The sequence below is a fragment of the Nannobrachium achirus genome (genome assembly GCF_963921795.1).
Source record: "Nannobrachium achirus genome assembly, chromosome: 12".
NCBI classification, from domain to species: Eukaryota; Metazoa; Chordata; class Actinopteri; order Myctophiformes; family Myctophidae; genus Nannobrachium; species Nannobrachium achirus.
The window spans coordinates 11,726,053-11,798,141 of record NC_137832.1 but is presented as its reverse complement, the minus strand read 5'-3'; the positions used below and the strand labels follow the sequence as shown (position 1 = coordinate 11,798,141).

At 42.8% G+C, this 72,089-nt stretch overlaps 2 protein-coding genes and 1 pseudogene across 3 annotated transcripts; 2 read left to right on the top strand and 1 right to left on the bottom strand.

Annotated features, from left to right (window-relative positions):
* Positions 1 to 24,192: 24,192 nt before the first annotated feature.
* Positions 24,193 to 31,371, top strand: LOC308295046 (leucine-rich repeat flightless-interacting protein 2-like; annotated as a pseudogene). Its single transcript has 2 exons — positions 24,193 to 24,909; positions 30,849 to 31,371. The product of its transcript is annotated as a leucine-rich repeat flightless-interacting protein 2-like (transcript).
* Positions 31,372 to 33,104: 1,733 nt separating this feature from the next.
* On the top strand, positions 33,105 to 34,319 carry LOC308295047 (leucine-rich repeat flightless-interacting protein 2-like; the record flags this gene model as incomplete). The annotated part of the gene is made up of 1 exon (XM_080737988.1): positions 33,105 to 34,319. The coding sequence occupies one exon, from the start codon at positions 33,105 to 33,107 to the stop codon at positions 34,317 to 34,319; it is 1,215 nt and encodes a 404-aa protein (XP_080594114.1).
* Positions 34,320 to 45,119: 10,800 nt separating this feature from the next.
* LOC308295299 (dihydrofolate reductase-like) lies at positions 45,120 to 62,161 on the bottom strand. The gene is made up of 6 exons (XM_080738332.1): positions 62,016 to 62,161; positions 55,917 to 55,966; positions 55,042 to 55,147; positions 53,351 to 53,477; positions 49,512 to 49,627; positions 45,120 to 45,586 (listed from the first exon to the last, which is right to left on the bottom strand). Exons 1-6 carry the CDS (start codon positions 62,105 to 62,107, stop codon positions 45,505 to 45,507), a joined length of 573 nt encoding a protein of 190 aa, XP_080594458.1. The 5' UTR covers positions 62,108 to 62,161; the 3' UTR covers positions 45,120 to 45,504.
* Between the last annotated feature and the right edge of the window lie 9,928 nt (positions 62,162 to 72,089).

Here is a 72,089-nt window from a genome sequence, read left to right as displayed (position 1 = left end):
TCCATATATGGGCATAAAAGGGATTCTGTTAGGGATCTCCATATATGGGCATACAAGGGATTCTGTTAGGGATCTCCATATATGGGCATAAAAGGGATTCTGTTAGGGATCTCCATATATGGGCATAAAAGGGATTCTGTTAGGGATCTCCATATATGGGCATAAAAGGGATTCTGTTAGGGATCTCCATATATGGGCATAAAAGGGATTCTGTTAGGGATCTCCATATATGGGCATAAAAGGGATTCTGTTAGCAGTTAGTGATCTCCATATATGGGCATAAAAGGGATGCTGTTAGGGATCTCCATGTATGGGCATAAAAGGGATTCTGTTAGGGATCTCCATATATGGGCATGAAAGGGATTCTGTTAGGGATCTCCATATATGGGCATAAAAGGGATTGTATCCCAGATGATGCCCTGTTAGGAGATCCACACTAACAGAATCCATATATGGTCCTACCGACAGCTGCTATAAGCCAACCCTGGCGATAAGGTCTGAGTCGAAGAAATGCTTCTTTCCTGGCAAGAATTGCCCCTTTATACTGTAGGGCTCGTTTGTGTATTGTATGACATCACGCCACATCATCGGCTGAGGACTGTGTGATGTCATCATATCTCCATATATGGAGACATAAGTTGCTCATGCCCAAATATGGGCTGGTGAGGTCAGACTTAGTGTGATGCGTAGGTTATCTCCATATATGGAGATTCAACTTCAATGAGTAACCATGGCAAACTGTCAACTGCCCGTATGTCTTGATAATTGGTAAAACAAACTTTTGGCCTATTTGTGGAGATAAGCGACCAACGGTCGCTTATCTCCCGATTAGGGAGTCTTACTGGTAGTATTCTCTTTAAAAAAAGATATAGTTTATAAAGCTTGGCTAGATAGGAAGTCATAAGAATGAGTTGTCAATGCCCCTGGTGGATGAATTTGTTAATGCTCTATACCAGGGGTTCTCAAACCTTTTTAGGGCAGTGACCCCCAAAATAAACATTTTTGAACTGGGGACCCCCACCCTGACAAGCACTTGGAATTGTAGGTATTACATTTAATGTGACTCGGTTCTGCAGATATATATTGTGAAAATAGCAGATCTACATGCTCACAACGCCTCGCATTTCGAGGCGTTGTGAGCATGTAGATCGGCTATTTTCACAATGTTCGCCTCTTGCTCACTTAATATTTGCCAGTTTGGCAAGTTTGGCGAGTCCTGTCAAATATTCGAATACTTTGAGGTCGAATAATTTGAATCCTAAAAATCACTATTCGTGAATGCCCTGTCTATACCTAACCTCACCAGGGCCGGATTTAGCCTTCAGCACTAGGTGGGGCAGGAAGAAATGACAAGGGGGTGACCTCCAGCCTACACCGCTTTAAAAAATGTGGAGGACAAACCCCCTAAAACACCCAAAATGCATAGAAAACTAAGCATTTTGGCACACTTATACCTACAGTATAACGCACATTACAAACAACAGGTCTTGCATCAGGCTACAGCATCAACCCCCATCCTTTTTTCTTGTCTTTTTTGGGGGGGCCATTGGCCTGATGCCCAGTCCACCCCTGCTATCTCTCTCTCTCTCTCTCTCTCTCTCTCTCTCTCTCTCTCTCTCTCCCTCTCTCTCTCTCTCTTTTCAAATAGTTTAATATTTTTGAAATTTTAGATTTTTGCATGCCATCATGTTTGGTGGGGCAAACAGGGCATTTCAGGGGGCATTGCAACCCCTTGCCTATGCCTAGATCCGGCCCTGAACCTCACCTAAAGAGAGAGAGTTGTATCTCTAGCGATCTGAAGAAAAGCTGTGATGTCTCCGGAATAACTGTGTGGAAAGTCTGCAAACAGGACAATCAAAACAAAGCCAAAAACGTCAGCCTGGCAATTCTCAAAAAGAAAATGGGAACAATGCACAGGGAGAGAAACAGTTTTATGACAATGAGGTGGAACTACGAAAAGTGGGCAGAAACTCTGGGGCCTTGAGAAGCCCATTCCTCCTATGAATAACGTTCATCCTTGCCCCCAGGGCCTAGAATGGTGTCACACCCCTGCTTGTTCTCTATCAACCAATCAAAGCCTTGTCCGCTTTGGAGAGAGGACATCCCAGAGCGAGTGGTCGCCTCCTGCTTAAAGCAGGGGTCTTACAAGGTTTTAAATGTTTCTTTTGTTTTTGCTTTGCATTGTATTTGTTTTTACTGTGTTCTCATGATGTACAGCACTTTGGTCAACCTGGTTGTTTTTAAATGTGCTTTATAAATAAATTGACTTGACGTGACTTCAGCCTTTTCAGGTCAAGGACCTCTTAGCTGAGACAGAGATGAAGCAGGGACTGTTAGGGCAGTAAATTTATGTAACTATACAGTTTGATCAATTATATTACACAGTACAATATGGTCTAGATATGTTTCTATGGCATACAACAACTTGTACACACACACACGCCTCTTGGACAGATACTCCAGGAAAACCTGTGTGGTCACTAATCACTCATGATAATGCCTGCACCCATGATTATGCCTGCACCCAGGCTCATAGGAAGCTGTTAGACTGGTTTAACACAGACACTGTATCACCCTGAGGAACGGAGGGGACACGCGCACACACGCACACGCACATGCACACACACATGCACACGCACGCACGAAAGCCAGAGGATACTACTGTAACTTGTTTGACTACAACCACCACTCCCTGCTCACTCTCTGTTTCATTGTTGTCTCCACCAGCCGAAGGCATGGGGGAGAGTATGTTTTCGCCCCTGTCCGTCCGTCCTTCCGTGCGTCCGTGTGTCCTCCAGTTTGTTACCAGCTAATCTCCGGCACCGTGGCCCGGTCGCTGCCAAAATGAGCACACACACTCCCTGGATGCCAATTCAGAACCTCTGCCCCACATTTTTCTAGCGCCACCATGAGGCAGATGTTTGCAAAACACATTTCTGTACATTACTCTTATAGTCCAGGATGTTAGTTCCAAAATATAAAGGAATCATTCAATTTGTGATAAAAGCATGACATTTGGTACACTTATAGCCAAAGGCATTCTGAAAAGATTTGGATATGGAGGCATCATGAATTTTCAACATGGCGCCCATGGCAGCCACAACTGTTTTCTTATGAGTAATAGATATAATATGATAGTTTAGACATATTTACCATACATAGTACTTGGTAAATGCCTTTTGGATAATTTAAAAGTTGTCATTGAATATTCAAGATGGCCGCCATTTTTCAAGATGGTAGCCGTCACTTGTATGACTGATATGGGTTGAAGGAGCCATTCAGCCTGTGTGCCTACTGCCTATAGCTGATTGTGGGAGGGGTGCCGTAACAATCAGAGATCACACGGTTTTTACCGTTTCTTTTTATTTGCATTATGAAAAGCTTACTGTGTTACTCCCGGCTGTTACCTTGAATAAATGGGAACACCACCCAAAAGGTAGCTGAAGTCTGGACAATTGATTATTTGAACGCGTCAAAAACGATTTTCATGTGCCCGGCCGAGCGGCTAAAGTTTGTTTGGAATTAGCCACTACACAAGTAAAAACCCGATCTCGTTTGGACAAAAGAAGACAGTATTAGCACACATTGGACCCACGTTTTCTTCTCAACTGGAAGTCCTGCTCTTACCCGGACAAGCGGAGCAACGTGGAAGGACACCTTTGATAATTCCTGGATCTTGGCCGGAGGACAACTTGGTTTGCAGTGTTGCAGCGGTGCAAGTTGCGCAACTCGTCCGTTGCTGTTCGTCTCCGAGAGCGGCGTTCCCCCCTCCCCTTCCCGAAAGAACCGGAGCGCCCATTCACCAAGCACGACAGCATGAGCCGCCAACGATACAAACCAACGGCGGCTGTTCCGCGTTGGTACCGGTTAGTGCATACACTATACACCCACATGTTTATTGTTTTGAACGGCATTGCGCCGTATAATAACTTTGATAGCGGCCGTAGTTAGGCTGCCTGGAGGAACACAGCGTCACTGACTGTTGCTTGACTGTCCGTTTGTTCTGATTCAAACGCCTTTCAAAGCGTGCGTTGCGACACGCATTCAAAGCACACAAGCGCACGCACATGCGTGCACGCATACACACGCACACACTATACACTGGGGTTGAATATGAATGCATTTGTGTCCAAGGTCTTATTTTTGAGCGCCAATGAATACACTGTTTAATATGCCTTTATTGTTGTGGTCTGAATACACTGTGGTCTTATTGTTGGTTCAGGTTGGAATTGAATACACTACTTGATGGTCTTATTTTTTGGTTTGCAAATCAATGCATGGTCTTATTGTTGGTTACAAATGAATGTGTATTTTATGGTTGGGTAAAACTGTATTTATGCACAGTTTTATTGTTGGTTCATTTGGTTGCAATTGAAAATGAATGGTGCCAATCAAACTGAGTCTGCAGAAATGCAAGTTGGTTCTGTTGAAAAAAGGTTGAGAACACCGACCTTTAAAGGGATCAGAATGGTTATGGAACGGCTTCAAACAGAAAGGAACAGCAATGTCACACAGTCAACCAAATTAAAGAACCAAATAACTGCTCTCATGGTTTCTAAGGAAAATGCCTCAAATGTCAAACAAAACCTGGAAAAGTTCAAACTCTTGTGTAAAAAGGCTACCGAACTCCATAATACACTGCTTTCTGAATTCCCTATGCCTGAGGATGAACAAACCAAACAAAATGCATGGATTCAAGCAAGGATGATGAGCAGTGACGTGTTCATTGATGATGTATCAAAATGGTTGTCCGAAAATGGACGTGCAAAGGATGATGGTGACAAGGCTAATAATGAATTGAGTCCAAATGTACAGTGTCAAGATAACATTAATCCAGAGGACAGTGTGTCTTGTGTGTCACGGGGCATGAGATGGATCGAAGGCACAGAGACAACAGTGGGTTTTTGGAGATTCGGAGCATACATCTTGGTCTAGCACCAATGCTGAGAGATATTCTGTCCATCAGAGGCGACAGAGTGCTGGGAGGGGACTTTAGCACTGTGCCACCTAGTGGTGGTGGGCACTGGGAGGAGACTTTAGCACCGTGCCACCTAGTAGTGGGCACTGGGAGGGGACTTTAGCACTGTGCCACCTAGTGGTGGTGGGCACTGGGAGGGGACTTTAGCACTGTGCCACCTAGTGGTGGTGGGCACTGGGAGGAGACTTTAGCACTGCGCCACCTAGTAGTGGGCACTGGGAGGGGACTTTAGCACTGTGCCACCTAGTGGTGGTGGGCACTGGGAGGAGACCTTAGCACTGCGCCACCTAGTGGTGGTGGGCACTGGGAGGAGACCTTAGCACTGCGCCACCTAGTGGTGGTGGGCACTGGGAGGAGACCTTAGCACTGCGCCACCTAGTAGTGGGCACTGGGAGGGGACTTGAGGGGACTTTAGCACTGCGCCACCTAGTAGTGGGCACTGGGAGGAGACTTTAGCACTGCGCCACCTAATAGTGGGCAATGGGAGGGGACTTTAGCACTGTGCCACCTAGTGGTGGTGGGCACTGGGAGGGGACTTTAGCACTGTGCCACCTAGTGGTGGTGGGCACTGGGAGGAGACCTTAGCACTGCGCCACCTAGTGGTGGTGGGCACTGGGAGGAGACCTTAGCACTGCGCCACCTAGTGGTGGTGGGCACTGGGAGGAGACCTTAGCACTGCGCCACCTAGTAGTGGGCACTGGGAGGGGACTTGAGGGGACTTTAGCACTGCGCCACCTAGTAGTGGGCACTGGGAGGAGACTTTAGCACTGCGCCACCTAATAGTGGGCAATGGGAGGGGACTTTAGCACTGTGCCACCTAGTGGTGGTGGGCACTGGGAGGAGACCTTAGCACTGCGCCACCTAGTAGTGGGCACTGGGAGGAGGAGACTTTAGCACCGTGCCACCTAGTAGTGGGCACTGGGAGGAGGAGACTTTAGCACCGTGCCACCTAGTAGTGGGCACTGGGAGGAGTAGACTTTAGCACTGCGCCACCTAGTAGTGGGCAATGGGAGGGGACTTTAGCACTGTGCCACCTAGTAGTGGGCACTGGGAGGAGTAGACTTTAGCACTGCGCCACCTAGTAGTGGTGGGCACTGGGCGTAGACTTTAGCACTGTGCCACCTAGTGGTGGTGGGCACTGGGAGTAGACTTTAGCACTGTGCCACCTAGTAGTGGTGGGCACTGGGAGTAGACTTTAGCACTGTGCCACCTAGTGGTGGTGGGCACTGGGAGTAGACTTTAGCACTGTGCCACCTAGTGGTGGTGGGCACTGGGAGTAGACTTTAGCACTGTGCCACCTAGTGGTGGTGGGCACTGGGAGTAGACTTTAGCACTGTGCCACCTAGTGGTGGTGGGCACTGGGAGTAGACTTTAGCACTGTGCCACCTAGTAGTGGTGGGCACTGGGAGGGGACTTTAGCACTGCGCCACCTAGTGGTGGTGGGCACTGGGAGGGTAGCCTGACTGCAAGCGTCAGACTCAATCACACACTTCGTTTTGGGATTGAGTCTGAGCCTGGGGACGGAGATTCTACTTCAGCGGGGGCGGGGTAAAGCCTATTGACGTCACTCACACACACACACACACACACACACACACACACACAGCCCCGTGTGTCGCCGTGGCGTGACATTGCAAAAATACGTTATTTCTCATAACATATTATATGACTGCATGTTTACGTTAGTGCAAAATGGTATTAAAACGTAACTAGAAAAATATTGTTCCTTCGAAACAATAGTGGGCTCGCTTCAAGCCGGAAAACAATGGCTATAAAAGCACAAAATGTCAAGATCGCAGGCAGTGCTCTCTTTGACGTTACTGACGTCAAAGATTGGTCCATTTTGTTCCAAAAATGTGTTGTGCAAAAGTTGACCCGCTGGTGGCGCTATAACAGGCCAATGTGAGAAGGTTGGTATCTGTTCCTTGACCTATTGGGAATGTGCTTGCAAGATTTCACGCACATCCCAGGCTGTGTTCATGATTTGAGGTGTTTTTGGCTTTGGACACTTTATCGCTGCTTGCAGCTATATTTATTATTATTATTTTATAATTTTTTTGTGTGCACTTCATAGGCATGTTAGATAAAGGTCCTTAGATTGCGTGTAAATGTTTCATGCAAATTGCAAAAAAAAATCCTAGAATAAAAACGGGTTTAAGCGTTTTACAAACTGCTCAAAATTATATAGCGCCCCCCTTTGGCCATTTGGGGTAAGATTGGTTTCAGTGATATTTGAACTAACCCTCTACACTATTTTGTCATGAAAATGTGACTTTGCATGTATGTTTTAGAGGCAGAAGAATAATTTGCATAAAAATGCAATATTGTTTGAATTATTTAAAAAAGCATGTTTCAATGTTAAAGAAATCCGATCTGACAGATCTTTAGATATCGGTCCAAAGTTCACGTAAAAAAAGTTTTGTGCACGTGACGCGAAAATTCCAGAATAAAAGCGGGTTTACGCGTTTTACAAACTGCTCAAAATGGCGGAAAATCAAAGGGCGGAGCTTACTTAACAACGACACAGATGTCTTCCGCTTGAGTCAAAGCACGCGTGTAACAAGTTGCATGTCTTCGAACGAAACGAGTCATGACTTATGCCCGTTTGAAGTTTGAATTTTCAGACACTTCGTATAGCGCCCCCCTTTGGCCGATTGGAATAAAATTGGTTTCAGTGATACTTTGACTAACCCTCCACATCTTTGCCAAATGCCATGAACGTGTAACTTTGCATGTATGATTTAGAGGCCGAAGAATAATTTGCATAAAACCGCACTATTGATTGAATTATTAAAAAATTATATTTCACTTTAAAAAAAATCTGGTTGATCAATCTCACCGTATTGGTCCAAAGTTCATGTGAAAAAAGTTTCGTGCGCGTAACAAAAAAAACCCAGGAGGAGATAGATTTTTACTGTTTTTCATATTATTCCGAATTGTGGGAGACCTAAAGGTCAGAGGTCAAAAGTTAGAGGGTAAAAGTTGTTCGGCATGAGGAGACGCATAAGTGTATACAGGTTTCATGGCTGTATGTATAACACAGCATGAGCTATACCTGTTCAAAGATCGCACTTTCGAAGGCTTCCTACAGCGCCACCATTTGGCCGATTGCTGTATAAAGTAATAGCACACGTCGCCACTGTAAGCTGAACACATTGATGTTTTTATTTTCATTTTCTCACTAAGTATGTAGGAGTAGAAAGGAACCGAAAATCCCGTCTACTTACTAGATAAATAAATAAATAAATAATGACAATATCTAAAGTGTGCTCGCCAGGTACTGGCGAGCCCACAATGAAACGTAGGCGAGCTTGAAATAAAATAAAATATCTCCGGGCTCAGTCCACACTACACACCACCCACCAACAGGGGGTGGTGATGTGCGGACTGATTTATCAGGCTACTGGGAGGGGACTTTAGCACTGCTCCACATAGTGGTGGGCACTGGGATGGGACTTTAGCACTGCGCCACCTAACTAGCAAACCCATAAGTTAAAACAAAATAAAAAATGTAACCTGAAAATTTTCACCTGATTTGAATGTTATCTTCAGATACCATCAGAGATTATCATGTCTTATCAGACAATATTATCCAGCTAGTAGGGCCATGCTCTGCCAACTGAAGCTTGTTTCGACATGCTCTACAGACTGAAGACAAAAAATGGGAATCCCTGTGGGATTTGAAACGACTAGCGTGGGTTTCCCAGCCACCTGGTGTAACATTTAATAGGTAGAAAACATTTAATTTTTTTCTCATGAATCATGCACACATGCGGAGGAGCGCCACAGTTACAAATACAACTGTCATGTCTGGCTGACTGCATGTCTCTGCTTAGCGTAACGGTCGAAAACGAAAGTAAAAAGTGCTCCATTGTTTGTTAAGTTCAGACAAACTCTTGTAAACGATACAGAAGGTTTCTAGTTTATGATATAAACACTTAAGCAACATTAACAACATGAACAGAATGAGTCATAAAACACTTTAAATTAACTTGTAGAACATAAATCTCTCACCCTGAAGGAACGCAGTGGAGGACTGTGTTTGTTACTTCCTGCGTCTCCAGCTTCGCTGTCTGTTGCCAGATTGTGTGAAACAAGCAGCCAGGTCTATGAAAACACGACCAAAAGAATAGACCCTGGTTACATGACATTGATTGATTGATTGATTGATTGACTGATTGATTGAAGACTTTAGGCTATTAGAAGTTTACTAAAAGTGTGCATAGGAAAAGGTACAGTTTCATGACAGTACATGGTCAACTAAACTAAGGTAAGCCTTGCGGCTTATTAACATTTAACATCCTTCTCTCATAAAACATTGAATGACTGACAGATAGAACAAAGTACTATACAGTAGCCTAGATATCATCATAAAAACACACACACACACACGCGCGCACGGCACGGCACGCACGCACGCACGCACGTCGCACAGACAAATCGGCTATTTGAAAATAGCCGATGTGCTTGGGCTCCCTAGCAGTAAGATCAACAGCTCCACTGAGCAGAATCAATTAAACTCCTCACACACACACACACACACACACACACACACACACACACACACACACACACACACACACACAAATCGGCTATTTGAAAATAGCCGATGTGCTTGGGCTCCCTAGCACAAAACATTGTCAGATAGCACACCATTCCCGGCCGAGCCGCACATTTTGATGTATATATTGCGGGGTTGGTGTAAATCATGCGGCAGTTATTACGTTCCGAAATTTCCCCCATTCTAAGTCAATGGGGTTTTTGGGCGTCGTTTTTTGCGAATTACGTCGCCATGGTAACGCGGATCGGAAAGAAAAGTAATAGCACCCCATTCCCGTCCGAGCTGCATGTTTTGATGTATTTATTGCGGGGGTGGCGTAAACCGTGCGGCAGTTATTACGTGCCGAAATTTGTGGGATCGTCATTATTATTATTTTTATTAAGTATGGCGGATTACAATAAGTGTTTTGCCATTGCATTGCATGGCAGGCACACTTAATTAGTTATTCACTCTTCATGAGGGGAAACCAAAGGATCTATGAACCTTATACAGTAGCTTGACTTCAAATAGAATAGCACTGTTTAAGAATGCACCTTGCATATGCTGCTAGAAAATATATCTTTATGTCTTGGATAAATGACAAACCTACTAAAATGTGTTGGCATAGGATGTGTGGAGAGGGGCAAGCGATACGATGTCTAGTGACTTGGTGTGAGACTGTTGTTGACAGTGGAGTCCTGACTAGCTACAATAATATTGGTGGCCTGAGCAGTTTCCATTCGTACCTATTTCTTACCAGTTACCATCTGGATTCAGAAAATCTCATTCCACTGACACATGCCTTCTCTATTTGACTGACCAGATCAAACGCGAAGCGGATGACGGCAAATATAGCGGCATGGTCATGATGGACCTCCAGAAGGCATTTGACACCGTAAATCATTCTATTCTGATTGAGAAACTAAAAGCCATCGGTCTTGACAGCGCAGCAGTGAGTTGGATGCAGTCTTACCTGGTGGGGAGGGAACAGGTGGTGGAGATTAACGGTACCCTGTCCCCCCCCCCCCCTCCCAGTAAGCTGTGGTGTTCCTCAAGGTAGCATACTGGGACCTCTGTTGTTCCTAATATACGTGAACGACATGGCATCTGTTTGTGACTGCAACCTGTTCCTGTTCGCGGATGACTCGGCTCTCCTAGTCTCGGGCAAGGACCACTTGCAGGTTGAAAGGACACTTAACTCTGAACTAAGTAAGATCTGCACATGGCTTAATGACAACACATTATCAATTCACCTGGGAAAAACTGAGTCCATCCTCTTTGGATCAAATCATAACCTCAAAAAAGTCAATAACTTCACAATCAAAGTGGGTGACAAGGTCATAACACGAAAAAATGAAATCTCTTACTTAGGATGTATCCTTGAAGCTAATCTTTCCAGTGAAAAGATGACTTCTAAAGTAATAAATAAAATCAATCAATGAACTCGTTTCCTACAGAGGATCGCCCCAATGGTCAATTTCAACACACTGAAGACCATAGCTGGTGCAATAATCCAGCCCCTCTTTGACTACGGAGTCCACGTATGGTATCGTGACGCCCCACAAGCCCTGAAAACAAAACTCCAAACAGCCCAAAATAAACTAATTAGGGTCCTGCTTAACCTTCCCTATCAGACTCACCTCACCGCTACTCACCAGTTAAGAGTGGGGTGGCTCAGAGTAGATGACAGAGTACAGCAACTTGCAATGGGCCTGGTGTACAAGATACACTACACCACTATGATACCCAAGTACCTGTCAAAATACTTTATAAACATTAAGGATGTCCATAATTATAACACCAGAGGCAGCGCCACAGATCACTTCCAACCCAGAGTAAAAACCAACAAAGGGTCAAACTCGTTTTTCTGCTATACCACCAAAATGTGGAAAGCCTTACTGAAGGCCATAAAGGAGTGTGGATCACTAGCATCCTTTAAAATTGCCCCGAAAAACCACTTACAGGCAGCAGCCGTTCGCAACTGGTAAAAAAATGAACCTAGCCCAACCCTACCCTCCCCTGCCCCTTCTTTGTATACTGTTTGTTTAGACTTACTGTTTTCTTTTTTGTTTTTCTTTACATATCTACTGCATAGTACTGTGTTCTATTTGTCTGTCATTCAATGTTATATGAGATACTTCAATGTTTTCCAGTGGAAATAAGCTTAGTCTTTTCATGGATCTCCTTTTAGTAGACCTTGTACCAGTGAACTGTACCGTCATAAAACTGTACCTTTTCCTATGCAAACGTCTAATAAAGTCTTCAATCAATCAAGTATAAGGACATGTTTACATTAGCCTGGCGGTGCCAGCCTCCATCACACACTTTTTTTCACCGCCAGGTGGTGGTGTGCGGTCTGTTTTATTTTACCAGGCTATGTTTACATAGCCTGCATGAAAACCACCCAGGATGAGGAGCCCTACACGGTGGATGTTGAAGTAAATAAAAGGACAGTGACTTTTGAGATTGATACAGGCTGAGTCAGAGCCAATTTGAGGATATATGGGAGGAGAACAAACGTCCCCAAATATTATTGCGACCGTAGGTCGCATTTACTATCAAACCCTGCACAAAGTGTAAGTCAGTCTGTCTGTCAGTCTGTCTGTCACACCTCACACGTCACACTCTTGCCCTGCTCATATCTCCGCAACCGTTGCCCCGATCCATGCCAAATTTTGCACACACGTTCCTTACCTGCCAAACTACAACCTCCAAGGACCCCCGGAGCTCCCCCAGATGTAAAAAATGACCAAATGTGCTAAACTGACCAAATGACCACCCCAACGGGGCTGCTCACGGGGAATTCCCGGGGACCACCCACTCCTGGTGCTCCAGAACGGATGCAAAAGTGGTGGCGCCCCCAGTGGAGGACCCCCTACACTGCAGCTCACATAAAATGCCGTAACTCCGGCTAGGAGCGACCGGGACAGCCGGGGCCGGTACCTATTCGTCCGCCTTGCCGGCGCGGAGACCCCACCCCTCATTTCTCACATGGCCCTCTTCTAGCGCCACCATGAGGCCGATTCTTGCAAAACACATTTTTGGACACTGCTCCTACAATTTTTGCCCTAAAATCACGCAAATCGGTACACAGTATGTCTACACTCATCCCATCAACATGAATCTCTCCCATATAGCGCCACCTCCAGGCCGATTTTTAAAAACACATTTTTGGACACTGCTCCTACAGATTTTGCCCTAAAATCACGAAAATCACTACACAGTATGTCTATACTCATGTCATCAACATGGATCAGGAAGATTTTGGCAAAACACATTTTTGCCCTATTTGTGGAGATAAGTGACCTACGGTCGCTTATCTCCCGATTAGGGAGTCTTACTGGTTATTATTAAGAAACACGTCTTAGAGCACTCTAATCACCTCATTCGCAACGCTCCGGAGAGAAATTGCAGCTCATTCATACACTTTAAATCTAAATGCCTAGAACAAACTCATCACTTCCTAGAGGCTATATGTGTGTGTGTGTGTGTGTGTGTGTGTGTGTGTGTGTGTGTGTGTGTGTGTGTGTGTGTGTGTGTGTGTGTGTGTGTGGACTGAGCTGAGACTGCAGGGGAAGACTGCATGTCTCCCTGCTGCGGACCATTCTGTATCTCACTCTGTGTTCAAAAATGTTGCCATAGACGAATGCATTGTTGTCTTTACCCTGAAAGCGAGGTTGCAGGTTTTACCAACTAAACTGAATCTCTCCATCTGGTTTCCAGGCAATCATGCCCCTTACTGTATACATCATGGTCATGAACAAATAGCTGAAACCATGTCCCATATCTTAAATGGTTGCCATGTATACAGGGGACTCTACATATGTAGGCATGACAGAATAGTGGATTTGATATCAAAAGATATCTCTTCCATCTTCAGGTCCTCCATCATGCTTTATAAGCATTCTACTGTGAAGCCGAGCATGTTTAGCCTGTGTAATGATGATTATGTGTTGTCTAACATCTCAGCTAACACCCCTGATGTCATTGTTGTTAATGAAACCCACAGGGAGGTGTTTATTCTCGAGGTCGGCTGTACCTTTGATTACAGCTTAGAGGAAGCCTTCTTAACCAAAGTGTTAAAATATCATCATCTAGAGCAGACTATCTCACAGTCTTCTACAGATGTAAACTTTTGGTTTTTATCTTTGGGAGCCTAGGGCACGTACACAAGTTGGTTGTGAGGGGCCTTCAAATGGCCGGCCTCTCCAAAAGGAGGGCCAAACAGTTAGCAAGGTACTGCTCTGTATCAGCTATTATAGGAAGCCGCTCGATTTGGAGGAGGCGTTGTTTCCTTTATCCATGATTGTTGTCTGCTATGTTTGACTTGTATTGTATGTACGGTAACAACGTTCTGCCCTACATGCACTTTGTAACGGTCTGTTTTCCTATTTATCTAACTGCACTGATATTGTTTATGTCCTTTGTACATTCGTGTACTTCTACTTATGTGGGCATAAATAAACATTTCAAATGTGTGTGTGTGTGTGTGTGTGTGTGTGTGTGTGTGTGTGTGTGTGTGTGTGTGTGTGTGTGTGTGTGTGTGTGTGTGTGTGCGCCTGTGCGGGCGTGCCGTGCATGCGTGCGTGGCATGAAACAAACGTGATACATCATAACACATCAAACTAGTGACACTGCATTCCTTTAAACCCTGCCATATCATTCATCATCCAATCAATCATCATTTAATTCTCGAGTTTAAGCTTCCGTTGTTCCACTGGTACAACCTTCACAAACAGAAAACTTGTTTAGCAGGTAATAATTATTCTCCTTGTATCCTCATTTAACACTGTCCTCTGCAGCAATCTGTATAACAACAACCATATTACATATAACAGTAAAGTGTGCTCCCCGACAGATTCCCACCAGACAAGTTGCCTACCCAGGGTCCTGCAAAGTGGGGACTGCCCATAAGTCCGAATGTTCATTAGTCCGAAGGTTCATTAAAGGGATATTCCACTTTCAAAAAATTTTTTGTCATTGTATGGTCTTATCAGGCTTGTATGAACACCCTGAACAGTTTTTAATTGTCTTCATTCAGTATTTAGATATTTGATGTAAATGTTACTAGGCCCTCCAGGCCAAGGGCCTCTCCCCACACACACTCATTGTAACTTCAAACTCCATTTTAACCATGATAGATTCATTAAAAACACCCATTATTTTTTCTGCTGACTCATACTACCCTCCTAATACGTGAGCAGGCCATGTTTTTTCCATAACGTTTTTCATGTATTTTTTATATATTTTTATTGCATTTAATTGTTTCCATTTTCCCAAAGAATTATTAAAAATACATGAAAAACGTTATGGAAAAAACACGGCCTGCTCACGTATCAGGAGGGTAGTATGAGTCACCAGAAAAAATAATGGGTGTTTTTAATGAATCTATCATGGTTAAAATGGAGTTTGAAGTTACAATGAGTGTGTGTGGGGAGAGGCCCTGGGGCCTGAGCCTGCCGGAGGGCCAGATAACATTTACATCAAATATCTAAATACTGAATGAAGAAAATTAAAAACTGTTCAGGGTGTTCATACAAGCCTGATTAGACCATACAATGACAAAAAGTTTTTTTGAAAGTGGAATATCCCTTTAATCCGAATTTAGTTAGGGTTACTGTGGTTAAGGTTAGAGTTAGGGTTAGAGTTAGGCATAGTATTCTTAACAAATTCGGACTAATGAACCTTCGGACTAATGAACCTTCGGACCAATGCCATGGCACAGTGCAAAGTTTGGAAAGCAGTCATAGCCATTTGGAATGGAACCTGCTACATTTTTGGCAGTAATTAGCGATGGATGGATGGAGGAATCTCTCTCCTTCTCTCTCTCTCAAAAATATAGCCTAATATAAACCCTTCTTCTTGATTCATTTAACAATAAATAGCGCAAGAACGCGTGGCCAAATAAAAACATAATAAGCGTCATTGTTTCCACATCAAATAATCTCTCTCTGTCTCTTTCTTTCTTTACAAGCAACGGGTCCATAAAGATATTTCCTATCCTTATCATGTTGGAAATGTGAAGCTACATGAATAAATAACCTAAATAAAAACAATAAAATAATGCATAGCAAATCCCTATTGTCCCAAATGTTGAATCTAGCATATGCGTGTGAGCCATAAAACTTTATATGCGGTGGCGCATGCTTAAAAATAACATATCTAACACGATGCTAGCTTGCAGATCTGTTCTTTTTAACCACAGGATTCATTTAGCTCTGAAACAGCCGTGTAAGCTTGCAAATCAGTTATTTTTGTGCACAGCACACGATGACTGGAGTAGGCTATGGACATCTTATTGCCGTCCCAACAACAATGTGAAAAGTTTGACTCATGAACGCCTGTCCTCAGGGGAACAGTGAGAGAGCGAAAAGAGAGCGAAATCCTAATGCCTTGAAAGAAAAGCCAAGTTTGACATTTCCTTGTTGGATGGAAGTTATGCGCGCATCGCACCTGGCTCCGTCTACTCCCGTGTTACACACAAGATGGTGACCTTACTTTTATTTGTGACAGTATTTGCGTCAAAACAAACAATGATCACCGTGTTCGGAGAGCGACCCCTGGAGTCACTGCACACGATGGGTCACCAGTTTCCATGTAGCTTACAAGACACCGCAGTGACTGCTCACAGGGAGAGGGGATGATACAATTATTAACGTGTAGCCTACTGCAGCTAATGAAGAAATATCAGCGGTTGGGTCATATCAATAGTGATTCCCGTAAGAAATTCATGCTTTTAGAACTAATTATTAATCCAGCTTCACAACTGCAAAACATAAAGATTGATGAGTGTAGGCTAAGCTGTAGCTGAAGTTAGAATTGCTTCACGAGTAGTCGTTTATTCTTTTTTTCCATATTGTTTTTCAATGAACAACACACAGTGCAGAATGTACTGTAGGCTGATCAGACCTACGTTTGGTCCTCTATAAAGTCCGGCTCCGTTCACACCAGCAGAGGACCGGACCATGGTCCTTTTGGAAGCGGACCGAGTCCTGCCTTTTCAAGAGGACCATGGTCCGGACCACGTTCACACCAGCGGACCGAAGGAGAAAGAGGACCATGGTCCCTTTTAAGCGGACCAAATAACACTGGTGTGAACAAGCCCTAAGTGTTTTGCCATTGCATTGCATGGCAGGCACACTTGGGCACGTTCTCACCCAAAGTCCGCTTAAAAGGTCCGGATCAGGGACCAAATGTTTACATTGTTGCATTTTGAATTTGGTCCGGTTAGCGTTCATTTGTTACATATGTAACAAATGACACGTGGTTGGTTGTTGATCTATTGACAGAATAGGCGATTCCTATGGAAAATTACTCCACTGCCAAACTGCAGCATAAGGGGGCGTTCTCACCCAAAGTCCGCTTAGAAGGTCCGGATCAGGGACCAAATGTTTACTTTGTTGCATTTTGAATTTGGTCCGGTTAGCGTTCACACAGGACTTTTGTTAAAAGAACCAAATATGTAAACAACTGACACGTGGTCATACAGTCGGCTGTTGATCTATTGACAGAATAGGCTATTCCTATGGAAAATTACTTAGCTGCCTATTCCAATTAATTTTGTGTTATTAATCACAGCCGCTTCCTATATATCTTTTTGGAGCTGTGTGCAGCTCCCTATACGTGGCTGTGTGGGTCTGTGTGTGTGTGTGTCTGTCTGTCTGTCTGTGTGTCTGTGTGTATGTAGCCTGACTTCGGCGCGTAACTAGTGCCGCACCATTTACGCCACTCGCGCAATATATACATCAAAATGTGCGGCTCGGCCGGGAATGGTGTTCTATTACCTTTCGTTCCGATCCGCCTTACCATGCCGACGTAATCGGCAAAAAACGACGCTTAATTGTCCCCATTGACTTATAATGGGACAATGCAAGAAATCACTTTCAAGTATTTTTCTCTCGTAAACCATAGGAGCTACAGTTTCAAACCTCGGAGAGGAGATTCATAATGATTTTAAGAATGAATCGAAAAATAATTACATCACTCGGCCTCATGGTGGCGCTATAACGGCCCAATTTACGTTTTGCCCCGTAACTCTTGAACCGTAGATCGGAAAATTAAAATTCTTTTTTCCCTGGATTCCTTGGGTCAAGACGCATCTCCCCATATAGGCCACGCCCATTTGCGCCAGGATAGATTTTCCGCCATCTTGAATTTTCTCCAAAACACACTTTTTGCTCCTTTTCCTACATATTTTCTTCAAATGTCACAAAAATCGGTACACATGATCTACACACACACACACACACACACACACACACACACACACACACACACACACACAGCTCCACTTCACACGGGTGTGATTTTTTTAAAGAAGCGAAACTCACGCATTTCAGGCAGTAATTAGCAATGGATGGGTGGAGGAATCTCTCTCTCTTTCTCTCTCTCTCTCTCTCTCTCTCTCTCTCAAAACATAGCCTGTATAAAGCCTTCTCCTTGATTCATTTAACAATAAATAGCGCAAGAACGCGTGAACATAATAAGCATCACCGTTTCCACATCAAATCTCTCTCTGTCTGTCTCTTTCTTTCTTTACAAGTGTAACCGGTGTAGCTTTATCTTTCTGCGTTGTATGAATCAGATAGACCCAGGAATCGCTTTGGAGACAGGCAGCACTCCTTTTATTTCTGACAACAATACAGAAAACACACGTCTCCAAGTTAATACTGTATAGTGCAGCATGGACTCCTTTCTCGTTCAATACGGAAGAACAGAATCAAAAGGTAACAGCACATAAAATGTAACATACCTGACAACAATACAGAAAACACACGTCTCCAAGTTAATACTGTATAGTGCAGCATGGACTCCTTTCTAAACAAAATGGAACAGACACTGTATAAGTAATTTGCAACTTAAATAGTATTTTGTTATACAGAACAGAGAGATAACAAAGGCCACCCACCTCGTTCAATACGGAAGAACAGAATGAAGAGGTGGAGGTGTGGCAGGGTTATTTATACAGTAGGAGGGGACTTAAAGGAGCCGTGGCCACAAATGCACTATAATATGGAGAATGTCAGGTAAAAGCCCTTATTTGTATATTTTGTGTAATTATATACACTTATATTTAATACTGTTACACAAGCAAGTGAAGCAACGGGTCCATAATGATGTTTCCTATCCTTATCAGGTTGGAAATGTGAAGCTAAATGAATAAATAACCTAAATAAAAACAATAAAATAATGTATAATCCCAAATGTTGAATCGCGTGTGAGCCATAACTTTATATGCGGTGGCGCATGCTTAAAAAGAACATATTAATGTAACGGGATGCTAATTGCAGATCTGTTCTTTTTAACCACATGATTCATTTAGCCATGAAACATAACAGCCGTGCATCAGACACTCGGACAGTGTTGTAAGCTTTTAAATCCGTTATTTTTGTGCACCGCACCCGATGACATGGACATACTGCCGTCCCAGCAACAACGTGAAGAGTTTGACTTGTGCACGCCTGTCCTCAGGGAACAGCGAGAGAGCGAAAAGAGAGCGAAAATCCTAATGCCTCGAAAGAAAAGCCAAGTTTGACTTTATTCTGTGTTGTGGTCGTTTGGATGGAGGTTGTGCGCGCAGCGCGCCCGCCGCGTCGCCTCCTCCTCCTGTGTTATAAGATGGTGACCTTACTTTTATTTGTGACTGTATTTGTGTCAAAACAAACAATGATCACCGTGTTCGGAGAGCGTCACCGCACCGCAGCGCCTGCTCACAGGGAGAGGAGATGATACAATTATTGCGACCGTAGGTCGCATTTACTACCAAAACCTCCACGGGCTGTCTGTCAGTCAGTCAGTCAGTCCGTCCGTCAGTCAGTCACACTTTTGCCCTGCTCATATCTCCACAACCGTTGCCCCCATCCATGCCAGATTTTGCACACACACTCCTTGACTGCCAAACTACAACCTCCAAGGACCCCCGGAGCCCCAGGGACCCCCAGGTCCCTGGGGGACCCCCAGATGTAAAAAATGACCAAATGTGCTCACACGTCACACGTCACACTTTTTCCCTGCTTATATCTCCGCACCCGTTGACCCGATCCATGCCAGATTTTACACACACACTCCTTGCCTGCCAAACTACAACCTCCAAGGACCCCCGGAGCCCAAAAATGACCAAATGTGCAAAAATGACCAAATGACCACCCCAACGGGGCTGCTCACGGGGAATTCCCGGGGACCACCGACTCCTGCTGCTCCAGAACGGATGCAAAAGTGGTGGCGCCCCCAGTGGAGGACCCCTGCCACTGCAGCGCACATAAAATGCCGTAACTCGGGCTAGGAGCATCCGAGAGAGCCGGGGCCGGTACCTATTCGTCCGCCAAGGCAACGCGGAGACCCCACCCCTCATTTCTCACATGGCCCTATTCTAGCGCCACCTTCAGGCCGATTTTTAAAACACATTTTTGGACACTGCTCCTACAGTTTTTGCCCTAAAATCACGAATATCACTACACAGCATGTCTACACTCATGTCATCAACATGGATCAGGAAGATTTGGGAAAAACACATTTTTGCCCTATTTGTGGAGATAAGCCACCTACGGTCGCTTATCTCCCGATTAGGGAGTCTTACTGGTTAACGTGTAGCCTACAGCCTACTGCAGGTCATGAAGACATATCAGCGGTCGGGTCATAACAATAATGATTCCCGTAAGAAATTCATGCTTTTAGAACTAATTATTGATCCAGCTTCACAACTGCAATTAACAAAGATTGATGAGTGTAGTCTCTTGTAGCCGAAGTTACAATTGCTTCACGAGTAGTCGTTTATTATTTTTTCCATATTGTTTTTCAATGAACAACACACAATGCAGAATGTAGTAGGCTGATCAGACATAAGTTTGGTCCTCTATAAAGTCCGGCTCCGTTCACACCAGCAGAGGACCGGACCATGGTCCATTTGGAAGGGGACCGAGTCCTGCCTTTTCAAGAGGACCATGGTCCGGACCAAACAAAGGGACCATGGTCCCTTTACACGTTCACACCAGCGGACCAAAGGAGAAAGAGGACCATGGTCCCTTTTAAGCGGACCAAATAACCCTGGTGTGAACGCCCCCTAAGTGTTGGTTTGATTAGGCTATTAATTAAAATAACTGTGAAAACACTATGAGCACACATTCCAAATTCCAGTTATTAATCACAGCCGCTTCCTATATATAGCCTATATTTTTGTTTTTTAAAGAAGCGAAACTCACGCATTTCAGGCAGCAATTAGCGATGGATGCAGGAATCTCTCTCTCTCGCAAAAAAAAACAAAAAAAAACATATAGGCTATTAAGCCTAGGCTACTTCATTCATTTAATAATAAATAGCCCAAGAACGCGTGGGCAAATAACTTTAAGCGTCACCGTTTCCACGTCAACTAATCTTTCTCTGTCTCTCTCTTTCTTTCTTTACAAGCAACGGGCCCATACGGATATTTCCCATCCTTATCAGGTTGGAAATGTGAAACTAAATTAATAAAATAACCTCAATGAAAACAATAAAATAATGCATACTCCATAACTTTATATGCGGTGGCGCATGCTTAAAAAGAACAGATCTAACAGGATGCAAGCTTGCAGATCTGTTCTTTTTAACCACAGAATTTAGCCCTGAAACATAACGGCCGTGCTAAGGAATCCTATACTGTACTATCGGACAGTGTTGTAGCTTGCAAATCAGTGATTTTTGCGCACCACACACGATGACTATGGACATCTATCTTACTGCCGTTCCAACAACAATGTGAAGAGTTTGACTCATGCTGCACCTCGGGGTAACAGTGAGAGAGCGAAAAGAGAGCGAAAGAAAAGCCAAGTTTGACATTTCTGTGTCGTTTGGATTGAAGTTATGCGAGCAGCGCGCCTCCTTCTACTCCCGTGTTACACACAAGATGGTGACCTTACTTTTATTTGTGACAGTATTTGTGTCAAAACAAACAATGATCACCGTGTTCGTAGAGCGACCCCTGGAGTCACCGCACACGATGGGTCACCAGTTTCCATGTAGCTTACAAGACAACGCAGCGCCGGCTCACAGGGAGAGGAGACGATACAATTATGTGTAGCCTACTGCAGGCAGCTCATCAAGAAATATCAGCGGTCGGGTCATATCAATCAACAGTGATTCCCGTAAGAAATACATGCTTTTAGAACTAATTATTAATCCAGCTTCACAAATGCAAAACATAAAGATTGATGAGTAGTCTCTTGTAGCCGAAGTTATAATTGCTTCACGAGTAGCCTAGTCATTTATTCTTTTTTTCCATATTGTTTTTCAATGAACAACACACAATGCAGAATGTACTGTAGCCTGATCAGACATACGTTTTGTCCTCTATAAAGTCCGGCTCCGTTCACACCAGCAGAGGACCGTACCATGGTCCTTTTGGAAGGGGACCGAGTCCTGCCTTTTCAAGAGGACCATGGTCCGGACCAAACAAAGGGACCATGGTCCCTTTGCACGTTCACACCAGCGGACCAAAGGAGAAAGAGGACCATGGTCCCTTTTAAGCGGACCAAATAACCCTGGTGTGAACATGCCCTTAATTAGTTGCTCACTCTTCATGAGGGGAAACCAAAGGATCTATGAACCTTATACAGTAGCTTGACTTTAAATAGAATAGCACTGTTTAAGAATGCACCTTGCATATGCTGCTAGAAAATATATCTTTATGTCTTGGATAAATTACAAACCTACTAAAATGTGTTGGCATAGGATGTGTAGAGAAGGGCAAGCGATACGATGTCTAGTGACTTGGTGTGAGACTGTTGTTGACAGTGGAGTCCTGACTAGCTACAATACTATTGGTGGCCTGAGCAGTTTCCATTCGTACCTATTTCTTAGCGCTATGGACAGAATAGTCAATCTTTGCCCCGCCCCCCCCCCCCCGACTTTCGGCACCTCTGTTACGGTCCAGGTGAACACAACGGAGGGCTCCCTACCTCCGGGTTCAGCCAATCACAAGACCATCACTGGTCTTAACTGGGACCAGAACGATGTTTTGATACAGCGCTTCAGAGACCCACGTTAATGCGGTGAACCCTACAAGCCAAATTTGTACTATTCTTTGTTTTGTATTTTTCTCACGCTGCAAGAAGTTCAGTAAACTTTGTATAAACTTTTCCTTAGAGTATCATTTCACCTTTTAAGAACTTCCACTACACCACAGAAAAAATCAATACATTTTATTGTTCAAGTGGCATGGGCCAAAATGTGAAGCGAGCCGTTATAGTGCCACCATGAGGCCTATGAAAGTTTTGGGGTGGCAGTTCATCCTTTGCCTACTGGCAGTGTGTATGCAAAGTGTGATTACGACCGTAGGTCGCAGTTTACCATCAGCACGTCACATCTTGACCGTATCTGTACGTACGTACTATGGGTAAAGCTTGTCTTTTTTTACATCACTGTGATGTCAGGGGAACCAAATCCATTGTATTTCCATACATGGAGATCCCTGTTCATGCCAGGCGAACAAATCCCTTTTATGCCCATATATGGAGATATGGAGATCCCTGGGATGCCAGGGGAACCAAATCCCTTTTATGCCCATATATGGAGATCCCTGATGTCCAAATCACTGTGACATCACTTAGACTCTGTCCCTTTTATGCCCATATATGGAGATCCCTGATGTCCACATCACTGTGACTTTGTGCCACACTGGCCAGATGGCCAACACATGGCGCGGCTTCTCTCCCTTAGGCGTAGCTTGCAGTTTACTATCAGAACCGCCACAGCTTGTTTGTTTCTGCCCGGACGGGTAAAGCCTGACACTGTGGTTCCCCTGACACATCGCTGTGACATCACAGGTGACATCACAGTGATGTCAGATACTCAGAGCAGGGATCTCCATATATGGACATAAACAGGCGACATCACAGTCATGTCAGATACTCAGAGCAGGGAACTCCATATATGGGCATAAAATGGATTATGTTAGGGATCTCCATATATGGGCATAAAAGGGATTGTATCCCAGATGATGTCGTTAGGAGAACCACACTAACAGAATCCATATATGGCTAAGACAGATGGCCAAGACAGATGGCGCGACCTCAACCTTTTATGGCATTTCGTGCAAAACAGGCCCCCGAGCAAACTTGTAAATCCGATCATTGCCAATCAGAAGGCCTTCTGAATTGCTGACATCCACAACGATTTGCAGGAGCTTTCAGACAATATCTGTTGGATCAGTAGCACAAAGTGTGTTTTGAAGATAACACAAAATGGTGAGAATTTTGGCAGGCAGAAATGGGCATGGCTTAAGTTGCGTGGGAAGTTGTGCTAACCAAGCTAGCTGGCTAATAGTATTAGCTAGAAGAGGGGGACTGGCCGTCAATGGTGGGTGTAAATAATGTTTCAGACCATATTTTAGACCGTGTTCAGGATGCCTGGAACCCATATATGGAGATAACCTATCCAATTCTGATATCCCCATATCTGGAGATAACCGACATATGCATGTCTGACATCATTAACCCCGTTCTGTAACTCCTTATATGGAGCAAACTTAAACATCCAAGCCTGACATCATAGACTCTATATTTGGGCATGACCAACATTGAGACTCCATAAATGAATATGACTGACTAACAGTGACATCACTCTGACACCAGCACCGCAGCCAACGATATAAAAAGGTAAGGGAACCCATCGATGATACTCAGAGACATCAACTACCTTCAACATGGCCACACAAGGTTCCAGTAGAAAGCGCACTCCACTTAGAGACTGTTCCTCGGCCGAGGACTTGAGTAGCATTGCCCGAGAGGCGGAGGCCAGGCTAGCAGCGAAAAGGGCAGCTCAAGCAGAGGCACGGCATATTCGAATGAGGGAACTTGAAAGGCGACAGAAAGAGCTGGATGAAAAACGTGACAAGCAGTGTTCAGACTACAGCCGCCCGTCCTCGCGCTGTGCCACCCCAGGCCTCGCGTCAGCCCCGCTGGCATCCTTGGGTGGCACCTCTTCCCGACGGGGCAGTGCAGACACTAGGGGCATCGTCGACCCTCACATTAGTCTGAGAGAACTTAGGGATATGTATAAAATAAAGGACCAGATTCGGGATGTGGAGGGGCAATACATGCAGGGGCTTAAAGTGCAGAAGGAGTCACAAGCCGAGGAAAAGCACAAGAAAGCCATGGTATCGAACGGACAGCTGGACAACGAGGAGACAAACCTCATCTACCAGGTAGACACTCTCAAGGACGTCGTAGAGAAGACGGAGGAGCAAATGGCCGAGATGAAGAGGGAGGTGGAGGACAAATCAAGGGAACTAGAAAGACAAAAGCACACATGCAAAGTCCTGCAGCACAAACAAGAGGAGTTAAAAGAGGCCAGAGAGATGAACTCATAGAGAAACAGGGCCTGGTCGTCATCCCAGAAGGTACGCCAAACAGGGACGTCAGTGATAAGATTAAAATGTTTAATATGGTATAGATATCATTCTCAGTGTTAAAAGTCAATGCCATGATGTTTTGATCTGATAACTAATACACGAGACGAGAATCTGCCCCACTCCAGGGACAGAAAGATTGACCAGCGAAATGTCAAAGTGTCCAGGACACGGGATAATGAAAAGCCAAAACATTCTACATCCTTGGCTTCTGAGTCCACGAGACTCAGTCACAACAACATCCCATCCATGTTATGTTTAATTGTCCAATCAGAATGTGACTAATGTATTCTGTAAACTCCATATATCTGTGAATCATTATGCTTTGGGACTCAGAGAGAAGCAAAGATGGGTGATTTTGCTCTACTGTACTGCTGTACAGTAATTTGAACTCTGACTAAACTTCAACAAAAAACGCATATTCCCTGGTGTGGACATTCATCATTTCTTGTGTGTGGAGTATTTTATTATGATTGGGGAAACTGTTTATCCATATGGAATATGATTCATAATTCCATCAAATGGCCCATTCGATTGCCGGATTAGCTCCGAGGAGATATTGGGGACTCAACATTGTTGGACTCATTTTGTCTTCTCCGCTGCTAGAACCAGTTACGGATTTCTACTGATTTGACGTTTATGGATTCGATACAGCTGGACAGTTTGTTTTGGAATCCCACTTCGTTCATCTCTGCTAGTAACAACCAGCCGAGGATATTATCAGACGTTTCCCCTGACTCCCACGGAGTAACACTGAAAGGACTCCCTCCACGTTTTTTCCTCCTGAGCGCGGCACAGGAAGGCAGAAAACACCTGCCGAAATCTAAACAACCTTTTTACAAACGGAACAACACCTTTGAATTGAAGCGTCTCTTCAAAGCTTGGGGAATGAACTGATAACAGCTTTAATGGCTAAGATAGACAATGAGGAAATGAAACCGGTTGTTTCTAGGTGCCCCACAATTGCACCATTTTTGCCCATATGGAGAAAGGAATTCGGATATGATGACTCTCTCCCACATCAACATATCGATAAAATCTCACAACGGTCTGAAGAAAGCCGAAATGGAGGCAGCCAGGGTTGGCTCTGGCACAGCGTTCCACACCAGGGACCGGACACAGACAGTTTCTCTCACAGAGACTTGAGAGGCGGGCTTCATTCTCACACACTGTCCTAATTCAACAGAACCCAGGTCATACGTTTATACCTGCTGTCTTAAGAGTCTAGCTAGCTCTTAACACAGCTGCATTTTTATTGTTTAATGTTTTGTAGTCTATTGTTTTATCGCTTTTCGTTGCACGTTTGAGTAACAGAATAGGGACTGCGGTTTCCTGTTCTGAGGACATAGCAGACTGTTGGTCACAGATTCATGCTTGTCCATATTATTAGTTGGTGTTATTTAGCACGAGACTCCAGTTTAGTGTTGCCAGGACGAAAGTTATTTCTGTCCTGAAGGAAATCTTTACACGATTTTGTTTAGTGTACCCAGAACAAAAGCAATTGTTCTGAAGGGAGAATCTCTTGGCCAGTGCATAACCCAGCCACTTAACCACATAACAAATCGCGTGGTTATTTTATCAATAATAGCTGTTTCCAGCTACTTAATCACATAAGAAATAGCGTGGTTATTTTAATTGGTAGATTTCCTTTATGTTCCAGAACAGAACGTTCTGACGGAAATCTTCATGCTTTACGCTTACACGTCTTCGTTTTCGTCTCAGTCTTATCTTATTTTATTTATTTTTTTATTTCCATCTCAGGCGACTCTGAGATGTTGAATACAGGAGCTTTTTATCTCAACGCTCCCAAGAACATTTTTAAGAAACATGACCATTCAAGCTAAAAAAGCCCCTGCTCCGAGAAGCAGTGTTTTTATCGTGTAAATCCTGGACACACACGGATGAGATGTTACAATCTAAACCCAGAACTTTTTTTTTTTTAACCCGGACCTCACATCACTCTGGAAGATCATCGGGAACTCCCATTTACCAGCAATACCTAAAACTTTTCCTGGAACATATGTGCGGAGCTGTGGAGAAATCAGACATTATTGCCACTGGATGTGTTGCTGGATACCACTCAAACCTCATTAGGAAGGAACCGAGAACGCAAACAGTGTTTTCAGATGCTGACGGGCTTGACAAGGCCCCCCCCAGCCGAACCTGGCTGGCACTGCCTTCCACTCACAACGCGATGGGACGCGTTGTGAGCTTGTCGATCTGCTACGTGACTTTCATGGATTACAATGTCCCGAAAAGAACAAACACTCTTTTGACCCTGGGGACACCCCGAGATAATGGTACTATATTTTGTTTACTTTTGACTAAGTACGACTTCTGAAAAAAAAAAAAGAAATCAAGTTCTGACTGACAAACCCTTTTATTAGTGTTAAATGTATGATATATATTGTCTGTCTAATCCTCTCTAATCCCATTTTCCTCCCGTGGTTACATTTTGGCCTGTCTATTATGAAAGAAGGAAAAGAAAAAAACCTCACCAAGGTGAAGTGAGCGGAGCAACATGATTCATGTGTTCTGTGCTTATCTCGCTTATGCTGCTGGCTCGCTCGCGCTCACGCTTGCCCGCGCTCGCTTGCCCGATGCTTACATTTTGGTTTATGGATTATTATTGTTTTATTTTGAAAAAAACTATGAGGGGATCTTATTTTGAGAAGCCACAAGTCGCTTCTCAGCATTTTGACTCTGAGCTGCTTACGCTGCTTATAGGCTGGCACGGCCTATGTGTTATTTTCACTATGAGGGGATTGCTGGAATGGCTCGATAATCTGTTTTTATCTCATTTTCCTGATTTTATTTTGAGAGGCCACAACAAGTAGGTTCTCTGCATTTTTATTCTGTGTGTGACCTCGCTCTCTCTCGAAAAAGGGGTCTCACTTCCTTTTGTTTTGTTTGTGTTCTAACTCACTTGCCTGGTTTGCAAAACTAGGAATTATTTACACATATGACTGTCTCTCTCTCTCTCTATGAAAAGGGATCTCATTCACTCTTGGTATGACTACACTCGTACTGATAACAACCAACGCTTGGGTTTATTTGAATGTTTATATATGATGCCCCTAACGTCTTAATAATTTTTTTTCTCCCTAATGTATTAATTCTTTTTCACCAATGTGGTAGGGATTATTTTTACTTTATTTATTTCATTTTAGGGGACAGGACGGACTCGACCTGGATAGACAGGTATCGTGGAAGGAACTCCACTAACTCGCTAACCAACTTGACTGACACTCAACTTGACGGACTGACGGTTTTATTTCAATTTTATTTTAGCCAGTTTAATTTCATGACTGTTTATTTTATTATAACCCATTTTCTCCTGTCCTACTGTTTTGTCGTGAAAACCGTTCCTCTTGCAGAGAACGTGTAAACAACTGACTTGCTTTCATTCCTTTCTAAAACAACTGATAGTCTGCTAGAAGACAGGCCTTCAAGGTCAGAGGGTCTGTGTGTGTGAGATTTATTATTTAGTAATCCTGTTCTTTTAAACCACATCTTATGGACATGAACCAAAAACATTTACTTTTACCATTCTTAACACATAAACTGCAGTATGGGTTAAGGATGGAAGAGGCCTAGCCCTGCTTTACTCAACCTTTAATTTCTCATGTTGGTTTATTTTTGGTAATACTTTATCCTCTTTACTTGAGTAAAAGCAGGCTGAGACGGTTCCAAAAAACAATTTAGATGGCTGGGCCCCATTCAAACCTTCCCAGTCAAATTCCACAATTATTACAACCCTACTGGGCTTATACGGGATTACACATTAAAAAAAAAAATAATAATAATAATAATGACATTATGATTATGTTATGTGTTTCTATTTAATTTTTCTTATTTTTATTTCTTTAAAGTTTCATTCATTTTCTGGTTAGAGAGGCTTTAAACAGGCCTCGCTAACTATTGTATGGTACACTTCCCCCCTCACAGGCCTGGAAGCTCACTCTAACTCTGACAGTGAGCAGAGTCATTGTCCTTTACTGTACCTCGGTACCCTACTGTACCTCGGTACCATCAATTATCCTCCAAACAAAACAATTTTTGTCACACCCAATATTTTTGGCTGTGGCAAACGGGAGGGAATGTGTTTGGAGAATTTCATTTTCTGAATTCATATTTCATTTTCTGAATTCATATTTTATTTTCTGAATTCATATTTCATTTTCTGATTTCATATTTACATATTTCATTTTGTTTTCATCTCATTTTATTTCAGAATATATATATATTTCACTTTGCTTAATCATGTTTAAATCTGTTTACCCCTAACAGAACAAACTTAATACAATTTGACACAAATGGTGTCCCTTGGTGATGTATATCTAAAACAAATCAAACATGTCTATACCTAAATACACACAATGGTCTTAACTTCCATGTAATTCTGATGTTTATTCTATTTTTCAGACTTATCTATTTGATAGACGGTCCATATCTCTTCCCATGATCTGTGAGGAAGGATCATTTTTCGTGAGTACGAGGATTCAAGTCACCTGAGTTCCTATATCATTTTTGTTAATACTTACAGTTGTCTTGTCCCAAAATGCAACTCTCTTCTTTTGATAAGATCTCATAGCCTCGTCCTGGAAATGTTAAATACTGTCATATTAAGTGTATAAAACCTTACTGAAATGATGAGGACAGAGGTCCTATACCTTACTGTTGTGGAGTCAAAAAAGGTCCACCCTGGCTGGGACATATCGTCAAGCAAGGAATGGACCATGACGCTCCACCACACTAATCAAATTTTCAAAATTCTACATTCGTCAATCTCAGGTGAAGCGACTTCACCAAACAAATTAAAAACGTCAAATATATATATATATATATATATATTCTCTTTCATTAAATGCACTCTCTGTAGTGCACCCCACCATCAACCCAGGTGAGGCTGTGAAGAAACTTTGGAAAGATTCTAAATTTAGTGATAAAGTTTGTCATGGTGCGACAGGACAATGTTTGTTATTGATGGATCAAAGGTTTCCTTTTCCTATCAATATATTTTAAGGAACGTGTGATTTTCTCCTCTCTCTCATAAAAATATTCTAACTCATGTTAACTAAACGTTACAGGCCCCAAATTATAAGAGAAAATATCCTTGGTTTAATCTCAGACTGCCCTTTGACGCACTCCCCCTAATGATTCCAAATTATACAGTCCTTTATCTTTCATTATCAAAATATTTTTACCTTTGGTTGTATTCTGATTTAAATACCTTTAAAAGACTTAAATACCTTTGGAAATATACAGTTCTTTTGACTCTCCTCTTTAAAAAACTTAAAGCTATCGAAATGTTTTGACTTAAATTGTTCAATTATTATGTTCTGTTTCAAATACCTTTAAAAAGTTGAACCCATGTTTTCTTCCCTTGTTGTTTTATTATCCTTTGACCCTTTAACACTTCAAATGCTATCTCACGGGGGATTGATAAGATTAAAATGTTTAATATGGTATAGATATCATTCTCAGTGTTAAAAGTCAATGCCATGATGTTTTGATCTGATAACTAATACACGAGACGAGAATCTGCCCCACTCCAGGGACAGAAAGATTGACCAGCGAAATGTCAAAGTGTCCAGGACACGGGATAATGAAAAGCCAAAACATTCTACATCCTTGGCTTCTGAGTCCACGAGACTCAGTCACAACAACATCCCATCCATGTTATGTTTAATTGTCCAATCAGAATGTGACTAATGTATTCTGTAAACTCCATATATCTGTGAATCATTATGCTTTGGGACTCAGAGAGAAGCAAAGATGGGTGATTTTGCTCTACTGTACTGCTGTACAGTAATTTGAACTCTGACTAAACTTCAACAAAAAACGCATATTCCCTGGTGTGGACATTCATCATTTCTTGTGTGTGGAGTATTTTATTATGATTGGGGAAACTGTTTATCCATATGGAATATGATTCATAATTCCATCAGTCAGCCCCGAGCCTCCTCTTATATCTTCAGGAATCACCGTGGTCTCCCGGGAGGTAGGAGAGGGACCACCGGACGCCAGGCTACGGAAGCTGGCAGAGGAAAAGGATGAGCTGTTTGCCCAGATCAGGGAGTTGAAGCTGCGACTGGAAGGTGAGAGACAGCACAACACAGACGGGGAGAAGACGAAGGACGGCACCGACCTGCATTTCAATGCCATGCAAAGAGTTGCCAACAGACAGATTAGTGAATACAAGTTCAAGCTTTCTAATGCGGAACAGGAGATGGGTGCAATGAAACAAACCATCAACAGAATCGAAGGGCAGCTATTGAGGTTCAAGTCATCAGCAGACAACTCAGAGAAAATAGAAGACGAACTAAAAGCAGAGAAGAGGAAACTTCAGAGAGACCTGCGTACATCCCTGGATAAGATCGAAGAGATGGAGGTGATATGACCAACAACCACCTAGTGAAGCGCCTTGAGAAGATGAAGGCCAACCGAAACGCCCGCCTGTCCCAGCAGTGAGGCAATGGCTCACATGAATAGAAATCACACGGGCAGGTGCTTCACAAGGGGGGGGGGGGGAGTGGGACTGAGTTACTAGGGCCCAAGATGGAGGGGCCTTAATTATTTTTTACTTTAACTATTGAAAAATAGCCGCGCTGTGAGCTTGTATATCTGTTATTTTTCAATAGTTAAAGTATAAAATAATCTTTGCATCTGGGGGGAAAGGGGGGGGGGGGATCCCTGGAACTAAATATTTCGAAATGGGGGTCCGTGGCCAAATACATATCATTTTGGGGGTCCTTGAGATGTATACGTTTGAGAACCACTGATTTAGAACAAGGATTTAGAAGAAATTTATGGAATCGGGTCAAAAATATTCAAAGACTTGCACAAATGTTCACGATTTTTCCAAAATAATTGCCTGCCAAAATTCTCCATCATTTGTTGTTGTCTTCAAAACACACTTTGTGCTACTGATCCAACAGATATTGTCTGAAAGCTCATATGACACATTTCCATACATGGAGATCCCTGTGATGCCAGGCAAATAATCCCTTTTATGCCCATATATGGAGATATGGAGATCCATGGGATGCCAGGGGAACCAAATCCCTTTTATGCCCATATATGGAGAACCCTGATGTCCACATCACTGTGACATCACTTAGACTCTGTCCCTTTTATGCCCATATATGGAGATCCCTGATGTCCACATCACTGTGACTCTGTGCCACACTGGCCAGATGGCCAAGACATGGCGAAGCTTCTCTCCCTTAGACGTAGCTTGCAGTTTACTATCAGAACCGTCACGGCTTGTTTGTTTCTGTCTGGACGGGTAACGCCTGACACTGTGGTTCCCCTGACCCATCGCTGTGACATCACCGTGATGTCAGATACTCAGAGCAGGGAACTCCATATATGGACATAAACAGGCGACATCACAGTCATGTCAGATACTCAGAGCAGGGATCTCCATATATGGGCATAAAATGGATTATGTTAGGGATCTCCATGTATGGGCATTAAAGGGATTGTATCCCAGATGATGCCCTGTTAGGAGAACCACACTAACAGAATCCATATGGCTGAGACGGATGGCCAAGACAGATGGCGCAACCTCGCCCGTTTATGGCATTTCGTGCAAAACAGGCCCCCGAGCAAACTTGTAAATCGGATCATTGCCAATCAGAAGGCCTTCTGAATTGCTGATGACCACAACGATTTGCAGGAGCTTTCAGACAATATCTGTTGAATCAGCAGCATAAAGTGTGTTTTGAAGGCAACACAAAATGGTGGAGAATTTTGGCAGGCAGAAATGGGCATGGCTTAAGTTGCGTGGGAAGTTGTGATAACCAAGCTAGCTGGCTAATAGTATTAGCTAGAAGAGGGGGACTGGCCGTCAATGGTGGGTGTAAAGAATGTTTCAGACCATATTTTAGACCGTGTTCAGGATGCCTGGAACCCATATATGGAGATAACCTATCCAATTCTGATATCCCCATATCTGGAGATAACCGGCATACCCATGTCTGACATCATTAACCCCGTTCTGTAACTCCTTATATGGAGCGAACTTAAACATCCAAGCCTGACATCATAGACTCTATATTTGGGCATGACCAACATTGAGACTCCATAAATGGATATGACTGACTAACAATGACATCACTCTGACACCAGCACCGCAGCCAACGATATAAAAAGGCAAGGGAACCCATTGATGATACTCAGAGACATCAACTACCTTCAACATGGCCACACAAGGTTCCGGTAGAAAGCGCACTCCACTTAGAGACTGTTCCTCGGCCGACGACTTGAGTAGCATTGCCCGAGAGGCGGAGGCCAGGCTGGCAGCGAAAAGGGCAGCTCAAGCAGAGGCACGGCATATTCGAATGAGGGAACGACAGAAAGAGCTGGATGAAAAACGTGACAAGCAGTGTTCGGACTACAGCCGTCCGTCCTCGCACTGTGCCACCCCAGGCCTCGCGTCCGCCCCGCTGGCATCCTTGGGTGGCACCTCTTCCCGACGGGGCAGTGCAGACACTAGGGGCATCGTCGACCCTCACATTAGTCTGAGTGAATTTAGGGATATGTATAGACTAAAGGACCAGATTCGGGATGTGGAGGGGCAATACATGCAGGGGCTTAAAGTGCAGAAGGAGTCACAAGCCGAGGAAAAGCAACAGAAAGCCATGGTATCGAACGGACAGCTGGACAACGAGGAGACAAACCTCATCTACCAGGTAGACACTCTCAAGGACGTCGTAGAGAAGACGGAGGAGCAGATGGCCGAGATGAAGAGGGATGTGGAGGACAAATCAAGGGAACTAGAAAGACAAAAGCACACATGCAAAGTCCTGCAGCACAAACAAGAGGAGTTAAAAGAGGGAATCCGCCAGAGAGATGAACTCATAGAGAAACACGTTAGCCCTGAGCCTCCTCTTACATCTTCAGGAATCACCGTGGTCTCCCGGGAGGTAGGAGAGGGACCACCGGACGCCAGGCTACGGAAGCTGGCAGAGGAAAAGGATGAGCTGTTGGCCCAGATCAGGGAGTTGAAGCTGCAACTGGAAGGTGAGAGACAGCAACGCTCAGAGATGAACGGTGTGCACAACACAGACGGGGAGAAGACGAAGGACGGCACGGACCTGCATTTCAACCCCATGCAGAGAGTTGCCAACAGACAGATTAGTGAATACAAGTTCAAGCTTTCTAACGCGGAACAGGAGATGGGTTCAATGAAACAAACCATCAACAGGCTCGAAGGGCAGCTATTGAGGTGCAAGTCATCGGCAGACAACTCAGAGAAAATAGAAGAAGAACTAAAAGCAGAGAAGAGGAAACTTCAGAGAGAGCTGCGTACATCCCTGGATAAGATCGAAGAGATGGAGGTGACCAACAACCACCTAGTGAAGCGCCTTGAGAAGATGAAGGCCAACCGAAACGCCCGACTGTCCCAGCAGTGAGGCAATGGCTCACATGTTGTGTCTGAATAGAAATCACATGGGCAGGGGCTTCACAAGGGGGGGAAAAGTGGGACTGAGTTACTAGGGCCCAAGATGGAGGGGCATTAATTATTTCATACTTTAACTATTGAAAAGTAGCCGCGCTGTGAGCTTGTATATCTGTTATTTTTCAATAGCTAAAGTATAAAATAATCTTTGCATCTGGGGGGGAAGGGGGGGGATCCCTGGAACTAAATATTTCGAGATGGGGGTCCATGGCCAAATACATATCATTTTGGGGGTCCTTGAGTATGGGGGGGGGGGGGGGGGGTCCATGTATAAGTTTGAGAACCACTGATTTAGAACAAGGATTTAGGTGAAATGTATGGAATCGGGTCAAAAATATTCAAAGACTTGCAAAAATGTTCACGATTTTTCAAAAATAATTGCCTGACAAAATTCTCCAGCATTTTGTGTTGTCTTCAAAACACACTGTGGGCTACTGATCCAACAGATATTGTCTGAAAGCTCATTATGACAAATTTCCATACATGGAGATCCCTGTGATGCCAGGAAAAATATCCCTTTTATGCCCATATATGGAGATATGGAGATCCCTGGGATGCCAGGGGAACCAAATCTCTTTTATGCCCATATATGGAGATCCCTGATGTCCACATTACTGTGACTTTGTGCCACACTGGCCAGATGGCCAAGACATGGCGAAGCTTCTCTCCCTTAGACGCACGCAGCTTGCAGTTTACTATCAGAACCGTCACAGCTTGTTTGATTCTCCTGGACGGGTAACGCCTGACACTGTGGTTCCCCTGACCCATCGCTGTGACATCACAGTGATGTCAGATACTCAGAGCAGGGATCTCCATATATGGACATAAACAGGCGACATCACAGTCATGTCAGATACTCAGAGCAGGGATCTCCTCCATATATGGGCATGAAATGGATTCTGTTAAGGATCTCCATATACAGTATGGGCATAAAAGGGATTCTATCCCAGATGATGCCCTGTTAGGAGAACCACACTAACATAATCCATATATGGCTAAGAGAGATGGCCAAGACAGATGGCGCGACCTCGCCCGTTTATGGCATTTTGCGGGGTCCGTGAGATGTATAAGTTTGAGAACCACTGATTTAGAACAAGGATTTAGAAGACATTTATGGAATCGGGTCAAAAATATCCAAAGACTTGCACAAATAATCACGATTTTTCAAAAATAGCAGATCTACAAGTTCGCAGAGTGCCGTGCTGTGAGCTTGTATATCTGCTATTTCTCAATAGTTAAAGCACAAAATAAAGCTTAAAGGGATATTTCACTTTCAAAAAAACTTTTGGTCATTTTATTGTTTAATCAGGCTTTTATTAACACCCTGAACAGTTTTTAATTAGCTTGATTCAATGTTTAGATATTTGATGTAAATGTTACCAGGCCCTACAGGCCCAGGGCCTCTCCCCACACACACCCATTGTAACTTCAAACTCCATTTTAACCATGATAGATTCATTAAAAACACATGTTATTTTTTCTGGTGACTCATAATACCCTCCTAATACGTGAGCAGGCCGTGTTTTTTCTATCACTTTTTTCATTTATTTTTAATAATATTTTATTGTATTTATTTTTTTCCATTTTCCAAAATAATTATAAAAAATAAATGAAAAAAGTTATTCATAAAACACGGCCTGCTCACGTATTAGGAGGGTAGTATGAGTCACCAGAAAAAAATAATGGGTGATTTTAATTAATCTATCATGGTTAAAATGGAGTTTGAAGTTACAATGGGTGTGTATGGGGAGAGGAACTGGGCCTGTAGGGCCTGATAACATTTACATCAAATATCTAAATATTGAATCAAGCAAATTGAAAACTGATCAGGGTGTTCATAATAGCCTGATTAGACAATAAAATGACCAAAAGTTTTTTTGAAAGTGGAATACCCCTTTAAAGGTGATACACCATGCATTTAAAAAGTATTTGTCATATTGTTTATGTCCCAAAAAACGTTTTTCAAAAGGTTTGAGGCTAAATTACCACTCCTGAATAGAGAGCCTCTCTCACTTTTGAATGGCTCTCTCATTTTTTGGAGTTGAGGAATTTTGTATAACACGGTTCTATTGTTGCGACCGTAGGTCGCATTTACTATCAAAAGCTCCACGGGCTGTCTGTCTGTCTGTCAGTCAGTCAGTCAGTCAGTCAGTCAGTGAGTCAGTGAGTCACACTTTTGCCCTGCTCATATCTCCACAACCGTTGCCCCGATCCATGCCAAAATTTCCACACAAACTCCTTGCCTGCCAAACTACAACCTCCAAGGACCCCCGGAGTTCCAGGGACCCCCAGGTCCCTGGGGGACCCCCAGGTGTAAAAACATTACCATATACACGTCACACTTTCCCCCTACTCATATCTCGGCCACCGTTGGCCCGATCCATGCCAAAATTTCCACACAAACTCCTTGCCTGCCAAACTACAACCTCCAAGGACCCCCGCAGTTCCAGGGACCCCCAGGTCCCTGGGGGACCCCCAGGTGTAAAAAAAATACCAAATGTGCAAAAATGACCAAATGACCACCCCCACGGGGCTGCTCACGGGGAATTCCCGGGGACCACCCACTCCTGGTGGGTGGTTGAGGAATTTTGTATAACACGGTTCTATTGTTGCGACCGTAGGTCGCATTTACTATCAAAAGCTCCACGGGCTGTCTGTCTGTCAGTCAGTCAGTCAGTCAGTCAGTCAGTCAGTCAGTGAGTCAGTGAGTCACACTTTTGCCCTGCTCATATCTCCACAACCGTTGCCCCGATCCATGCCAAAATTTCCACACAAACTCCTTGCCTGCCAAACTACAACCTCCAAGGACCCCCGGAGTTCCAGGGACCCCCAGGTCCCTGGGGGACCCCCAGGTGTAAAAACATTACCATATACACGTCACACTTTCCCCCTACTCATATCTCGGCCACCGTTGGCCCGATCCATGCCAAAATTTCCACACAAACTCCTTGCCTGCCAAACTACAACCTCCAAGGACCCCCGCAGTTCCAGGGACCCCCAGGTGTAAAAAAAATACCAAATGTGCAAAAATGACCAAATGACCACCCCCACGGGGCTGCTCACGGGGAATTCCCGGGGACCACCCACTCCTGGTGGGTGGTTGAGGAATTTTGTATAACACGGTTCTATTGTTGCGACCGTAGGTCGCATTTACTATCAAAAGCTCCACGGGCTGTCTGTCAGTCAGTCAGTCAGTGAGTCAGTGAGTCACACTTTTGCCCTGCTCATATCTCCACAACCGTTGCCCCGATCCATGCCAAAATTTCCACACAAACTCCTTGCCTGCCAAACTACAACCTCCAAGGACCCCCGGAGTTCCAGGGACCCCCAGGTCCCTGGGGGACCCCCAGGTGTAAAAACATTACCATATACACGTCACACTTTCCCCCTACTCATATCTCGGCCACCGTTGGCCCGATCCATGCCAAAATGTCCACACAAACTCCTTGCCTGCCAAACTACAACCTCCAAGGACCCCCGCAGTTCCAGGGACCCCCAGGTCCCTGGGGGACCCCCAGGTGTAAAGAAAATACCAAATGTGCAAAAATGACCAAATGACCACCCCCACGGGGCTGCTCACGGGGAATTCCCGGGGACCACCCACTCCTGGTACTCCAGAACGGATGCAAAAGTGGTGGCGCCCCCAGTGGAGGACCCCCTCCACTGCAGCTCACATAAAATGCCCTAACTCGGCCTAGGAGCGTCCGGGAGAGCCGGGGCCGGTACGTATTCGTCCGCCAAGGCAACGCGGAGACCCCACCCCTCATTTCTCACATGGCCCTCTTCTAGCGAGACCTACGGTTGCTTATCTCCCGATTAGGGAGTCTTACTGGTGAAAATAGCAGATCTACATGCTCACAACGCCTCGCAACTCGGAACCAGAAATGGACCATGTTTAATTTGTCATTTCAGAGGTATTAACACAATCAATAACCAAAGACAATGCATAGCTATTTTTTTCCAGGACCTTCCAGGACCCTTGATAAATTCCAAAACATTTCCAGGGATTTCATGACCGTGGGGACCCTGCACATATAACCATCATCATTGAAGGCTCAATGCCCTAAGCAAGATTCAGCGCCTCTTCATCTTGCATACCCAGCAAAAAAGGGCATGTCATCCTTGTGAAGCTACAGAATAATCACACTCTTATTGCTAACTTAGTTGAAAACACCCTTGAAAAGTTGTCAGTCATTTTTCTAATCTCAAGAACTTTGGTATTACCAACATCTTAACAACAATATGCACTAGTGTTATAACAGAGTGATGATGACATATCTATCTCCAATTATGATTCATGGTTACACATGCTTCATCTGGACGAACTAATATAATTAGTTTGTGTGTTTTCAATTTATCTCTCTGAATAACTGTATAACAGGGCCATAATCTTCTGTTAACTAACCCATTTAGGCCTAGAATTATTGAATGCTTTAACTACTGAAAAATAGCAGATATACAAGCTCACGGCGCGGCACCGAGTGCCGCGCTGCGAGCTTGTAGATCTGCTATTTTTGAAAAATCGTGAAAATTGGAATTTTGACCCGAGTGTGTCTTTTGAATCCTTCTAAGATTTTTTGAAGTCAGCAATCTGGCTCGCCATTGTCAAAGAAAAGGTCCTTTTCACTTAACTGGAGCTCAGTTAATCTGTTCTTGAGAGACTACTATGTCAGTGGTTCTCAAACCTTTTCATGTGAAGGACCCCCAAAATGATATTTATTTGGCCACGGAGCCCCATCTCAAAATATTTAGTTCCAGGGACCACCCAGAAGCAAAATTTAGTTACAAACGTTCGCTTTGAAAATACACTTTTTTCAAAAATAGCAGATCTACAAGCTCGCAGTGCGGCACTTGGTGCCGTGCTGTGAGCTTGTATATATGCTATTTTTCACTGGTTAAAGCAGGCCTGTTAAGGACAAGTTCACCTCTGGGCCAGAGGTGAACTTGTCCAGAGGCTCTGGCCCAGCGAAGATTGTTAGCCATTAGTGAATTACCTCACCTGTTAGCAAAGTGATGACTTCACTATGTATTGCAGTTAGTATGGATTATCTCCCGAGTTTGCTCTTAGAATTGGACCATAAATTTAGTATCATGCACTTAACATGTCACATGCATCATGATGTGTCATGCACGTCCTCAATTTTCCTCGTAGGTTCCCGCATAAAGGGGCTATGCTTTGACAGTTTGTTGGCTTTTCAGCAGACCGGGTGCTGAGGTCCCTTCTGAGAAACACTCAGAAGCTAAATTCCAATGTTAGGAAATCACTCAGTTGAGACTTACAGTGATTTTCAATAATAGAGAAGAGTAGCATGCTATTGAGTATTGACTGTGAGAAGATGCATCTGTGAACATTGCGAATAAACAAGATGATATGTGAAGCATTTGTGGACAATCTCTATTATAATTTTTCCCGTCAGATGCTATACACACTATTTCAGTAATCTATCTATAAATGCGACAAATCTCTGTCTGCGTGTGTGTGTGTGTGTGTGTGTGTCTGTCTGTCTGTAATCCGCGTATCTCAAGAACCGTTCGTCCCACCGGCTTCAGATTCGGCACGCAAGTTCCCCGCCGCGGCACGGAGTGCAGTGCCGGGCCTCGGCCCGACCCGACCCGAAACGTTCGGAATCTCCTTATGCGGGGCTGATTGTTGACATCAGGCTGTTCCGGAGGAAATCGGCGCAAGCGCTGACTCATTGTGACATCACTTCATAAAAGGCTCTGACATCACGTACGCCACGAGTCAACAAAAAATCTCTGTCAGTGTGTCTGTATGTATGTAATCCACGTATCTCGAGAACCGTTCGTCCCACCGGCACGCGCGTTCTCCATATATGGGAATAAAATGAATGCCCGTATGCGGAGCTGATGTCTGACATCAGAGTTTTCCGCAACCGGTACTGTGTGTGCAGAGATCTTCATATATGAGCATAAGTGGACAAAGACAAGCAGATGGTCAAAACGGGTCCTATGACAACAGGTATATTGGGGTTTGCATTAAAGGGTGGGGCATTCATGGGGTTTGCATTAAAGGGTGGGGCATTCATTCCCTATTTCAAATTCGGCACGCGCGTTCCCCACCGCAGCAGGTAGTGCAGTGCTCGGCCTCGACCCGACCCGATACACGATTTTCTGGAAGCAGCACGAAAGGTTCGGATTCTGATGTCTGACATCAGGATTCTCCGGAACTGGCACTGTTTCTGCATAGATCTCCATATATGGGCATAAAATGGATGCAGACAGACAGATACAGATATCTCCATATATGGGCGTTGATAAGGAAATGGGTCAGGTCCACCTTATGTCATAGTTATCAGACAACAACTGTTAATACAATATAAAACCCAAGTGTTCGTTGAACCTGTTATTTGAGGAACACAGAGGGACCCAAATAAAACAATGTCCAGGCAGAGTTATAATCCAATATTCCAAATTATTTATTTCCTATTCTCTAAGTGTACAATTATTGATGAACCTATGCTAATGTAAATGAATGAATGTAAGAAAAGAATGATACAACCTTACAACAATGGCAATACAGCAATACAGCAATACAGAGCTCTGGGTCCAAACAACTAGCACATCTATACTATAGGGGGGGGTGGGGGGGGTGACTGGCCCTGTTACAGATGTTGTCCAAAAATCATGCAGATCGGTACACGGTATCTCTGTAGCCATTAAACGAAACGGGTATTTCTTACATTGATGCTCCGACATATTATCACGTAAGCACCAGTTAAAGTTACTTTCCATCCCTCATATACTGTGTGCACAGTGCACACCCCATAACCCACACACTGCACATCATTTCAGAGCTCATATCTTTGAACGGGTAAGGGCTAGTAGAGTAAACTCAGTGTGTCAGTTCACGAAGTCTGCACACCGAGTTTCTAACTACAGAGCTTCTTATACAATTTAGATCAAAGGGGTTGATGAGTCGATTCTCGTCATGGGTTGATCTTCTGGTAATTTGGGACGGTCCATGACAGGGTGTTGACAACTTTGATTTACCGCAAGTGATGGATTGTTTTCACGTTTCCTGAAATTAAAACAACTCAAGCAGAACAAAGTGCAGAAATATCGCTAATATTCTGTGTATGTTTCCACACCTTTTGTCAGTTTTTTTAGAGATTCGTGGGTGGGTTCATGACCTCGATCTAGTTTCGTTTTGACAGCTTAAGTTTAGTTTTTGACAGCGTAAGTCAAATTGATGATACATCGCCGTTATATTCTGATTTCTCTTTGACTGTAGAAGTGAACTAAAAATAACTGTCATAATGATATATTTAAATTTTACGGAAATGTTAAGTGCCTGACATCACTCTTTTAAACCAGTTTCGTGTACATTATGCTGCGGCAATCACCTTTTATTGCGACCGTAAGGTCGCAGTTTAGTATCAAAACCTCCACCGGCCGTCCGTCCGTCCGTCCGTCCCTGAGTCACACGTCACACGTCACACCTTTGCCCTGCTCATATCTCCGCATCAGTATGACATCACACTGCTGACATCACTCTGACATCACAGAGTCCACAGCTGATGATGTGGCGTGATGTCATACAATACACAAACAAGCCCTATATAAAGGGGCAATTCTCACCAGGGAAGAGAGCATTCCTCGACTCAGACCTTATCGCCAGGCATTGTCTGTCGTACATTTTGGTCAATTCCAGTGGGGATGCCATTGAAAAGTTAATCTAGTTGTACAAAGTAATCAAAGAATGGGTTGACTGGTAGGCTGGTTGACTGCTTTATCTGTGGAGAGTGTATGTCACTGAGAGTCCTTTTATAGCGATTGAAATCATGATGAGGTCACGATGAGTCATCTATGCCCAAATATAGATTTCTAGGTCAGATGGCCCATGGAGTTTGTGATGTCAAACCTAGCAACCCAATATAAACAAACCTGATGTCAGACCTGAAGTATCCTTTTATACCCATATATGGAGATACAGAGATCTCCATATATGGGCATATTAGAAAGCCCATATATGGGCATATACGGATGACATCAGGGATATCCATATATGGGCATAAAAGGGACAAGGGCTTACAGTTAAGAGATCTCCATATATGGGCATATCAGAAAGCCCATATATGTTCATATACTGATGACATCAGGAATATCCATATATGGGCATAAAAGGGACAAGGACTTACAGTTAAGAGATCTCCATATATGGGCATAAAGGGACAAGGACTGTTACAGTAGATATAGAGATGTCCATATATGGGCATAAATGAACAAGGACTGACAAACACTGAGATCTCCATATAACCTATGGGAATATAAGGGACGAGGACAATGCGTAGCATTGTGAGCTTGTAGACCTATTTTCTAAATATTGTTGTACATTAAAAACTTGAAATGGGTCGTTCTGCATAGTACTTGGGATTTGTTGGTGTAAATGTTCACATAGAGTGTAATAATAATTGGTAAAACAAACTTTTGGCCTATTTGTGGAGATAAGCGACCAACGGTCGCTTATCTCCCGATTAGGGAGTCTTACTGGTTACTGGAATCTACGTGAACTGATGTTTTAAAATTAACCCTAACCCTAACCCATCAAGCAGATGGTCAAAACGGGTCCTATGACAACAGGTATATTGGGGTTTGCATTAAAGGGTGGGGCATTCATGGGGTTTGCATTAAAGGGTGGGGCATTCATTCCCCATTTCAAATTCGGCACGCGCGTTCCCCACCGCAGCAGGTAGTGCAGTGCTCGGCCTCGACCCGACCCGATACACGATTTTCTGGAAGCAGCACGAAAGGTTCGGATTCTGATGTCTGACATCAGGATTCTCCAGAACTGGCACTGTTTCTGCATAGATCTCCATATATGGGCATAAAATGGATGCAGACAGACAGATACAGATATCTCCATATATGGGCATAAATGGACACAGGCAAACAGATGGTCAAAACGGGTCCTATGACAACAGGTATAATGGGGTTTGCATTAAATTTGTCTCCTTCTCCATCTGTTTGTCTGTGTCCCTTTATTCCCATTATGGAGATCTCTGTATCTGTCTGTGCCTCCGACTGTGTTAGAGACACAGTGCCGGTTCCCCCTTTAATGCAAACCCCATTATACCTGTTGTCATAGGACCCGTTTTGACCATCTGTTTGAAAAATCGACAGAGATCTCATATATGGGCATAAAATGGACGCAGATAAACAGATATCTCCATATATGGCTTATATGGGCATACAATGGACGCAGAATCACAAAGATCTCCATATACGGGCATAAAAGGGACACAGACAGACAGATACAGAGATCTCCATATATGGGCATAAAATGGACGCAGATAGACAGATATCTCCACATATGGGCATATATGGGCATAAAATGGACCCAGAAATATAACTGCAGTGATCTCCATATATGGACATAAAATGGACGCCGACAGACAGATACAGATATCTCCATATATGGGCATAAATGGACACAGGCAGACAGATGGTCAAAACGGGTCCTATGAAAACAGGTATAATGGGGTTTGCATTAAAGGGCGGGGCATTCATTCCCTATTTACATTGTTCCGAGTTGGCCAGGTCGCCGACTTGGGCGGCCCAGCTTCTAGTATAATTAATTACATTGGTTAGGCTATTTCTTATTGTATTTATTGTGTTATGTAATTAAAATGAGTCCAAACATAGCCCTACAGTAGTAGGTGACTGTCACTGCATTAACTTAATTTAGGCCTAGAATTATTGAATGCTTTCACCATTGAAAAATAGCAGATCTACAAGCTCACAGCGTGGCACTCGGTGCCGCGCTGTGAGCTTGTATATCTGCTATTTTTTTAATATTTAAAGCATAAAATATTGCGTAATAATGTGTTCAGGCCTAAATGGGTTAATAAAGCTGGGCTGTTAGCCTGGTTCGGAGCAGGTTAACCTCACAGTTTAATCTCCATGGTAACTAATGTGGAATAACTTTCATGAAAAAATATGATTTTGGGGCTCCTTGGCACCAACAAAGTTTGAGAACTACTGATTTAGAAGGCCTCAGGTCTTAATTGGTTAATCACAAGCTTTTTAATACTTTTCAGTGGTTCAATATTCACAAAACCCACAGAGTAAAAAAAAAAACAGACATATTAAAGGGAATGACTTTCTTTTCTTATCAATTACTCACCCCATGGAGACTTGAATTCATGGATATTTTTATGTACCGTATGTTTCGCATTCCTAAGCCAATAATCTCAGGAGACTGTAAGGAACAAAGCAGGCTCTTTGTGTCTCCATAGGGCAGGAGTTCAAACTTTTTTGTCTCAGGGCACCCCATGAATATTTTTTTTTAATCCGAGGCAACCCTACATTATATTTTTAATTCCCAGCAGCTTATATTTATAGCATATCGTCGTTGTTGGGTGGAAACCTTGTATGTCCAAAACCGTTCATTTTGTATTTATCATCTATAAAATGTAATAAACTAGTGAAAACAGCAGATCTACAAGCACATTGTGTGCTTGTAGATCGGCTGTTTTCACTAGTTTTGTTTTGTGCGACAGTCTTGTATGATGAAGCAGGGCTTTGCTTTACCAAAAGACGTACACATTTGAAACTTGGAGACACTAGGTTTCTGCCCGACAGTGACAACATTTTAGTGATTATGTTTGCAAGGAAAACCTTGAGAGAATAGCCATTTTGGTTAGAACTGACAGAAAATAACTTGTACTTATAGTTTAAAATGATACTAAATATTTTTTCAAGTGTCCAAATAAATTCCAAAGATTATCAAATTATCTCGCGGCACCCCTGGACTGCCGTCGCGGCACCCCAGGGTGCCCCGTCACCCACTTTGAAAACCCCTGCCATAGGGAACCACTGCAGGTCATCAAAGTATTGGCAGGTATGCTACAAAAAAACAAAAACAAACAAACAAGTCTCCATGGGTGAATAACCGATAGGAAAAATAAATATAACTATCCCTTTAAGCTCTCAATATGATTACACTACTTTTGTTTCGTGGGATACCTTTGTACAAAGTCTGGCATTAAACTATGAAAAGAAATATTGAAATATGGAGATAGAATATTTCTGCCCCGACAGCAAGGGCATAAAAGATGAAGCAGTGATGCACTCAGAGCTATTTACATGACAGTGACAGAATGACATCACATCACAGCTCAGTGGTCCGTGCTCTCATAGACTTCAAAGCTGTACTGGACGCCGTTCTCCTCCTGTAGGCCTTCTGGTACACCTGCAACCCTGTAAACATAAAACATGACATATTACATACCGTATTTTCCGGACTATAAGGCGCACTTAAAAGCCTTTAATTTTCTCAAAAAACGACAGTGCGCCTTATAGTCCAGTGCGCCTTATATATGGATCATTCATTGACATTGACATTCCCTTTAGCACAGCTCCATCTGTTTGATGCATAACGCAACGGTAGCGTCTATTATGTGCGCCTTATAGTCAGGTGCGCCTTATATATGAAAACAGTTTGAAAATAGACCATTCATTGACAGTGCGCCTTATAGTCAGGTGCGCCTTATAGTCCAGAAAATACTGTACTGTAAACATAAAACATGACATATTACATACTGTAAACGTAAAACATACATATTACATACTGTAAACGTAAAACATGACATATTACATACTGTAAACATAAAACATGACATATTACATACTGTAAACGTAAAACATACATATTACATACTGTAAACATAAAACATGACATATTACATACTAGGGCATTCACCAAATATTTGAATATTCAAATATCAAAGTCACTATTCAAAGTCGAATATTCGCTTATTTTTTATTTTTGTATTGTTTTCCCTTTAAAAAATATATAGTTATAGGAAGTCATTAGAATGAGTTGTCAATGCAGCTGGTGGATGAATTTGTTAATGCTCTATACCAGGGGTTCTCAAACCTTTTTAGGCTGTGACCCCCAAAATAAACATATTTGAACTGGGGACACACATCCTGACAAGCACATGGAATTGTAGGTATTACATTTAACCCTCGTAGGGTCTTCGGGTCACTTTGACCCGGTTTTCAATTTTCAACATCAAGAAAAAGTATGTTAAAATATGTTTTTATCCATGAAACTTCTTCTGCTTGGCTTATTTACTGTACTAAACATGTGATAAGAAAATGGTACATGTCATGCATTTGCAACACCCCCCTGTATCAACATATAACACCCAGGGTCTTCGGGTCACTTTGACCCGGCCATTCAAAGTGTATGCTAAATGGCTAATATTTAGACCATTTCTTTCTGAAAAAACATTGGACATATGGATTTTTGAGTACATAATTTGCTCACCATTACAAATTACATTGATAACAATTCATTCAATATTATCTCCGCCAGGCCGGGATGGCCAAAGGTGAGGGATTATGTTTTCGTTGCTTCTGTCTGTGAACCGCTAATCTCAGTCACCGCTGGACCAGTCAGCGTGAAACTTTACATGTACTCCCCCGGGAGGCCTAGGAAGATATTCAACCCCAAATCGTCCTGTTATAGCGCCACCATGAGGCAGAATTGAGCAAAACAAGTTTTGGGGGATATTTACAATACCGATTTTCTCTGGTCATTTGATCAATGTCATGGCCTACAGTATGTGTCACATTTTCTATTCAGATTGGCCACGATTCCAAAGATGCTTACGATTTTTGCGGGAGTGGCACATTTTGCTACCAAATGGGAACTTCATCCCTATGCCACTTTACAAATTCCAAGTTCCACAGCATTCCGACGTGATTTGTAGCATTTCTTTTTTATTTTATTTTATTTTGAGTAGCCAATTATGGTTTACCCTCTTTTTCTCCCCAATCCAGTCCTTATGCCAATTGATTCCTCCCCTATGTTGTCACTGCTGTATTGTCACCCCTATGTTGTCACCTACCGAATCACCTGACAGTGAGGACCCCCCACCGAGTGGACGTAGGGCCTTCGCCCTTCGTCCTACTCCTCCCTCCCAAAACCAGCTGCCGCCCAGCCTGGCTGTAGGAATACATGTACAATTATCAACCTCTCCGCCCAGCTTCCCTTCCCTCGAACAACAATTGTGTTTGCATAGATGCCCCACGATTGATTCAAATCCACAACCTCTGTGGCAGTGACACTGTGCCATCAGAGCACCTGTAGCACTTTGTGCAAATCAGAATGGGACAAGAAATATTTGACATATAGTTCTTGATCAAATGACAATAGGAATAATATGTACCAATTGGTGTGAGATTTGGACAAAGTCTATATTGTAATACCAACAAGATATTTTGCAAAGATCAGTCTCATGGTGGTGCTATAAATGACAGATGGAAAAGATTTCTAGTGGAGTTTCTTTCTAGGCCTCCTGGGCGTATGTGTGCCAAGTTTGATGCTGAAGTGGTGCCTGAGATTAGCTGTTCACACAACAGCCTGATGGTGGCGCTATAAGAGGCAAATGTGAAGAATTAGGGGAGGAGGTTCTTCCTAGGCCTCCCGGGAGTGTATGTGTGTAGTTTCACACTAATTGGTCCAATTTGCCTGAGATTAGCTGTCCACAGACAGAGGAGTGAAAACATAATCCCTCACCTTTGGCCATCCCGGCCTGGCAGGGATAATACAAAATATTTATTGAATTGTTAGTAAAGTAGTTAATAATGACAATCAAATTGTGTTTAATATGATTTTTGGGGATTTCTAAATACTTTAGAATGGTTTAATATGAGCCGGGTCAAAGTGACCCGAAGGCCCTGGGTGTGACTAAAACATGAGGATCCTACGAGGGTTAATGTGACTCGGTTCCGCAGGTAAATATTGTGAAAATAGCAGATCTACATGCTCACAATGCCGTTGCGAGGCATTGTGGCCAGTTTCTACTTTCGCGGCCACTCTCTTATTTTGAAGGCTGGAAGTAGATCGAGCTCACAATTCCCAATTGACGACCTTCACGATTGACCCACCGTTAAGGCCTGTCCATACTTTGACCGAAACCGCTGTTTTCGGTCAAAAGGTCCTTTTCTACCATAAAATTATATCCCTCGGGACTTCTGAAAAGCATTGGACCGAACGAGAGTTCGGAAATTTGCACGTCAGAAAACACAACTCACCGAACATTTCGGTCGAAGTATGGAGAGGACTTTTGTTCCAGTTCAGAAGGTAATCAAGGAAGGAGGATCTATGTTATCATGGTTGTGCTATTTTTGCGAGAACGCCATGCCATCCTTGGTATCAAAAGTATTTTTTTGAGAAAATGGACTCTAAAGATGTGAAAATGGAGCACTTTGCGTGAGCCCACACCAGCTTTACTGTATATACAGTATATTTCGCGTGACATAGCGACATCAGCACTCTGGACACCGTTTAATATTTCGCGAGACATCGCGCGATCAGCACTAAATGAGTTACATTTCAATAACTGCACCTTTTCAGGAAGTGTGTCAATAACTGTGAATCGACATCATGACAAGTAGCCTAGGTTATGATTTCTTTTTAGTTTTGTTTGTTTGTTTTTGGCCACAATGGCCAGTGAATGTGGCTTCAATCATTGTTGTTTGTGGGAATATATGCTGTGGCGGAAGTATATGTGTATTCTGAAACAATTAATGATAGTAACTAAATAACCTTGCAAGTTACAACTGTGTTTTCATTTATATGGTAGAAGTGGTAGAAAAGCAATTTACCATTCGAGGGTCGTGGGTTGTTGGCTGACTAAGTTACCACTGTTTCAGGGTTGTTTGGCACTTAAGTTGCCACTGTTTCAGGGTTGTTTGGCACTTAAGTTGCCACTGTTTCAGGGTTGTTTGGCACTCCCTCTCATGGTAAATGGCTTACTGTAAACATAAAACATTACAGTAGGGGTGGGCGATTCCTACTGTTTGAATGCTGTACAGACACACACACAGAGCAAAAATAACGATAGAAAAAAATACAAAGGATTTTTTTTTTTTTACTTCGACTTTCTCTGGTGGGAGTCGACTTGTGCAATGAAGTATTGTTGACTTTTCCATTAATGCCTTATGAGCTTGTAGATCTGCTATTTTTGGAGAAGATATTTGGTGTAGACTGGGGTTAAACCGAAGTGACATTGATAAATATAAATACTATCAAAGTATTCTGCGGCAGACCACGGACTTGCGTCTTTGAGAAAACACTGCTCTTAGGGTTCATTCATTCCTAAAAACTCACCCCGACAGGAGGCGGTATTTGTCCAGGCTGATCTCCGGCAGGAAGGTGTCACAGTCAAACTGTCTGTGGACGCGCGTGACAAACAGCCTCCTGGTCCCCGGTCTCTCCATCACCTCCTGGGGAAGCCACACATCATCACAGCTGGTCAACAACACAACGTCCGTCTGCCTGTCTTTATACCAGGGGTTTTCAAAGTGGGTGACGGGGCACCCTGGGGTGCCGTGACGGCAGTCCAGGGGTGCCGCGAGATCATTTGACACTTGAAAAAATAATTAGTATCATTTTAAACTTGAAGTACAAAGTTATTTCCAGTCAGTTCAAACCAAAATGGCTGTTATCTCAACGTTTTCCTCGCAACATAATCACTAAAATATCGTCACTGTCGGGCCGAAACCTTGTATCTCCAAGTTTCAAATGTTTACGTCTTTTGGTAAAGCAAAGCCTTTCATCATACAAGACTGTCGCAGAAAACTAGTGAAAACAGCCGATCTACAAGCACACACCGCCTCGCGATGCGAGGCGTTGTGTGCTTGTAGATCTGCTGTTTTCACTAGTTTAGTACATTTTATAGATGATAAATACAAAACGAACGGTTTTGGACGTACAAGGTTTACAACGACGATATGCTATAAATATAAGTTGCTGGGAGTGAAAATGATAATGTAGGGGTGCCTCGGATTAAAAAAGTATTTATGAGGTGCCCTGAGACAAAAAGGTTTGGGAACCCCTGCTGTATAGGACTAGGGATGGGACCATATGAAAATGTCATATCGCGATTATTGTGACAAAATAAATCGCGATTTAGGATATTATCTCGATAATCAAAATCCATTATCCTGGGGCGGAACATTTGCCAAAAAATAGCAGATCGACAAGCTCACAACGCGTTGTGAGCTTGTAGATCGGCATTTTTTTGGCAAAGACATTTGATATGGAGTGAAAAAAATACTTTATCAAGTACGAATATTATAAGTACCTTTTACCAATTATAGAGGGTTTAAGTGGTACCGGATATGCAGCTCGGCAAATAAAAGGTGAATTGATCCCAGTGCATGACAGAGGACGATATCAGGATAAATTAAATCTCCACGATACGATTATCGTGAGTGTTTTTTATCACGATAAACGATAATATCGCGTATCGTCCCATCCCTATATAGGACTGACTCACACACCATATCGTAGCTATTCTCGCGTCACCACACTGTTGACTCCCACAATTTGCAAATGCTCCCGTCATACAGTCCGGGAGACGGAAGTTCCGATTATGAGTATCCGGCTTGAGAAGCGATAAAGCAGATGCGAAGCCTCCTCTCCCACTTCCGTTTCGTTTTTACAGTCGCACACATTTATCCTAAAAGTCATCTAAGCATATTGCTGCTTATCAGAAATTACATCTTAAAATATATTTTCAACAAGAGTTGTGAGATTAGGGCTGTCACAATTATTACATAATCGTCTAATCGTGATTATTTGACATTATCGCAATTATTATTATTGTGTCATAATCGTCATAATCGTGAATGTTGAAAAACTTCCGAAATAGTGGAAATAGCAGATCTACAAGCTCACAACTGTGAGCTTGTAGATCGGCTATTTCCACTATCAAAGTTATTATTTTTTAAGTAGTAAGTTGTCAAATATGCCAGTAATTTCTTTGTATATTTAGGTTATGTCTCATATCTACCATGTACAACTTCAAAGCCTAAAAGCCAAACAGAAATGTAATTATCAACGACAAAAACACAATTAAATCGTTAATCGCCAATTATTTGAGTGACAATTAATCGTCATGTAAAATGTCATATCGTGACAGCCCTATGTGAGATACTCTTGTGCAACGAAGTGGGAAATAAAAAATAAAGTAGAAATATAGAGATATAAAAGGTTTCTGCCTAACAAATACAATATGCTCGCCTCTCACACAGTCATCCTTGAGCTCCAGGTCTCCATGACAACCGAACTGACGACAAAGGGAGTGTGTGTACAAAGTGTGGTGTCAAAGGTCCAGACTTTCACATCACAGCCATCCCAGATGCACCGTCATTTATAACAGGCAGAAACCTCATTTGTCCATCTTTCAACTTTTTATGTTTTCGAAAAATGTATGTCCAACTACTGCAAAAATGTCCCGCAAAACATTGCCGATCTACAAGCTCGCGACGCGCTGTGAGCTTGTAGATCGGCTATATATACTGGTTTTGGTTCAGTTTTTGGGTTTTCGGAAAAAAAAAAATTTAAAGTAGCAGTGATATCCAAAAGAATCATATTAGACATGTCTGGGTGTTCACAGATGCTGTGGCTGCCAGAAATACATGGACAGCATTGTCCTATCAGAACCGTTCAAGGGCAAAGCAGTCACGCGGTCCCACACGACTTCCCTGTCAACTCCATGTGGTCGCTCTTACACATTAACAGTTCTGCTGCCGTTGACAATCCTCACTGTCATTGAAAGGGTTAAAATCATGGTGCCGTTGACGGTGATGACTGTGAATCTTACTGTATTTACAGTAAAGGTATAATTACTTACTGTACGTCGCTCCGGACCCGCCCGCATCGGTAATGTCCGCGATTTGTTTAAAACGCACGTTGGGCGTGCACGCGAAGTGAAGCTCCGCCATAGTAAATCCATTGAGAGGCCCATAAAGAGACTTCATTTACTCAAGAGACATTTTTATAAAAAGCGTGGTCTGCATACTGTACACAATAGACTCGGGCTGGGCGCAGCCATGTTTCTCTTCTGGGCTCACACTGTCATGTGACTAGATGACGTAATCGTTGCTGTCAAGTGATAATCCAAAAAAACAAAAACAACCCTCTTCGGGCACTTCAAAATAATAGCGGAGGCCTACGGAGAAAGCGGCGCGGCACCAAGCATTCTTTCAGATTAAAAGGCAGTAGATGTGTTAACATTGATGACCAGGCAAGTGCACACATAGACATCAAAGGGGGCTTGAGCCCCTGCCCTGTTATCCGTCTATAAAAAAGTGCCCTTTCCAGACCATGAATGCAGTGGTCGTGAAATTATGAAAGGAATGTATTTGTAGTATTATTTATTCTATCCCCATAGTTTTCACGGTGTTCGATGATGCTTCAATGTGTGAAGAAAATAAATCATCTTCAAAATAAAAGCACCCGTTTGGAAACATCCGCTTCATCTATATTCTTAACCGAGGGCAGCTACAGGCATGAAAGGGATTCTGTTAGTGTGGTTCCCCTGACATCACAGTGAAGTCAGAGCATGATCTCAGAGCGGCAAACCCATAGACCGTAAAAAAAAGTCTGTCAAGTAGGGGTGGGCGATATTTTCCCAAGCTGTTTCACGATAAACGATTTTATCACGATTATTTTTTCATATTGGTTTTTATGGTTATTTTTCAAGTTACTTGACAAAAACTAGACTCTCTGGGTTCCTTTTGGGAGGTCTAAATTGAACTTTACAAGTATGTAACTCTGACAGTATACAAATGAAACCAAATGGACCCGTAAGGGTCCATTTGGTTTCATTTGTATACTGTCAGAGTTAAGTGGAGACCTTGAAATTTTAAAGTTTGAGAGCTGCTGATTTAGAACAAAATGCAGGTTTAAATGAATTCTGCAATGAATCTCTGTATTAACGATTAAACAGGCTCCCTCAATTGTATCACGATATATATACGATATCTCTGAAAAGGCATATTGTGGAGACATTGTATCGTCTCAACGACAATTATCACCTTGACCATATCACCCACCTCTACTGTCAAGACGTCCAGGCGGACGGAGCCAACATTTCACATACTAAACCGCGACCTTCGGTCACAAATATCTGCACGTCCCGGTTGATGATGCATTGGTACCTTGTAGAGAGAACTGCCTCCTATGACCCAGACCTGGTCGGCTCTGTCCGCCATCTCGGCCGTGTCCAGCAGGCGGAGTGCTGAGCTGAAGTCGGAGGCCAAGTGGTGTGCGCCCGGCGGTGCTTCTCTGTGGGGTCAATTGACAGCTGGTCAATGCATGAGCCAGTGGCGTAGTAAGGTATCCAAGTACATTTACTCAAGTACTGCACTTGAGTACAATTTGGGTGCATTTTTTTTCTTTTTTACTTTGTTCAGTACTTACAAAAATACTTTTACTTCTACTCCATCTCAGAGGACAATATTGTCCTTTTACTCCACTGCAAGTATCTTAAAAATGTAGTTTACTAGTTACTTTGTAGATTTAGATTATCATCTCATATCACTCACAACTTCAAAACAGCAGATCTACAAGCTCGAGCTAAATGCATATGGGTCCACATCCGGAATTAATGGGGGTAAATTAATGGTAATGAAATTATTGTCTTAGGAATGCGACAAAAAACACAAAATATTATCGAACTCAAGTCTCCATGGTGTAATCAATAGGAAAAAAAAAAAACAAAAAAAAAAACAATACTCCTTTAAGCCCATATCTGGGTTTGCCCATATTTACAGTATGGACATATTGTGTCAGTCTCATGATAAGCATTGTGGTTGTCACGACGCGAATCACACTTGCAAATTCATTGTCCCTTTTATGCCCTTATATGGAGATTAGGGAGGGACGATATGAGAATGTTATATCACGATTATTGTGACAAAAGAAATCGCGATTAATGATATTATCGCGATAATCAACATCCATTAGCCTGGGGCGGAACATTTGAGTGAAAAAAGGCTGTATCAAGTACATATATTATAAGTACCTTTTATTAATTATAGAGGGTTTTTAAGTGGTACCAGATATGTAGCTCGGCAAATAAAAGGTGAATTGATCCCAGTGCATGACGGAGGACAATATCGAAATAAATTGAATCTCCACGATACGATTATTGTGAGTGTTTTTTTATCACGATAAACGATAATATCACATATCGTCCCATCCCTAATGGAGATCCCTGATGTCATCAATTTAAGCCTAGAATTATTGAATGCTTTAACCAGTGAAAAATAGCAGATATACAAGTTCACATTGCGGCACAGAGTGCCGCGCTGCGAGCTTGTAGATCTGCTATTTTTTGGAAAAAGTCGTGAAAATGTGTGCAAATCTTTGAATATATGTATTTTCAAAGCAAACGTTTGTAACTCAAATTTTGCTTCTGGGTGGTCCCTGGAACTAGATATTTTGAGATGGGGGTCCGTGGTCAAATACATATCATTTTGGGGGTCCTTCACATGAAAAGGTTTGAGAACCACTGACACAGTAGTCTCTCAAGAACAGACTAACTGAGCTCCAGTTAAGTGAAAAGGACATTTTCTTTGATGTTTAGCCAGATTGCTGACATAGAAACATAGGTTTTTCAAAAGACCTTAGAAGGATTCAAAAGACACTTATGGAATCGGGTCAAAATTCAAATGTTCACGATTTTTCAAAAATAGCAGATCTACTAGCTCGCAGCGCGGCACTCGGTGCCGCGCTGTGAGCTTGTATATCTGCTATTTTTCAATAGTTAAAGCATAAAATAATAATACACCATAATGTGTACCCGTTCTGAATGGGTTAAGCCCATATATCTGGTAGATATACACACTTGAGTTCTCTGCTGAGGACAACGTTAATCCTTCCGCCGAGGGGTCTGTTCTTCTCCGGGATGGAGAACCACGTCTTTCTGCCCATGATCACCACGTTCTGTTTCCCTAAAGAACACCACCACAACAGCCCGTTTTTTACCTAGCCAATCACAACACACATCCCTGTTCCCCCAGCCAATCATGACACACTGAATGATGATTAAAATCCTGTTTGACTACCGTAGCTAAATGCAGCTAATATTTAGGGTTAGGTTAATACGATTTTTGGTTCAATAAAATTGGATAACCCACACACCACACACACTTAACCACTTTCAACCTGACCTCCCTATTTTCGATGTGTCATTTAATAATACCTCAGTAATGAACGATCTGTCGCTGTTGGGTGGGTGGAAACCTTTCATGTCCAAACCCATTCCTTTTTGATCATTTGTGTGTAAAATAGTAAAAATAGCCAATCAGTGGTTCCCAAACGTTTTAGTCTCTCCGGCACCCAACTGGTGAAAATAGCAGATTTCGAAGCTTGGCTATTTTCACTACTTCTTAAAGGTTATTTCTTCTAATCGAGTTTTCTAAATTGTAAGATTTTTTCTTTTGAAATAATAATAATATACTGTGTATATATATATATATATATATATACATATATATGTATATATTATCTTTTTTAATCTGACATTTCACTGGCAACCCATAAAAATGTGTCCGTGTCGTGATGGATCCCGACCCACTGTTTGGGAACCACTGTTATAGATTGGCTATTGTCACTGATAGTTTATTATGACAGAATCAATTTACAAAAAACAACAACAAAATTATATGGAGATGAATAATTCATTTATAGTATATGAAGTAAACCATAAACGTCAGTTACCTTCAGCAGATGGAGTTGATGTCATCTTTCGGAAATGTTTGAATTCATTACTGTAATAAAATAAAGACTTGGTCAGTAACAAGGACACATAATAACATTGTAAACTAGAAGCAGTGCTCTTCCGAGCACAGGTCTCCACCAGGCCGTGCGTCCTGGTGGTGCTACTGTATAATAGGCCAATGTAAAAAGGGTGGCATATGTTCTTCACCTTAGATCTTTCATGGCAATCGGACGCTGCATGCATGATTTCAAGCATTGTGTTCCAAAAATGTGTTTTGCTAAAGTCTACCTGCTGGTGGCGCTATAACAGGACAATGTTAAAAAGGTAGCATTTGTTCCTTGACCTAGTGGGAATATGTGTGGCAAATGTCACGGTAATCGCAAGCTGCGTTGATGATTTGAGGCATTTTGTTCAAAAACGGAGCAATCCTGCAAACTTTGGAAGCTAATATTAGCCAATCAGGATGGAATATGAAATATCAGACGGATCGGACTTGATCACATGACTATAGAGATACTGTGTACCGATTTGCATGATTTTTGGATAAAATCTCAAGGAGTAATATCCAAAAATGTGTTTTACATAAGTCGGCCCAAAGGTGGCGCTATAAAAGGCTGATGTGAAAAATGCAGGGCAAAGGTTTGTCCTTAGCCTCTAGGGCAGGGCTACTCAACTTGAGATGGCTCAGGGGCCACTTAGCAAAATACCAAAAGTCCAAAGGGCCGCAAGCTAAAAATGACGGTCCTATTTTGGACGTTTACATTGATTTTGTACAGTACACAGTCTAATAATTAAGGAAACGCACAGAAAACAGCCACATTTCCATAAGCCAGGCCAAACCTCATTGAACCAAAAGATTGTCATGGATGGAATGATGAAATTGATGACAAATTAGGCTTTATTCACAAAATGTGAAGTGAAAATGAACAGTTCTGGTTCAACCTTTTTGTAACCTCCCCTGTGTCTGTGTCTGGGTATGGGTATTCTCATGCCACTAACACTCCTTTTCATTAATAGGACGGATTTAAAATAAATAAACGTTTATACTTATTATTCAATCACTCAAACCCCAGCATCCCTATTCTTGGTGGACATTCACCAAAAATAGCCGATCTACAAGCTCACCACAAGATGCATTGTGAGCTTGTAGATCGGCTATTTTGGTGAAGAGAGTTATTGTATGGAAAAATAACTCAAGTACAGTTCAACTCCCCCTCAGATGCACTGTACTTGTAAAACAGTTTGATGCTTTGAGCTTTGTAAAACACAACAGCTCGTTGGAGGAGATTTGTGTTAATAAGCATAGTTCCTTGGCTGCAGCGCGATCTGTTGGAATGCTTGCACTGTCGGTGCCATAGAGTTATAGTTGGAGCTGACTGGCGGAGTCGCGGAGGGAGAGACAAGCAGCGGAGACAAGGGCTAGGTCTTCATTAGCCTGAAACATGACGATTGCGGGATTCGCGGCCGTTCATATCGCACGACCGTCATGCGTCTCCGCTCCAGTGAGCCCGACTGTGGTTGTCTGCTGCAAAATCTCCGCATATTTGTCTGTCTGACTGTCTCGTTGTACTGTAGCTCTAGTGTAGCGCCTGCATCTCTGCACTGCTACTGCATTCGCTTCCTGACTCTTATCCCTAACTACGGAGTGCACGGAGGGTCAAACATCACCGCGTTTTGCGTTTCGCGTTAACTTTGACAGGCTTAGAAAAATCATATTTTTTTTGTCATGATCATGACGGGCCGCACAGACATGCGGAAAGGGCCGCATGCGGCCCGCGGGCCGCGGGTTGAGTAGCACTGCTCTAGGGAGTGCGCTTACAAAGTTTGAAACTGATCGGTGGATAAAACCACAAATCGGGCTGTTATAGCGCCACCATGAGGCTGATTAAAAAAATAATAAGTGGCATTTCTTCCTCGGCCTAGTGGGAACGCGTGTGCGCGATTTCATGATAATTGCACTTTGCGTTTGTGATTTGAGGCATTTTGTTCAAAACGGCTCAATCCCACAAACTTTGGAAGCCACTCTTAGCCAATCAGGATGGAATATGCAAAATCGGACAGATCCGTGTCGATCACATGACTGTCGAGATATTGCCTACCGATTTGTAGGATTTTTGGACAAAATCTGTAAGAGTAGTGCACAGAAATGTGTTTAGCAAACATCAGCCACTAGTTGGCGCTAGAAAAGGCCCATTTGAAAAATTTAGGGCAGAGGTTCTAGATTGGCATCCAGGGAATGTGTGTGCTCACTTTGGCAGCGACCGGGCCAACGGCGACTGAGATTTGGCGCTCACAAACTGCGAGGACGCACGGACGGACGCACGGACAGACGGACGCACGGACGGAGAGGAAAACATACTCTCCCCCATGCCTTCGGCTGGTGGAGACAATGACACATTGAACAAAATATTTTTAGATAGTGGTTCTTTGCCAAATACAGTAGGGGATTTTGTGTCGCTGAATTTGAAAAAGCAATGCATCTTTATTCCATGGCTAGGGATGCACCGTTACTGAAATATCCCAACATAAACAGCTTGAATGTATTTATTATTTTCTTTACTTTTGAAAGCTTCCCCAGAACACGTTATTATTATTTTCTTTCAACATAATTATAAAATAAAATAGACTAAAACCGATATATTATTTTGATATCAGTTCAATACCAATATTGCTTTGCTGTTACTTTACAACATGTTTGCATCGGTCCAATGCACCATTTACCATTCAGCACTTTGGTTGTTCCGTTCACCCTCCCCTACAACCACACCCTCCACTGGATGATGAGGCGTACGTGGCACTTTACTGAGAATAGTATTTAAAAAACTACAGATTACAGAAAAAACACTGAATGTTGAAAGTTCCGGGTTTTTTCTTTTGTGTAATTGAGATAAGGAAACTTGAAAAAGCCTAAAAATAAAATAAAAAAATAATTATATTTGATGTCATAAGATCTTTATGGCCAACATCTGGCCGATACCAATATGGTGACCGATTAAATGCCCATCCCTATTCCCTAGACGGAAGCATTTGAAAATTGTGGGAGTCAAGAGTCTGATTCGACAGACTACCCCTCTGAGCACTCAATATGGCCACCCGAGTAGCTGCCATGGGAAGCTGAATTTACCCCTGTGGGATTAGATTAAATAAACAAAAAGGTCTGCATTACATTATGTATTTTTGGTCCACCATTCAGCTGTTCATTAGTGCAGGGGTTCCCAAACTTTCTTGTCTCAGGGCACCCCATGAATATTTTTTCAATCCGAGGCACCCCTACATTATAATTTTCACTCCCAGCACCTTATATTTATAGCATATCGTCGTTGTCGGGTGGAAACCTTGTATGTCCAAAACCGTTCGTTTTGTATTTATCATCTATAAAATGTACTAAACTAGTGAAAACAGCAGATCTACAAGCACACAGCGCCTCGTGCTTGTAGTTCGGCTGTTTTCACTAGTTTTGTGCGACAGAAGTTTCTGTCGCGAGTTTTCTGTCGTTTCTGATTATGTTGAGATAATAGCCATTTTGGTTAGAACTGACTGAAAATAACTTTGTACTTAAGGCCGTCACGGCAACCCAGGGTGCCCCGTCACCCACTTTGAAAACCCCTACATTAGTGTCACTTTAAATGAGACTTTTTCGGTTTTCCCTCCATTCCTGAGACAATAACTATGACCGGGTCATCGGTCAATAGGACTGGTCTTGTGCAACAAACATTATGGACTGTGGACTCTGAACACACACCAGCAGACATGGCTTTGCAGTGCTGTTTGATGGAATCCTTGTATGTCCAAAACCACTTTTCTTTTTAATTATCATTAAAAAGAAGAAAACTAAAGGTCAAAATAGCAGTTCTAAGTGTAACAAATGTGACGTATTGTTGTGAGCTTGTAGATCTGCTATTTTCACTACTATTTGTATGGTGAAGTAGGGCATTTAATTTATGAAACAAACATAAAAAGTTGAAACGTGCAGTTACGCCAATGTATGCTGTCACTCTAACCATACCGTTTTCTCAACGTGCGGCCCAGGGACCACACGGGGGTCCTTGAGTTTACAGTTTACAGTTTAGGCATTTAGCAGACGCTTTTAATCCAAAGCAATTTACAATAAGGAGGATGTTCCTTCATTGTCGCTATTGTTACAAGTACATGCAACTACAGATTACAGAACGTACAAGAACGTCTATTTTATGATCAGTTTCACCATTATATTATCTCTGTATCTGCAATAGGCTAGACCAGGGGAGGGCAACTTTGATGATGGAGAGGGCCACTATACACACTCACTCCAGTGGGCCACATCCCTATTGTTACTGTCGAGCAAAAACCTCTCGAATCCAGTGAGAGTAGCAAAAATAGCCGAGCTACAAGCTCAAAACATATCGTGCTGCGACTAAATTCAAGTGGATTTAGTTACACTTTATGGACTTAAATACAAATCCATTGGACATAAAAAAGACTAACATTTTAATACCACTATACTAGTCCTTCAACTACTAATAGAGCATGTGGCCCCTGGGCCACCAGTTGCCCATATATGCTAGACAGACAGACAGACAGACAAACAGACAGTCTCTATAAGGCACTGCGGTGATAAGCTATCCACCGCGGTGTAGTCTTTTTAAGTAATAAAACTACAACATTACGTCATTACTCGCGGTGAAGAGCTATCCACCGCGAGTCCCACTCCCGACACATCTCTCTGTTTTTACTTACAGACAGATCAGCCCATCACCCCGTTCACTGATTGATCAATCTAGACCAGTCAGTCACAGTGATAGGACTTCACCGTGACTGACTATGATGGCCTCCACTTATTTTCTCACTTTAGGTGGATAGCTCATTACACCTAAAATTTGCGGTGATATGCTCTTCACCTTGGACTCTGATAGGGGCTTTAGTAGGCTAGACAAAGTCCTTGTTATTATCTACAGTAGGCCACAAAGACATTCAGACAGACAGACAGACAGACAGACAAGACAAGACAAGACAAGACAAGACAAGACAAGACAAGACAAGACAGGTCTATACCCACAATAGGATAGACCAGGGGTCTTCAATAGGGGGTCCAGGACCTCAGAGTTACTAAAGGGGGTCCTCCAAATCTTTGTGAGATTTGTTTTTATATTAACCACTTGAACCCTAGCCCTATCCTGAGAACTTTTGCCAAAAATAGCAGATCTACAAGCTCACAACGGCAACACTATCGGCTATTTTCGGCAAAGAGGTTTGGTGTAGAGGGGAAAAAGAGCAGACTAAGTACAGAATCAAAGGTCAAGTTTGTTACGTTTATTAATTGACGGTTGATGTGGTTAAATACGTATCTGAAAACACAAATTGGCATGAATAGAAAATACACCGATGATTGTGCTGTCAAACAATGAAACTATATGGAATCTATGAAAAGGATGTGGGGGTCCCTGCTTCATCTCTCTCTCAACTAAGGGGTCTTTGGCCTGAAAACGTTGAAGACCCCTGGGATAGACAGACCGACACACGCATACAGAAAATGCATTCTGGACGAAATGACAGACTGCAGATATAAAGTTATAACAATAAGTAAGCTAAACAACCAGGCAGCTTGGTAAAAACCATGCAGCTTTATTTTTATGCAAATGAGCGTGTCCAGCTTTATTTTTATGCAAATGAGGTACCTGTCACTCGACTCTGCCGGTCGGTCAGCCAGCTTTCAAGAACTAGACAAAAAAGACTTTAGATATAAAGCTCCCTATGTGAATGAGGCATTAGCCAGACAGAAGAGTGTGTGTGTGTGTGTGAGAGAGAGAGAGAGAGAGAGAGAGAGAGAGAGAGAGAGAGAGAGAGAGAGAGAGAGAGAGAGAGAGAGAGAGAGAGAGAGAGAGAGAGAGAGAGAGAGAGAGAGAGAGAGAGAGAGTGTGTGTGTGTGTGTGTGTGTGTGTGTGTGTGTGTGTGTGTGTGTGTGTGTGTGTGTGTGTGTGCGCGCGCGCTGCTCGCGCGTAGCCTCCATTCTACTCCCTAGTACGACATTGTCGCTCGCCCCTCTAATCGCGACACGTTGTTAGCTTGTAGATCTGTTATTTGTGTTGTTGTTACTGTCGCGAGAATCGAGATTCACGTACCTGAGTCGTATGGGATGCCAGGGTAGGTCCCCTTTGTTTCCGATGCCCATGTTAGGACACACAGCCACAATGGCGTTCAGGACACGAGGCATTGTTTTATAACTTATGATTGAACTCAACTGAATGTCCTTAAAATAATAAAATGTGTCGGTTTTGTCTACTAATACACGCAAAACACCACCAGTCTGGTTCAACGCTGCCGCCAAATGAGCCGACGAGAGGAAGTGACCGCAGCGGAACCCTACGCCTACTGGTTGAAAGTCCATGCATCCCATGGCCCGAACGGACGGCACGCTGCGATTGGCTAGTTGGTTGTAAGCATGTCGACAATGGGGAACACAATTATACATTTGGTACACACTATTGTCATTTTATATAGGTAATAACGATTTTGGAATAAATAGCAGAATTTTTTTTTTCTCTATACAATGTAAATAGTATAAAAAAAAATACAAACTCAGATGTAAAATACATTTAAAGGTAGCAGCTCTGTTTCATACTGTATGTGCTGTAGGTCTAGATGTCAATCAATGGTTTGTAGATTGAAGTCCTTATATTAGGGTGGTTGTGTGTTCCAGTCTCTAGCCTTCTATCGCAACAGTTCACAAATCTTGCTGTTGTGTTCGCACGTTGTTGTATTTACAGTACTCTACCACCAGAGGGAGGTAGAGTACTGAGTAAAGTAGCACGACTTAAAGGAGTAGTTCACCCCCAAAATGACTTTTTTTCTATTGATTACTTAGTCATGCCATGGAGACTTGAGTTCAATATTTTTTTTTTTTGTATTTGTCGCATTCCTAAGACAAAAAATGGATTAGCCTATAGTACACATTACCCCCATTGATTCCGGATGGGGACCCAAATGCATGTGGGTCCCCATCCGGAGCCAATGGGGGTACATTTATTGAAAGCAAATTGTTTTAGGAATGCGACAAAAAACGAAACATATTATTTAACTCAAGTCTCCTTGGCCTGAGTAATCAATAGAAAAAAAAGTCATTTTGGGGGTGAACTACTCCTTTAAGACCCTTCTGTTTACCGCTGGCTTTGATTGAGTTTTATGCATCCTAATGCCATTTTGCACTTTGCTTGATCTTCTGTAAAAGCACATTATTGAATGGCCTTGTTAAAATGGGCAAATAAATAGCCTATATGTACCGAGTAGTTTAGGCATTTAGCAGACGCTTTTAATCCAAAGCAATTTACAATAAGGAGGATGTTCCTTCATTGTCGCTATTGTTACAAGTACATGCAACTACAGATTACAGAACGTACAAGAACGTCTATTTTATGATCAGTTTCACCATTATATTATCTCTGTATCTGCAATAGGCTAGACCAGGGGAGGGCAACTTTGATGATGGAGAGGGCCACTATACACACTCACTCCAGTGGGCCACATCCCTATTGTTACTGTCGAGCAAAAACCTCTCGAATCCAGTGAGAGTAGCAAAAATAGCCGAGCTACAAGCTCAAAACATATCGTGCTGCGACTAAATTCAAGTGGATTTAGTTACACTTTATGGACTTAAATACAAATCCATTGGACATAAAAAAGACTAACATTTTAATACCACTATACTAGTCCTTCAACTACTAATAGAGCATGTGGCCCCTGGGCCACCAGTTGCCCATATATGCTAGACAGACAGACAGACAGACAGACAAACAGACAGTCTCTATAAGGCACTGCGGTGATAAGCTATCCACCGCGGTGTAGTCTTTTTAAGTAATAAAACTACAACATTACGTCATTACTCGCGGTGAAGAGCTATCCACCGCGAGTCCCACTCCCGACACATCTCTCTGTTTTTACTTACAGACAGATCAGCCCATCACCCCGTTCACTGATTGATCAATCTAGACCAGTCAGTCACAGTGATAGGACTTCACCGTGACTGACTATGATGGCCTCCACTTATTTTCTCACTTTAGGTGGATAGCTCATTACACCTAAAATTTGCGGTGATATGCTCTTCACCTTGGACTCTGATAGGGGCTTTAGTAGGCTAGACAAAGTCCTTGTTATTATCTACAGTAGGCCACAAAGACATTCAGACAGACAGACAGACAGACAGACAAGACAAGACAAGACAAGACAAGACAAGACAAGACAAGACAAGACAGGTCTATACCCACAATAGGATAGACCAGGGGTCTTCAATAGGGGGTCCAGGACCTCAGAGTTACTAAAGGGGGTCCTCCAAATCTTTGTGAGATTTGTTTTTATATTAACCACTTGAACCCTAGCCCTATCCTGAGAACTTTTGCCAAAAATAGCAGATCTACAAGCTCACAACGGCAACACTATCGGCTATTTTCGGCAAAGAGGTTTGGTGTAGAGGGGAAAAAGAGCAGACTAAGTACAGAATCAAAGGTCAAGTTTGTTACGTTTATTAATTGACGGTTGATGTGGTTAAATACGTATCTGAAAACACAAATTGGCATGAATAGAAAATACACCGATGATTGTGCTGTCAAACAATGAAACTATATGGAATCTATGAAAAGGATGTGGGGGTCCCTGCTTCATCTCTCTCTCAACTAAGGGGTCTTTGGCCTGAAAACGTTGAAGACCCCTGGGATAGACAGACCGACACACGCATACAGAAAATGCATTCTGGACGAAATGACAGACTGCAGATATAAAGTTATAACAATAAGTAAGCTAAACAACCAGGCAGCTTGGTAAAAACCATGCAGCTTTATTTTTATGCAAATGAGCGTGTCCAGCTTTATTTTTATGCAAATGAGGTACCTGTCACTCGACTCTGCCGGTCGGTCAGCCAGCTTTCAAGAACTAGACAAAAAAGACTTTAGATATAAAGCTCCCTATGTGAATGAGGCATTAGCCAGACAGAAGAGTGTGTGTGTGTGTGTGAGAGAGAGAGAGAGAGAGAGAGAGAGAGAGAGAGAGAGAGAGAGAGAGAGAGAGAGAGAGAGAGAGAGAGTGTGTGTGTGTGTGTGTGTGTGTGTGTGTGTGTGTGTGTGTGTGTGTGTGTGTGTGTGTGTGTGTGTGTGTGTGCGCGCGCGCGCGCGCGTAGCCTCCATTCTACTCCCTAGTACGACATTGTCGCTCGCCCCTCTAATCGCGACACGTTGTTAGCTTGTAGATCTGTTATTTGTGTTGTTGTTACTGTCGCGAGAATCGAGATTCACGTACCTGAGTCGTATGGGATGCCAGGGTAGGTCCCCTTTGTTTCCGATGCCCATGTTAGGACACACAGCCACAATGGCGTTCAGGACACGAGGCATTGTTTTATAACTTATGATTGAACTCAACTGAATGTCCTTAAAATAATAAAATGTGTCGGTTTTGTCTACTAATACACGCAAAACACCACCAGTCTGGTTCAACGCTGCCGCCAAATGAGCCGACGAGAGGAAGTGACCGCAGCGGAACCCTACGCCTACTGGTTGAAAGTCCATGCATCCCATGGCCCGAACGGACGGCACGCTGCGATTGGCTAGTTGGTTGTAAGCATGTCGACAATGGGGAACACAATTATACATTTGGTACACACTATTGTCATTTTATATAGGTAATAACGATTTTGGAATAAATAGCAGAATTTTTTTTTTCTCTATACAATGTAAATAGTATAAAAAAAAATACAAACTCAGATGTAAAATACATTTAAAGGTAGCAGCTCTGTTTCATACTGTATGTGCTGTAGGTCTAGATGTCAATCAATGGTTTGTAGATTGAAGTCCTTATATTAGGGTGGTTGTGTGTTCCAGTCTCTAGCCTTCTATCGCAACAGTTCACAAATCTTGCTGTTGTGTTCGCACGTTGTTGTATTTACAGTACTCTACCACCAGAGGGAGGTAGAGTACTGAGTAAAGTAGCACGACTTAAAGGAGTAGTTCACCCCCAAAATGACTTTTTTTCTATTGATTACTTAGTCATGCCATGGAGACTTGAGTTCAATATTTTTTTTTTTTGTATTTGTCGCATTCCTAAGACAAAAAATGGATTAGCCTATAGTACACATTACCCCCATTGATTCCGGATGGGGACCCAAATGCATGTGGGTCCCCATCCGGAGCCAATGGGGGTACATTTATTGAAAGCAAATTGTTTTAGGAATGCGACAAAAAACGAAACATATTATTTAACTCAAGTCTCCTTGGCCTGAGTAATCAATAGAAAAAAAAGTCATTTTGGGGGTGAACTACTCCTTTAAGACCCTTCTGTTTACCGCTGGCTTTGATTGAGTTTTATGCATCCTAATGCCATTTTGCACTTTGCTTGATCTTCTGTAAAAGCACATTATTGAATGGCCTTGTTAAAATGGGCAAATAAATAGCCTATATGTACCGAGTAGACCTGGATCTATACTGCACAATATAAACAGAGCTCAGACTGCTACCTTTAAATATGTTTTTATTTAAAGGTTTGATTTTTATTTAGCCTAAAGGTACAAAAGCTTTGAGAAAAAAATAATGCTGCTAATTGTCCCAAAAGTAGCTGCAAGCTATTTTAAAATAGCCTACTGCTGTCAAAAAAGCTTTATACCCTGCTATTTATAACATGTATAGGCCTAACTATGAAATGTGACATAGTTCTGATAAACAACACTGCTGTACCCCCTCCAACATACTTCCCCCATTTTCCTATATTGATTTTATTATTTTGACACTTGCTTTGGCAATGTAAACATATGTTTTCTCATGACAATAAAGCTCCTTTGTAGACCAAGGACCCTGAGGCAGGAACCTCATATATGCACGTTTCAGCTTTTTATTTTCTTTCATAAATGAAATGCCTTAATTACTTCAGGGTTAGCTGAGAGAGCAGGAACCTCCTCTAAATATTGTTTAAAATTGTGTTGCATGTTAAACATTTTCATATAACACCCAGGGGCAACATTCAAAAGGGCAGCCTAAGTCTCAAAAAAAAAAATTAAGAAAGAAATTGGCTTTTAAGCCGTGACATAATTTTGTAGGCAGAGGAGAATCTGCCCCCAGAGCATTTTCTGTCCCTCGATATTTCAAAAAACAACGACTAAAGTATAATTCTAACACTTTCCTTTCAACAACAAAGAGAAGAAAAATGTGTAAATAGTAAAAATTGTAAAAAGATTCACGGAAACTGGGGTCAGAAATTCTCCTCTGCCTACAAAATGATGTCATACTTAACAGCCCCTATTCAGGTTACCCTGATGCCTGCCAGATAGAGAGAGGAGTTCCACCACTGGATAGGGCTTCTTTCGTTCTACAGGAGTTAGGAAGCCTACACATAAAAAGCCCTTGTAGTGGTTGGGTGTTTTCACATTCTATTACCACCCGGATACCCGGTGGCGTCAGTTCAGAAAAAGCTAAGGTGTGTGGCAACATGACTAGTGTCTTGCACGCACACGAAGGCGCCCGTGCAAGGCATGCGCGCCTCCTGGCTTGGCAAGCCAGGCTTGCCAGGGTAGGTGGGGGGGATCCCCAGTTCAGGTAGGGGGGATCCCCATTTTGTGGGGGTCACGGCCAGAAAAGGTTAGAGAACCCCTGCAACAGTGGTTTTAGTTGTCTTTGTGAGGCGGCCTTTTGCCCAGTTGTCGCAGCAGCGTTGTATGGTGAAGTTGCGGTCACTGTTTCCCAAGCATGACTGTGTGTGTGTGTGTGTGTGTGTGTGTGTGTGTGTGTGTGTGTGTGTGTGTGTGTGTGTGTGTGTGTGTGTGTGTGTGTGTGTGTGTGTGTGTGTGTGTGTGTTTTCAGTTGAACAGGGAAGTTGCACATTTCCTGTAGAGCTGTGAGGTTGTCAGACACACATTACAGGCCTTGTGGCAAACGTTTCTACTAACACTCAGTGGCGTCAGTTCAGAAAAAAAAGCTAAGGTATGGCAACATGACTGGTGTCTTGCACGCGCGCGAACACCAGTCATGTTGCCATACCTTAGCAACAGGCATGATACATTTATTTTAAGAAGTACATTTTATTTTCCCCCCCGTTTCTAGTTTTCTTGGGCTGGATATGGCAGCCTGCAATGGTTGTTCAAGTGCAGCTAAACTTGGCATGTTAGTAAACTTGTCACAATGAACAATAATGCATTGCACCTGTGCAGCTGACCTACGGAACCTGGGAATATACCATTTTGTCAAGATGGGGAGAATAAAGGTGTGGAGAATATAATTATAATACCTTGTTAAAGTGACCATGTTGTTACATTTTGCATTTGTAGTTATTTTACTGTAATTTAACAACATAATAGCTGGCACAGATAGACAAAGAGACATTCATGGATTTATATTTAAAAAGTAACTTTTATTTTCCCCCTGGACTCGGGGTATGGCAGCTGCATACCCCTGCCATACCCAATTGACACCCCTGCAAATACCCCATTCCCATGGCTTGCCTCACTAATCCATAGAATTCTTCACCTCATGGGCTCTCTCCACTATTTTTCTGCCTTTTTTTAGACCGCAACAGTTGATTGATTGATTGATCGATCGAGCAATTTACCAATGTATTATATATTATTACACCGATTACACAAAAGACTTGTTTATATTGTGGTCCTGTGTATTCAATTAATCAAGACATATAAATACATACTACATTATGATACAAAAAAATGAATCAATTCTATATGAGCAGCAAAAGTATATTTATTACAGAAAAACTGTGTGTGTGTGTGTGGGGGGGGGGGGGGTAAAATACTTTGCATACAGGTGCTCTTTAAAGTTGTACCATGTAACTTTTTTTATAAAACAAATCTTAAAATTGTCCTAACTGTTAAATCGCTAAAGTTTTAGAACACCCACTCCGTTATTTTCAGCTTCTGAAGCCTTCTCTTTATATGTTTTCTTCTTAGCAGTGACAGGGGCGGGATTTCGCGCCAAAATGACGTAATCTGCATCATCTGTATACGTTGTGTATACGTTGCCCAATCACATCGCCGATCATGCACACATGGTACACTACCGGCCAATCACAGCTTATCTGCTCTGGTCTCCAGGAAGCGCCTCCGCTTGGCTACAGTGTTTACCATGGTGAAGGATTTTAACCTCTTAATCCACAAATCCTGGCCAGAAAATTACGTTCTACCATGCGTTCTACCCCTCCACGGATTACTATCGGTCGCGGTGGTTTGCTGGCGCCGCTCCGGTGGTCCGCGGTGGTGGTCCGCGACGACTCCGGCCGAAAAACGGCCGAAAAAAAGCAATACCGCTACTGACCACTAGTTGAGCAACTTACACAGTATAGCTTTAAAGGCGGTTTTGGAGGAGGATAGGGAGTCACACTTTTTGATGGCTGTTGGTATTCCCCATTTTGGTGGCATAGCAGTATAATTAATGTATCCCCATGTTAGTGTCAAAAAAGGGTCGGGAAATGATAGATCAGTGGAGGGCCCTCTGGCGTTGTGCCTGGGTGTTACTCTCTCAAGTAGTTTGACAGACAGGTACATTACGCGATAATGGAATCCGTAGAATACGGGGCTGAATAAATTAGAATCCACGGCTTGTGATTGGCTGAACGGAGGTCGGGAGCGCTCTGCTGTGTTCACTTGGACCGCGTGGAGGTGCAGAAAGTCGGGTTATGAAGATTTACTATTCTGTACCCCAGTAGATGTAACTTGGACGGCGCTGAGTCGGCTCATGCGACCTTCGCAAAGCTCGACAGAGACTCGCTCGCTACCGCTCGCTCGGTGGTGTCTCACGTGGCTCAAGGTCGCCTGAGACGGCGCGCCTCCGTCGTCATCACCGAAAACAAGCACTCCTTCCACAAGTGTCTACGGATTCCAAAATAGCGTACACTACATGAGTATCTTTAAAACCAGAAAGTTCTGATTAATGATCCAAGCACTGGAACATATACAACCCCACCCTGCTCCCCTGATATTCTCCATCATGGACATTCTGTTTTTCAGTCCTTGGCTAAAGAGAGTTACTGAATTGGAATGAATACAACATCACACATATACCCATTATACATGATTATGCCATATATTTCAAATTAACCCATTGAAAGCAGGAAACCATCTGTGATATTTTAGACGATTTTGGCGTTAAAAAAAATAGCAGATATGCAAGTCCTGCGCTGGGAGCTTGTAAATCTGCTATTTCTTAACAGTAAAAAGTGTGGAAAGTACTAATTTAGAAGGCATTTGTGAGTCGGACTCCGGTCAACTGCAACTGTGGGTTCAAATTCTTCCTGCTTTGACATATTTTATTTATTTATTTTTTAACAAAGATGTTTATTTGCCTTTCTGCATCAGTGAAAATCTTACATAGTCATCTTTTTGTCAGCAAATAAACCAAAATCAACAAGGGAGACAGTTTACAGTTTACAGTTTAGGCATTTAGCAGACGCTTTTTATCCAAAGCGACTTACAATAAGCAGATAAAATATCACAATAATAAACAAATGTCAGTACATCAACAGCAATATAACAAATGCAAATGAATATCTATCTATAAAAACAATATAATCTGTAAAGAAGAAAGAGAACAGAAAAAAAAGACAATTTGGCAGACCACTTTTAAGATTTAAAAAAGGACAGGTACTCAAAATCAAAATAAACATACAGCAAGACATACCAAAGACTTGGTACTCAGCATCCTCAGCATGAAGGGTTGGATTTGGGTCCCTGCAACATACTATAGCATCATGTCCAGGGGGTCTAATTGTACATCAAGCTGCTTCACGCTACAGAAACAGGAGATAGGCTCCTGCCCTATGGGCCTCATGGCTCGGCAAGGCTATACTGTACTTATAGTAAGACATTAGCATGGCACACTCTCATATACTGTACAGTGTGGAAGTTTAGATAACCTGTTATCAGTTTGGAACATTCTTGGCTAGAAGTAAGGCTAACTAACTCACAGTATTGTTAACCAAATGGACCCTATATGCTATGCTATGGAATATCAGAACGCTCGCCTCAAAACAGTCGCCTCGGGCGTAAAACAGTCAGGAGATCTGCTATTTTTTAAAAGTCGTGTGCAAATCTTTGAATATATGTATTTTTTAAGCGAACATTTGTAACTCAAATTTAGCTTCTGGGGGGGTCCCTGGAACTAAACATTTAGAGATGGGGTCCAAATACATTGTACCCAGGGCCCAGAATTTGGTGCGACACCCCTGATGGCAGATGCTCACAACGAGGCACTGTTTGATCAACAACATATGCAGCAGAAGCATTCAGTCAAGCAGACAGTGCAGTCTTTCAAGCGTCCCTTCATGCAGTGTCCCTTCATGCAGCAATAGGCACAAATGTAAAGGATACCTGCCACAGACAGAAGGTTGGTCAGTCATGGATGCTTCAGGGGACCAACAAGGAATATCTACAGCTTATTCTACACTAGTATAGAGCATGTGGTTATCAACCTGTTGGGACTTTTAAGACATTTTAATACCTCAAAAAATAAATACAAATAATACCATTACTGCATCAAAAGTAATCAACAAACTGTAATGTAAAAAGTGGTCAAACATCGGCCAAATTGTCGAATAATATAAGAAAGAGGACATTGCTTTGAAAATTGATGATCTACAAGCCGTAGGCGTTGTGAGCTTGTAGATCTGCTATTTTCACAATATGTATTTGTGGAACCGAGTCAAACAAAGTCCCATGAGTCTCTCATCTCATTACTCTGACTACATGGCTACGCATGTGGTTAGGGTCAGGGTTAGGGTTGAGATTAGGTAGGGTTAGAGACTTCGATATATGTGGGTCGCCACAATATAGGGAATTATATGCTTGTTTTTAAAGAAAGATCTGTAATTATGGTTGCTTGATAAAAGTTAGTTTAACTAAGACTCTGCAAGGCAGAGTGGTCTATTTCTCTTGTTTCCCTCTGACCACATACCATATACCATATACCATATACCATACCATGCCAGGGTTAGGAGTGTCTGAGGGTTTTCTCTATAAATCCTTACCTGCTACGAGGATACTGAGCAGAGCCACCCAGCGAAAACTTTGTACTACAAAACTCCAGAGCGGGTGGTATTTGTCAAAGGTGGCACTGATGTTGGTGTTGGTCACGAACACCAGATCACATATGACTGGGAAAGGACGGAAGATACATTACATGATTATTAATCATGTAATCATTGTCATTATTCATGCCTCCAGC

Bases quoted from the DNA above. Each gene is read 5' to 3' on its own strand.
- LOC308295299 (XM_080738332.1), bottom strand. From the start codon at position 62,107: ATGCCTCGTGTCCTGAACGCCATTGTGGCTGTGTGTCCTAACATGGGC. The intron at 55,148-55,916 runs GTAACTGACGTT...GGTGTTCTTTAG, and splicing joins ATCAACTCCATCTGCTGAAG to GGAAACAGAACGTGGTGATC. The intron at 53,478-55,041 runs GTGTGTATATCT...TTGACCCCACAG, and splicing joins GTCCTCAGCAGAGAACTCAA to AGAAGCACCGCCGGGCGCAC.